At 30.5% G+C, this 72,089-nt stretch overlaps 2 protein-coding genes and 1 long non-coding RNA gene across 3 annotated transcripts; all 3 read left to right on the top strand.

Annotated features, from left to right (window-relative positions):
- The first annotated feature begins 33,371 nt into the window (after positions 1-33,371).
- Positions 33,372-38,497, top strand: LOC123761009 (uncharacterized). Its single transcript, XM_069316691.1, has 9 exons — positions 33,372-33,841; positions 34,629-34,749; positions 34,921-34,992; positions 35,260-35,475; positions 36,190-36,312; positions 36,861-37,058; positions 37,372-37,476; positions 37,756-37,985; positions 38,315-38,497. Exons 1-9 carry the CDS (start codon positions 33,791-33,793, stop codon positions 38,495-38,497), a joined length of 1,299 nt encoding a protein of 432 aa, XP_069172792.1. The 5' UTR covers positions 33,372-33,790.
- Positions 38,498-39,807: 1,310 nt separating this feature from the next.
- LOC138358656 (uncharacterized) lies at positions 39,808-53,445 on the top strand. The gene is made up of 3 exons (XR_011225503.1): positions 39,808-39,949; positions 50,862-50,942; positions 53,126-53,445. It is a non-coding gene; the product is annotated as an uncharacterized lncRNA (long non-coding RNA).
- LOC138358655 (uncharacterized) lies at positions 40,655-42,975 on the top strand. Its single transcript, XM_069316721.1, has 4 exons — positions 40,655-40,746; positions 41,449-41,616; positions 41,848-42,032; positions 42,310-42,975. The coding sequence occupies exons 2-4, from the start codon at positions 41,460-41,462 to the stop codon at positions 42,523-42,525; spliced, it is 558 nt and encodes a 185-aa protein (XP_069172822.1). The 5' UTR covers positions 40,655-40,746; positions 41,449-41,459; the 3' UTR covers positions 42,526-42,975.
- Positions 53,446-72,089: the final 18,644 nt, after the last annotated feature.

Below are 72,089 nucleotides of genomic sequence, written 5' to 3'. Positions count from 1 at the left end.
TTGGCCTTGAAATCTCAGAATTTCGCATAATATTGCATTTTAAGCAAGTTTTCTTGCATTTTGTTTCGTACGAAAAATCATCGAATTTAGCAATATTTTGACATTTATCATCCCCTTTTCCTTTATGTGATTTAAACAAAATATCATCGAATTAGGCAATATTTTGCCGTTTTCCACGTTTTTGAGAATTTTCAGTCTATGGGTATTAATTCATATATATGCGATAAAAATGATGCAAACACATAATTGATTAGATAATAACCTTAAATACTTCATTTTCAATCAACTATTTCTTTCTCGTTAAAATACTGAGTAAGATATTAAACGGGGGAGATGTTCTGATTTTATTGCATATATCGACGTTTCAGCCGGAATAGAGCGGTTTTCGTGTACATCTTCCATCGGTAATATAAACGGAAAATCAGGAACATTTTAGTTAATTCTAATGAAAACACATTGATTTTTATCATTTGTATTGGAAACAACATTGTCATATGTCTTTTCTTGGATCTAAATAATACGAAACCTCGCTCTATGATATGAAGGTAAAATCCTCAAATATGGTAAAATAGTGACTTTTTCACGTTAATCATGTAGTTTGATATTACGCAAATATATTCATTTTTACCAATATTCCGATACTATTTCATGTAGTATCACGATATGTGATTTGGCCTTCAAATCTCAGAATTTCGCATAATATTGCATTTAAGCAAGTTTTCTTGCATTTTGTTTCGTACGAAAAATCATCGAATATAGCAATATTTTGACGTTTATCATCCCATTTTACTTCATGTGATTTAAACAAAATATCATGGAATTAGGCAATATTTTGCCGTTTTCCACGTTTTTGTGAATTTTCAGTCCATGGGTATTAATTCATATATATACGATAAAAATGATGCAAACACATAATTGATTAGATAATAACCTTAAATACTTCATTTTCAATCAACTATTTGTTTCTCGTTAAAATACTGAGTAAGATATTGAAAAGGGGAGAAGTTCTGTTTTTATTGCATATATCGACGTTTCAGCCGGAATAGAGCGGTTTTACGTGTACATCTTCCATCGGAAATATAAACGGAAAATCAGGAACATTTTAGTTAATTCTAATGAAAACACATTGATTTTTATCATTTGTATTGGAAACAACATTGCCATATGTCTTTTCTTGGATCTAAATAATACGAAACCTCGCTCTATGATTTGAAGGTAAAATTCTCATATATGGTAAAATAGTGACTTTTTCACGTTAATCATGTAGTTTGATATTACGCAAATATATTCATTTTTACCAATATTTCGATACTATTTCATGTAGTATCACGATATGTGATTTGGCCTTCAAATCTCAGAATTTCGCATAATATTGCATTTTAAGCAAGTTTTCTTGCATTTTGTTTCGTACGAAAAATCTTCGAATTTACCAATATTTTGACGTTTATCATCCGCTTTTCCTTCATGTGATATAAATAAAATATCATCGAATTAGGCAATATTTTGCCGTTTTCCACGTTTTTGTGAATTTTCAGTCCATGGGTATTAATTCATATATATACGATAAAAATGATGCAAACACATAATTGATTAGATAATAACCTTAATACTTCATTGCAATCATCTATTTGTTTCTCGTTAAAATACTGAGTAAGATATTGAAAAGGGGAGAAGTTCGGTTTGTATTGCATATATCGACGTTTCAGCCGAATTAGAGCGGTTTTAAGTGTACATCTTCCATCGGTAATATAAACGGAAAATCAGGAACATTTTAGTTAATTCTAATGAAAACACATTGATTTTTATCATTTGTATTGGAAACAACATTGTCATATGTCTTTTCTTGGATCTAAATAATACGAAACCTCGCTCTATGATTTGTAGTTAAAATCCTTTAAATAGCGACTTTTTTCACGTTTTCATGTAGTTTGATATTACGTAAATATATTCATTTTTACCAATATTTCGATACTATTTCATGTAGTATCACGATATGTGATTTGACCTTGAAATCTCAGAATTTCGCATAATATTGCATTTTAAGCAAGTTTTCTTGCATTTTGTTTCGTACGAAAAATCATCGAATTTAGCGATATTTTGACGTTTATTATCCCCTTTTCCTTTATTTGATTTAAACAAAATATCATCGAATTAGGCAATATTTTGCCGTTTTTCCACGTTTTTGTGAATTTTCAGTCTATGGGTATTAATTCATTATATATACGATAAAAATGATGCAAACACATAATTAATTAGATAATAACCTTAAATACTTCATTGCAATCATCTATTTGTTTCTCGTTAAAATACTGAGTAAGATATTAAAAAGGGGAGAAGTTCGGTTTGTATTGCATATATCGACGTTTCAGCCGGATTAGAGCGGTTTTACGTGTACATCTTCCATCGGAAATATACACGGAAAATCAGGAACATTTTAGTAAGTTCTAATGAAAACACATTGATTTTTATCATTTGTATTGGAAACAACATTGTCATATGTCTTTTCTTGGATCTAAATAATACGAAACCTCGCTCTATGATTTGAAGTTAAAATCCTCATATATGGTTAAATAGTGACTTTTTTCGGTTTTTCATGTAGTTTGATATTACGTAAATATATTCATTTTTACCAATTTTTCGATACTTTTTCATGTAGTATCACGATATGTGATTTGGCCTTGAAATCTCAGAATTTCGCATAATATTGAATTTTAAGCAAGTTTTCTTGCATTTTGTTTCGTACGAAAAATCATCGAATTTAGCGAATATTATGACGTTTATCATCCCCTTTTCCTTTATTTGATTTAAACAAAATATCATCGAATTAGGCAATATTTTGCCGTTTTTCCACGTTTTTGTGAATTTTCAGTCCATAGGTATTAATTCATATATATACGATAAAAATGATGCAAACACATAATTGATTAGATAATAACCTTAAATGCTTCATTGCAATCATCTATTTGTTTCTCGTTAAAATACTGAGTAAGATATTGAAAAGGGGAGAAGTTGGGTTTGTATTGCATATATCGACGTTTCAGCCGGATTAGAGCGATTTTACATGTACATCTTCCATCGGTAATATAAACGGAAAATCAGGAACATTTAAGTTAATTCTAATGAAAACACATTGATTTTTATCATTTGTATTGGAAACAACATTGTCATATGTCTTTTCTTGGATCAAAATAATACGAAACCTCGCTCTATGATTTGAAGTTAAAATCCTCAAATATGGTTAAATAGTGACTTTTTTCACGTTTCTCATGTAGTTTGATATTACCTATTAATTTTTACCAATATTTCGATACTATTTCATGTTGTATCACGATATGTGATTTGGCCTTGAAATCTCAGAATTTCGCATAATATTGCATTTTAAGCAAGTTTTCTTGCATTTTGTTTCGTACGAAAAATCATCGAATTTAGCAATATTTTGACATTTATCATCCCCTTTTCCTTTATGTGATTTAAACAAAATATCATCGAATTAGGCAATATTTTGCCGTTTTCCACGTTTTTGTGAATTTTCAGTCTATGGGTATTAATTCATATATATGCGATAAAAATGATGCAAACACATAATTGATTAGATAATAACCTTAAATACTTCATTTTCAATCAACTATTTCTTTCTCGTTAAAATACTGAGTAAGATATTAAACGGGGGAGATGTTCTGATTTTATTGCATATATCGACGTTTCAGCCGGAATAGAGCGGTTTTCGTGTACATCTTCCATCGGTAATATAAACGGAAAATCAGGAACATTTTAGTTAATTCTAATGAAAACACATTGATTTTTATCATTTGTATTGGAAACAACATTGTCATATGTCTTTTCTTGGATCTAAATAATACGAAACCTCGCTCTATGATATGAAGGTAAAATCCTCAAATATGGTAAAATAGTGACTTTTTCACGTTAATCATGTAGTTTGATATTACGCAAATATATTCATTTTTACCAATATTCCGATACTATTTCATGTAGTATCACGATATGTGATTTGGCCTTCAAATCTCAGAATTTCGCATAATATTGCATTTAAGCAAGTTTTCTTGCATTTTGTTTCGTACGAAAAATCATCGAATATAGCAATATTTTGACGTTTATCATCCCATTTTCCTTCATGTGATTTAAACAAAATATCATGGAATTAGGCAATATTTTGCCGTTTTCCACGTTTTTGTGAATTTTCAGTCCATGGGTATTAATTCATATATATACGATAAAAATGATGCAAACACATAATTGATTAGATAATAACCTTAAATACTTCATTTTCAATCAACTATTTGTTTCTCGTTAAAATACTGAGTAAGATATTGAAAAGGGGAGAAGTTCTGTTTTTATTGCATATATCGACGTTTCAGCCGGAATAGAGCGGTTTTACGTGTACATCTTCCATCGGAAATCTAAACGGAAAATCAGGAACATTTTAGTTAATTCTAATGAAAACACATTGATTTTTATCATTTGTATTGGAAACAACATTGTCATATGTCTTTTCTTGGATCTAAATAATACGAAACCTCGCTCTATGATTTGAAGGTAAAATTCTCATATATGGTAAAATAGTGACTTTTTCACGTTAATCATGTAGTTTGATATTACGCAAATATATTCATTTTTACCAATATTTCGATACTATTTCATGTAGTATCACGATATGTGATTTGGCCTTGAAATCTCAGAATTTCGCATAATATTGCATTTTAAGCAAGTTTTCTTGCATTTTGTTTCTTACGAAAATTCATCGAATTTACCAATATTTTGACGTTTATCATCCCCTTTTCCTTCATGTGATTTAAATAAAATATCATCGAATTAGGCAATATTTGTCCGTTTTCCACGTTTTTGTGAATTTTCAGTCCATGGGTATTAATTCATATATATACGATAAAAATGATGCAAACACATAATTGATTAGATAATAACCTTAAATACTTCATTGCAATCATCTATTTGTTTCTCGTTAAAATACTGAGTAAGATATTGAAAAGGGGAGAATTTCGGTTTGTATTGCATATATCAACGTTTCAGCCGGATTAGAGCGGTTTTACGTGTACATCTTCCATCGGTAATATAAACGGAAAATCAGGAAAATTTTTTTTAATTCTAATGAAAACACATTGATTTTTATCATTTGTATTGGAAACAACATTGTCATATGTCTTTTCTTGGATCTAAATAAAACGAAACCTCACTCTATGATTTGAAGGTAAAGTCCTCAAATATGGTAAAATAGTGACTTTTTCACGTTAATCATGTAGTTTGATATTACGCAAATATATTAATTTTTACCTATATTCCGATACTATTTCATGTAGTATCACGATATGTGATTTGGCCTTCAAATCTCCGAATTTCGCATAATATTGCATTTAAGCAAGTTTTCTTGCATTTTGTTTCGGACGAAAAATCATCGAATATAGCAATATTTTGACGTTTATCATCCCATTTTCCTTCATGTTATTTAAACAAAATATCATCGAATTAGGCAATATTTTGCCGTTTTCCACGTTTTTGTGAATTTTCAGTCCATGAGTATTAATTCATATATATACGATAAAAATGATGCAAACACATAATTGATTAGATAATAACCTTAATACTTCATTTTCAATCAACTATTTGTTTCTCGTTAAAATACTGAGTAAGATGTTGAAAAGGGGAGAAGTTCTATTTTTATTGCATATATCGACGTTTCAGCCGGAAGAGAGCGGTTTTACGTGTACATCTTCCATCGGTAATATAAACGGAAAATCAGGAACATTTTAGTTAATTTTAATGAAAACACATTGATTTTTATCATTTGTATTGGAAACAACATTGTCATATGTCTTTTCTTGGAACTAAATAATACGAAACCTCGCTCTGTGATTTGAAGGTAAAATTCTCATATATGGTAAAATAGTGACTTTTTCACGTTAATCATGTAGTTTGATATTACGCAAATATATTCATTTTTACCAATATTTCGATACTATTTCATGTAGTATCACGATATGTGATTTGGCCTTGAAATCTCAGAATTTCGCATAATATTGCATTTTAAGCAAGTTTTTTTGCATTTTGTTTCTTACGAAAAATCATCGAATTTACCAATATTTTGACGTTTATCATCCCCTTTTCCTTCATGTGATTTAAATAAAATATCATCGAATTAGGCAATATTTGTCCGTTTTCCACGTTTTTGTGAATTTTCAGTCCATGGGTATTAATTCATATATATACGATAAAAATGATGCAAACACATAATTGATTAGATAATAACCTTAAATACTTCATTGCAATCATCTATTTGTTTCTCGTTAAAATACTGAGTAAGATATTGAAAAGGGGAGAATTTCGGTTTGTATTGCATATATCAACGTTTCAGCCTGAATAGAGCGGTTTTACGTGTACATCTTCCATCGGTAATATAAACGGAAAATCAGGAACATTTTAGTTAATTCTAATGAAAACACATTGATTTTTATCATTTGTATTGGAAACAACATTGTCATATGTCTTTTCTTGGATCAAAATAATACGAAACCTCGCTCTATGATTTGAAATTAAAATCCTCAAATATGGTTAAATAGTGACTTTTTTCAAGTTTTTCATGTAGTTTGATATTACATAAATATATTCATTTTTACCAATATTTCGATACTATTTCATGTAGTATCACGATATGTGATTTGGCCTTGAAATCTCAGAATTTCGCATAATATAGCATTTTAAGCAAGTTTTCTTGCATTTTGTTCCTTACGAAAAATCATCGAATTTAGCAATATTTTGACGTTTATCATCCCCTTTTCCTTTATGTGATTTAAACAAAAAATCATCGAATTAGGCAATATTTTGCCGTTTTCCACGTTTTTGTGAATTTTCAGTCCATGGGTATTAATTCATATATATGCGACAAAAATGATGCAAACACATAATTGATTAGATAATAACCTTAAATACTTCATTTTCAATCAACTATTTCTTTCTCGTTAAAATACTGAGTAAGATATTAAACGGGGGAGAAGTTCTGATTTTATTGCATATATCGACGTTTCAGCCGGAATAGAGCGGTTTTCGTGTACATCTTCCATCGGTAATATAAACGGAAAATCAGGAACATTTTTTTTAATTCTAATGAAAACACATTGATTTTTATCATTTGTATTGGAAACAACATTGTCATGTGTCTTTTCTTGGAACTAAATAATACGAAACCTCGCTCTATGATTTGAAGGTAAAATCCTCAAATATGGTAAAATAGTAACTTTTTCACGTTAATCATGTAGTTTGATATTACGCAAATATATTCATTTTTACCAATATTTCGATACTATTTCATGTATTATCACGATATGTGATTTGGCCTTCAAATCTCAGAATTTCACATAATATTGCATTTTAAGCAAGTTTTCTTGCATTTTGTTTCGTACGAAAAATCATAGAATTTAGCAATATTTTGACGTTTATCATCCCCTTTTCCTTTATTTGATTTAAACAAAATATCATCGAATTAGGTAATATTTTGCCGTTTTTCCACGTTTTTGTGAATTTTCAGTCTATGGGTATTAATTCATTATATATACGATAAAAATGACGCAAACACATAATTGATTAGATAATAACCTTAAATACTTCATTTTCAATCAACTATTTGTTTCTCATTAAAATACTGAGTAAGATATTGAAAAGGGGAGAAGTTCTGTTTTAATTGCATATATCGACGTTTCAGCCGGAATAGAGCGATTTTCGTGTACATCTTCCATCAGTAATATGTACGGAAAATCAGGAACATTTTAGTTAATTCTAATGAAAACACATTGATTTTTATCATTTGTATTGGAAACAACATTGTCATATGTCTTTTCTTGGATCAAAATAATACGAAACCTCGCTCTATGATTTGAAATTAAAATCCTCAAATATGGTTAAATAGTGACTTTTTTCACGTTTTTCATGTAGTTTGATATTACATAAATATATTCATTTTTACCAATATTTCGATACTATTTCATGTAGTATCACGATACGTGATTTGGCCTTGAAATCTCAGAATTTCGCATAATATAGCATTTTAAGCAAGTTTTCTTGCATTTTGTTCCGTACGAAAAATCATCGAATTTAGCAATATTTTGACGTTTATCATCCCCTTTTCCTTCATGTGATTTAAACAAAAAATCATCGAATTAGGCAATATTTTGCCGTTTTCCACGTTTTTGTGAATTTTCAGTCCATGGGTATTAATTCATATATATGCGACAAAAATGATGCAAACACATAATTGATTAGATAATAACCTTAAATACTTCATTTTCAATCAACTATTTCTTTCTCGTTAAAATACTGAGTAAGATATTAAACGGGGGAGAAGTTCTGATTTTATTGCATATATCGACGATTCAGCCGGAATAGAGCGGTTTTCGTGTACATCTTCCATCGGTAATATAAACGGAAAATCAGGAACATTTTTTTTAATTCTAATGAAAACACATTGATTTTTATCATTTGTATTGGAAACAACATTGTCGTATGTCTTTTCTTGGATCTAAATAAAACGAAACCTCACTCTATGATTTGAAGGTAAAATCCTCAAATATGGTAAAATAGTGACTTTTTCACGTTAATCATGTAGTTTGATATTACGCAAATATATTAATTTTTACCTATATTCCGATACTATTTCATGTAGTATCACGATATGTGATTTGGCCTTCAAATCTCCGAATTTCGCATAATATTGCATTTGAGCAAGTTTTCTTGCATTTTGTTTCGGACGAAAAATCATCGAATATAGCAATATTTTGACGTTTATCATCCCATTTTCCTTCATGTTATTTAAACAAAATATCATCGAATTAGGCAATATTTTGCCGTTTTCCACGTTTTTCTGAATTTTCAGTCCATGGGTATTAATTCATATATATACGATAAAAATGATGCAAACAAATAATTGATTAGATAATAACCTTAAATACTTCATTTTCAATCAACTATTTGTTTCTCGTTAAAATACTGAGTAAGATATTAAAAAGGGGAGAAGTTCTGTTTTTATTGCATATATCGACGTTTCAGCCGGAATAGAGCGGTTTTACGTGTACATCTTCCATCGGTAATATAAACGGAAAATCAGGAACATTTTAGTTAATTCTAATGAAAACACATTGATTTTTATCATTTGTATTGGAAACAACATTGTCATATGTCTTTTCTTGGAACTAAATAATACGAAACCTCGCTCTATGATTTGAAGGTAAAATTCTCATATATGGTAAAATAGTGACTTTTTCACGTTAATCATGTAGTTTGATATTACGCAAATATATTCATTTTTACCAATATTTCGATACTATTTCATGTAGTATCACGATATGTGATTTGGCCTTGAAATCTCAGAATTTCGCATAATATTGCATTTTAAGCAAGTTTTCTTGCATTTTGTTTCTTACGAAAATCATCGAATTTACCAATATTTTGACGTTTATCATCCCCTTTTCCTTCATGTGATTTAAATAAAATATCATCGAATTAGGCAATATTTGTCCGTTTTCCACGTTTTTGTGAATTTTCAGTCCATGGGTATTAATTCATATATATACGATAAAAATGATGCAAACACATAATTGATTAGATAATAACCTTAAATACTTCATTGCAATCATCTATTTGTTTCTCGTTAAAATACTGAGTAAGATATTGAAAAGGGGAGAATTTCGGTTTGTATTGCATATATCAACGTTTCAGCCGGATTAGAGCGGTTTTACGTGTACATCTTCCATCGGTAATATAAACGGAAAATCAAGAACATTTTAGTTAATTCTAATGAAAACACATTGATTTTTATCATTTGTATTGGAAACAACTTTGGCATATGTCTTTTCTTGGATCTAAATAATACGAAACCTCGCTCTATGATTTGTAGTTAAAATCCTCAAATATGGTTAAATAGTGACTTTTTTCACGTTTTCATGTAGTTTGATATTACGTAAATATATTCATTTTTACCAATATTTCGATACTATTTCATGTAGCATCACAATATGTGATTTGGCCTTGAAATCTCAGAATTTCGCATAATATTGCATTTTAAGCAAGTTTTCTTGCATTTTGTTCCTTACGAAAAATCATCGAATTTAGCAATATTTTGACGTTTATCATCCCCTTTTCCTTTATTTGATTTAAACAAAATATCATCGAATTAGGCAATATTTTGCCGTTTTTCCACGTTTTTGTGAATTTTCAGTCTATGGGTATTAATTCATTATATATACGATAAAAATGATGCAAACACATAATTGATTAGATAATAACCTTAAATACTTCTTTTTCAATCAACTATTTGTTTCTCGTTAAAATACTGAGTAAGATATTGAAACAGGGACAAGTTCTGTTTTTATTGCATATATCGACGTTTCAGCCGGAATAGAGCGGTTTTACGTGTACATCTTCCATCGGTAATATAAACGGAAAATCAGGAACATTTTAGTTAATTCTAATGAAAACACATTGATTTTTATCATTTGTATTGGAAACAACATTGTCATATGTCTTTTCTTGGATCAAAATAATACGAAACCTCGCTCTATGATTTGAAATTAAAATCCTCAAATATGGTTAAATAGTGACTTTTTTCACGTTTTTCATGTAGTTTGATATTACATAAATATATTCATTTTTACCAATATTTCGATACTATTTCATGTAGTATCACGATATGTGATTTGGCCTTGAAATCTCAGAATTTCGCATAATATAGCATTTTAAGCAAGTTTTCTTGCATTTTGTTCCTTACGAAAAATCATCGAATTTAGCAATATTTTGACGTTTATCATCCCCTTTTCCTTTATGTGATTTAAACAAAAAATCATCGAATTAGGCAATATTTTGCCGTTTTCCACGTTTTTGTGAATTTTCAGTCCATGGGTATTAATTCATATATATGCGACAAAAATGATGCAAACACATAATTGATTAGATAATAACCTTAAATACTTCATTTTCAATCAACTATTTCTTTCTCGTTAAAATACTGAGTAAGATATTAAACGGGGGAGAAGTTCTGATTTTATTGCATATATCGACGTTTCAGCCGGAATAGAGCGGTTTTCGTGTACATCTTCCATCGGTAATATAAACGGAAAATCAGGAACATTTTACTTAATTCTAATGAAAACACATTGATTTTTATCATTTGTATTGGAAACAACATTGTCATATGTCTTTTCTTGGAACTAAATAATACGAAACCTCGCTCTATGATTTGAAGGTAAAATTCTCATATATGGTAAAATAGTGACTTTTTCACGTTAATCATGTAGTTTGATATTACGCAAATATATTCATTTTTACCAATATTTCGATACTATTTCATGTAGTATCACGATATGTGATTTGGCCTTGAAATCTCAGAATTTCGCATAATATTGCATTTTAAGCAAGTTTTCTTGCATTTTGTTTCTTACGAAAAATCATCGAATTTACCAATATTTTGACGTTTATCATCCCCTTTTCCTTCATGTGATTTAAATAAAATATCATCGAATTAGGCAATATTTTGCCGTTTTCCACGTTTTTGTGAATTTTCAGTCCATGGGTATTAATTCATATATATACGATAAAAATGATGCAAACACATAATTGATTAGATAATAACCTTAAATACTTCATTGCAATCATCTATTTGTTTCTCGTTAAAATACTGAGTAAGATATTGAAAAGGGGAGAATTTCGGTTTGTATTGCATATATCGACGTTTCAGCCGGATTAGAGCGGTTTTACGTGTACATCTTCCATCGGTAATATAGACGGAAAATCAGGAACATTTTAGTTAATTCTAATGAAAACACATTGATTTTTATCATTTGTATTGGAAACAACTTTGTCATATGTCTTTTCTTGGATCTAAATAATACGAAACCTCGCTCTATGATTTGTAGTTAAAATCCTCAAATATGGTTAAATAGTGACTTTTTTCACGTTTTCATGTAGTTTGATATTACGTAAATATATTCATTTTTACCAATATTTCGATACTATTTCATGTAGTATCACAATATGTGATTTGGCCTTGAAATCTCAGAATTTCGTATAATATTGCATTTTAAGCAAGTTTTCTTGCATTTTGTTTCGTACGAAAAATCATTGAATTAAGCAATATTTTGACGTTTATCATCCCCTTTTCCTTTATTTGATTTAAACAAAATATCATCGAATTAGGCAATATTTTGCCGTTTTTCCACGTTTTTGTGAATTTTCAGTCTATGGGTATTAATTCATTATATATACGATAAAAATGATGCAAACACATAATTGATTAGATAATAACCTTAAATACTTCTTTTTCAATCAACTATTTGTTTCTCGTTAAAATACTGAGTAAGATATTGAAACAGGGACAAGTTCTGTTTTTATTGCATATATCGACGTTTCAGCCGGAATAGAGCGGTTTTACGTGTACATCTTCCATCGGTAATATAAACGGAAAATCAACAACATTTTAGTTAATTCTAATGAAAACACATTGATTTTTATCATTTGTATTGGAAACAACATTGTCATATGTCTTTTCTTGGAACTAAATAATACGAAACCTCGCTCTATGATTTGAAGGTAAAATCCTCAAATATGGTAAAATAGTAACTTTTTCACGTTAATCATGTAGTTTGATATTACGCAAATATATTCATTTTTACCAATATTTCGATACTATTTTATGTAGTATCACGATATGTGATTTGGCCTTCAAATCTCAGAATTTGACATAATATTGCATTTTAAGCAAGTTTTCTTGCATTTTGTTTCGTACGAAAAATCATAGAATTTAGCAATATTTTGACGTTTATCATACCCTTTTCCTTTATTTGATTTAAACAAAATATCATCGAATTAGGCAATATTTTGCCGTTTTTCCACGTTTTTGTGAATTTTCAGTCAATGGGTATTAATTCATTATATATACGATAAAAATGACGCAAACACATAATTGATTAGATAATAACCTTAAATACTTCATTTTCAATCAACTATTTGTTTCTCATTAAAATACTGAGTAAGATATTGAAAAGGGGAGAAGTTCTGTTTTTATTGCATATATCGACGTTTCAGCCGGAATAGAGAGATTTTCGTGTACATCTTCCATCAGTAATATGTACGGAAAATCAGGAACATTTTAGTTAATTGTAATGAAAACACATTGATTTTTATCATTTGTATTGGAAACAACATTGTCATATGTCTTTTCTTGGATCAAAATAATACGAAACCTCGCTCTATGATTTGAAATTAAAATCCTCAAATATGGTTAAATAGTGACTTTTTTCACGTTTTTCATGTAGTTTGATATTACATAAATATATTTATTTTTACCAATATTTCGATACTATTTCATGTAGTATCACGATATGTGATTTGGCCTTGAAATCTCAGAATTTCGCATAATATAGCATTTTAAGCAAGTTTTCTTGCATTTTGTTACTTACGAAAAATCATCGAATTTAGCAATATTTTGACGTTTATCATCCCCTTTTCCTTTATGTGATTTAAACAAAAAATCATCGAATTAGGCAATATTTTGCCGTTTTCCACGTTTTTGTGAATTTTCAGTCCATGGGTATTAATTCATATATATGCGACAAAAATGATGCAAACACATAATTGATTAAATAATAACCTTAAATACTTCATTTTCAATCAACTATTTCTTTCTCGTTAAAATACTGAGTAAGATATTAAACGGGGGAGAAGTTCTGATTTTATTGCATATATCGACGTTTCAGCCGGAATAGAGCGGTTTTCGTGTACATCTTCCATGGGTAATATAAACGGAAAATCAGGAACATTTTACTTAATTCTAATGAAAACACATTGATTTTTATCATTTGTATTGGAAACAACATTGTCATATGTCTTTTCTTGGAACTAAATAATACGAAACCTCGCTCTATGATTTGAAGGTAAAATTCTCATATATGGTAAAATAGTGACTTTTTCACGTTAATCATGTAGTTTGATATTACGCAAATATATTCATTTTTACCAATATTTCGATACTATTTCATGTAGTATCACGATATGTGATTTGGCCTTGAAATCTCAGAATTTCGAATAATATTGCATTTTAAGCAAGTTTTCTTGCATTTTGTTTCTTACGAAAAATCATCGAATTTACCAATATTTTGACGTTTATCATCCCCTTTTCCTTCATGTGATTTAAATAAAATATCATCGAATTAGGCAATATTTTGCCGTTTTCCACGTTTTTGTGAATTTTCAGTCCATGGGTATTAATTCATATATATACGATAAAAATGATGCAAACACATAATTGATTAGATAATAACCTTAAATACTTCATTGCAATCATCTATTTGTTTCTCGTTAAAATACTGAGTAAGATATTGAAAAGGGGAGAATTTCGGTTTGTATTGCATATATCGACGTTTCAGCCGGATTAGAGCGGTTTTACGTGTACATCTTCCATCGGTAATATAGACGGAAAATCAGGAACATTTTAGTTAATTCTAATGAAAACACATTGATTTTTATCATTTGTATTGGAAACAACTTTGTCATATGTCTTTTCTTGGATCTAAATAATACGAAACCTCGCTCTATGATTTGTAGTTAAAATCCTCAAATATGGTTAAATAGTGACTTTTTTCACGTTTTCATGTAGTTTGATATTACGTAAATATATTCATTTTTACCAATATTTCGATACTATTTCATGTAGTATCACAATATGTGATTTGGCCTTGAAATCTCAGAATTTCGTATAATATTGCATTTTAAGCAAGTTTTCTTGCATTTTGTTTCGTACGAAAAATCATAGAATTAAGCAATATTTTGACGTTTATCATCCCCTTTTCCTTTATTTGATTTAAACAAAATATCATCGAATTAGGCAATATTTTGCCGTTTTTCCACGTTTTTGTGAATTTTCAGTCTATGGGTATTAATTCATTATATATACGATAAAAATGATGCAAACACATAATTGATTAGATAATAACCTTAAATACTTCTTTTTCAATCAACTATTTGTTTCTCGTTAAAATACTGAGTAAGATATTGAAACAGGGACAAGTTCTGTTTTTATTGCATATATCGACGTTTCAGCCGGAATAGAGCGGTTTTACGTGTACATCTTCCATCGGTAATATAAACGGAAAATCAGGAACATTTTAGTTAATTCTAATGAAAACACATTGATTTTTATCATTTGTATTGGAAACAACATTGTCATATGTCTTTTCTTGGATCAAAATAATACGAAACCTCGCTCTATGATTTGAAATTAAAATCCTCAAATATGGTTAAATAGTGACTTTTTTCACGTTTTTCATGTAGTTTGATATTACATAAATATATTCATTTTTACCAATATTTCGATACTATTTCATGTAGTATCACGATATGTGATTTGGCCTTGAAATCTCAGAATTTCGCATAATATAGCATTTTAAGCAAGTTTTCTTGCATTTTGTTCCTTACGAAAAATCATCGAATTTAGCAATATTTTGACGTTTATCATCCCCTTTTCCTTTATGTGATTTAAACAAAAAATCATCGAATTAGGCAATATTTTGCCGTTTTCCACGTTTTTGTGAATTTTCAGTCCATGGGTATTAATTCATATATATGCGACAAAAATGATGCAAACACATAATTGATTAGATAATAACCTTAAATACTTCATTTTCAATCAACTATTTCTTTCTCGTTAAAATACTGAGTAAGATATTAAACGGGGGAGAAGTTCTGATTTTATTGCATATATCGACGTTTCAGCCGGAATAGAGCGGTTTTCGTGTACATCTTCCATCGGTAATATAAACGGAAAATCAGGAACATTTTACTTAATTCTAATGAAAACACATTGATTTTTATCATTTGTATTGGAAACAACATTGTCATATGTCTTTTCTTGGAACTAAATAATACGAAACCTCGCTCTATGATTTGAAGGTAAAATTCTCATATATGGTAAAATAGTGACTTTTTCACGTTAATCATGTAGTTTGATATTACGCAAATATATTCATTTTTACCAATATTTCGATACTATTTCATGTAGTATCACGATATGTGATTTGGCCTTGAAATCTCAGAATTTCGCATAATATTGCATTTTAAGCAAGTTTTCTTGCATTTTGTTTCTTACGAAAAATCATCGAATTTACCAATATTTTGACGTTTATCATCCCCTTTTCCTTCATGTGATTTAAATAAAATATCATCGAATTAGGCAATATTTTGCCGTTTTCCACGTTTTTGTGAATTTTCAGTCCATGGGTATTAATTCATATATATACGATAAAAATGATGCAAACACATAATTGATTAGATAATAACCTTAAATACTTCATTGCAATCATCTATTTGTTTCTCGTTAAAATACTGAGTAAGATATTGAAAAGGGGAGAATTTCGGTTTGTATTGCATATATCGACGTTTCAGCCGGATTAGAGCGGTTTTACGTGTACATCTTCCATCGGTAATATAGACGGAAAATCAGGAACATTTTAGTTAATTCTAATGAAAACACATTGATTTTTATCATTTGTATTGGAAACAACTTTGTCATATGTCTTTTCTTGGATCTAAATAATACGAAACCTCGCTCTATGATTTGTAGTTAAAATCCTCAAATATGGTTAAATAGTGACTTTTTTCACGTTTTCATGTAGTTTGATATTACGTAAATATATTCATTTTTACCAATATTTCGATACTATTTCATGTAGTATCACAATATGTGATTTGGCCTTGAAATCTCAGAATTTCGTATAATATTGCATTTTAAGCAAGTTTTCTTGCATTTTGTTTCGTACGAAAAATCATTGAATTAAGCAATATTTTGACGTTTATCATCCCCTTTTCCTTTATTTGATTTAAACAAAATATCATCGAATTAGGCAATATTTTGCCGTTTTTCCACGTTTTTGTGAATTTTCAGTCTATGGGTATTAATTCATTATATATACGATAAAAATGATGCAAACACATAATTGATTAGATAATAACCTTAAATACTTCTTTTTCAATCAACTATTTGTTTCTCGTTAAAATACTGAGTAAGATATTGAAACAGGGACAAGTTCTGTTTTTATTGCATATATCGACGTTTCAGCCGGAATAGAGCGGTTTTACGTGTACATCTTCCATCGGTAATATAAACGGAAAATCAGGAACATTTTAGTTAATTCTAATGAAAACACATTGATTTTTATCATTTGTATTGGAAACAACATTGTCATATGTCTTTTCTTGGAACTAAATAATACGAAACCTCGCTCTATGATTTGAAGGTAAAATCCTCAAATATGGTAAAATAGTAACTTTTTCACGTTAATCATGTAGTTTGATATTACGCAAATATATTCATTTTTACCAATATTTCGATACTATTTTATGTAGTATCACGATATGTGATTTGGCCTTCAAATCTCAGAATTTGACATAATATTGCATTTTAAGCAAGTTTTCTTGCATTTTGTTTCGTACGAAAAATCATAGAATTTAGCAATATTTTGACGTTTATCATACCCTTTTCCTTTATTTGATTTAAACAAAATATCATCGAATTAGGCAATATTTTGCCGTTTTTCCACGTTTTTGTGAATTTTCAGTCTATGGGTATTAATTCATTATATATACGATAAAAATGACGCAAACACATAATTGATTAGATAATAACCTTAAATACTTCATTTTCAATCAACTATTTGTTTCTCATTAAAATACTGAGTAAGATATTGAAAAGGGGAGAAGTTCTGTTTTTATTGCATATATCGACGTTTCAGCCGGAATAGAGAGATTTTCGTGTACATCTTCCATCAGTAATATGTACGGAAAATCAGGAACATTTTAGTTAATTGTAATGAAAACACATTGATTTTTATCATTTGTATTGGAAACAACATTGTCATATGTCTTTTCTTGGATCAAAATAATACGAAACCTCGCTCTATGATTTGAAATTAAAATCCTCAAATATGGTTAAATAGTGACTTTTTTCACGTTTTTCATGTAGTTTGATATTACATAAATATATTTATTTTTACCAATATTTCGATACTATTTCATGTAGTATCACGATATGTGATTTGGCCTTGAAATCTCAGAATTTCGCATAATATAGCATTTTAAGCAAGTTTTCTTGCATTTTGTTACTTACGAAAAATCATCGAATTTAGCAATATTTTGACGTTTATCATCCCCTTTTCCTTTATGTGATTTAAACAAAAAATCATCGAATTAGGCAATATTTTGCCGTTTTCCACGTTTTTGTGAATTTTCAGTCCATGGGTATTAATTCATATATATGCGACAAAAATGATGCAAACACATAATTGATTAAATAATAACCTTAAATACTTCATTTTCAATCAACTATTTCTTTCTCGTTAAAATACTGAGTAAGATATTAAACGGGGGAGAAGTTCTGATTTTATTGCATATATCGACGTTTCAGCCGGAATAGAGCGGTTTTCGTGTACATCTTCCATGGGTAATATAAACGGAAAATCAGGAACATTTTACTTAATTCTAATGAAAACACATTGATTTTTATCATTTGTATTGGAAACAACATTGTCATATGTCTTTTCTTGGAACTAAATAATACGAAACCTCGCTCTATGATTTGAAGGTAAAATTCTCATATATGGTAAAATAGTGACTTTTTCACGTTAATCATGTAGTTTGATATTACGCAAATATATTCATTTTTACCAATATTTCGATACTATTTCATGTAGTATCACGATATGTGATTTGGCCTTGAAATCTCAGAATTTCGAATAATATTGCATTTTAAGCAAGTTTTCTTGCATTTTGTTTCTTACGAAAAATCATCGAATTTACCAATATTTTGACGTTTATCATCCCCTTTTCCTTCATGTGATTTAAATAAAATATCATCGAATTAGGCAATATTTTGCCGTTTTCCACGTTTTTGTGAATTTTCAGTCCATGGGTATTAATTCATATATATACGATAAAAATGATGCAAACACATAATTGATTAGATAATAACCTTAAATACTTCATTGCAATCATCTATTTGTTTCTCGTTAAAATACTGAGTAAGATATTGAAAAGGGGAGAATTTCGGTTTGTATTGCATATATCGACGTTTCAGCCGGATTAGAGCGGTTTTACGTGTACATCTTCCATCGGTAATATAGACGGAAAATCAGGAACATTTTAGTTAATTCTAATGAAAACACATTGATTTTTAGCATTTGTATTGGAAACAACTTTGTCATATGTCTTTTCTTGGATCTAAATAATACGAAACCTCGCTCTATGATTTGTAGTTAAAATCCTCAAATATGGTTAAATAGTGACTTTTTTCACGTTTTCATGTAGTTTGATATTACGTAAATATATTCATTTTTACCAATATTTCGATACTATTTCATGTAGTATCACAATATGTGATTTGGCCTTGAAATCTCAGAATTTCGTATAATATTGCATTTTAAGCAAGTTTTCTTGCATTTTGTTTCGTACGAAAAATCATAGAATTAAGCAATATTTTGACGTTTATCATCCCCTTTTCCTTTATTTGATTTAAACAAAATATCATCGAATTAGGCAATATTTTGCCGTTTTTCCACGTTTTTGTGAATTTTCAGTCTATGGGTATTAATTCATTATATATACGATAAAAATGATGCAAACACATAATTGATTAGATAATAACCTTAAATACTTCTTTTTCAATCAACTATTTGTTTCTCGTTAAAATACTGAGTAAGATATTGAAACAGGGACAAGTTCTGTTTTTATTGCATATATCGACGTTTCAGCCGGAATAGAGCGGTTTTACGTGTACATCTTCCATCGGTAATATAAACGGAAAATCAGGAACATTTTAGTTAATTCTAATGAAAACACATTGATTTTTATCATTTGTATTGGAAACAACATTGTCATATGTCTTTTCTTGGAACTAAATAATACGAAACCTCGCTCTATGATTTGAAGGTAAAATCCTCAAATATGGTAAAATAGTAACTTTTTCACGTTAATCATGTAGTTTGATATTACGCAAATATATTCATTTTTACCAATATTTCGATACTATTTTATGTAGTATCACGATATGTGATTTGGCCTTCAAATCTCAGAATTTGACATAATATTGCATTTTAAGCAAGTTTTCTTGCATTTTGTTTCGTACGAAAAATCATAGAATTTAGCAATATTTTGACGTTTATCATACCCTTTTCCTTTATTTGATTTAAACAAAATATCATCGAATTAGGCAATATTTTGCCGTTTTTCCACGTTTTTGTGAATTTTCAGTCTATGGGTATTAATTCATTATATATACGATAAAAATGACGCAAACACATAATTGATTAGATAATAACCTTAAATACTTCATTTTCAATCAACTATTTGTTTCTCATTAAAATACTGAGTAAGATATTGAAAAGGGGAGAAGTTCTGCTTTTATTGCATATATCGACGTTTCAGCCGGAATAGAGCGATTTTCGTGTACATCTTCCATCAGTAATATGTACGGAAAATCAGGAACATTTTAGTTAATTCTAATGAAAACACATTGATTTTTATCATTTGTATTGGAAACAACATTGTCATATGTCTTTTCTTGGATCAAAATAATACGAAACCTCGCTCTATGATTTGAAATTAAAATCCTCAAATATGGTTAAATAGTGACTTTTTTCACGTTTTTCATGTAGTTTGATATTACATAAATATATTCATTTTTACCAATATTTCGATACTATTTCATGTAGTATCACGATATGTGATTTGGCCTTGAAATCTCAGAATTTCGCATAATATAGCATTTTAAGCAAGTTTTCTTGCATTTTGTTCCTTACGAAAAATCATCGAATTTAGCAATATTTTGACGTTTATCATCCCCTTTTCCTTTATGTGATTTAAACAAAAAATCATCGAATTAGGCAATATTTTGCCGTTTTCCACGTTTTTGTGAATTTTCAGTCCATGGGTATTAATTCATATATATGCGACAAAAATGATGCAAACACATAATTGATTAAATAATAACCTTAAATACTTCATTTTCAATCAACTATTTCTTTCTCGTTAAAATACTGAGTAAGATATTAAACGGGGGAGAAGTTCTGATTTTATTGCATATATCGACGTTTCAGCCGGAATAGAGCGGTTTTCGTGTACATCTTCCATCGGTAATATAAACGGAAAATCAGGAACATTTTTTTTAATTCTAATGAAAACACATTGATTTTTATCATTTGTATTGGAAACAACATTGTCATATGTCTTTTCTTGGATCTAAATAAAACGAAACCTCACTCTATGATTTGAAGGTAAAATCCTCAAATATGGTAAAATAGTGACTTTTTCACGTTAATCATGTAGTTTGATATTACGCAAATATATTCATTTTTACCTATATTCCGATAATATTTCATGTAGTATCACGATATGTGATTTGGCCTTCAAATCTCCGAATTTCGCATAATATTGCATTTAAGCAAGTTTTCTTGCATTTTGTTTCGGACGAAAAATCATCGAATATAGCAATATTTTGACGTTTATCATCCCATTTTCCTTCATGTTATTTAAACAAAATATCATCGAATTAGGCAATATTTTGCCGTTTTCCACGTTTTTGTGAATTTTCAGTCCATGGGTATTAATTCATATATATACGATAAAAATGATGCAAACACATAATTGATTAGATAATAACCTTAAATACTTCATTTTCAATCAACTATTTCTTTCTCGTTAAAATACTGAGTAAGATATTAAACGGGGGAGAAGTTCTGATTTTATTGCATATATCGACGTTTCAGCCGGAATAGAGCGGTTTTACGTGTACATCTTCCATCGGTAATATAAACGGAAAATCAGGAACATTTTAGTTAATTCTAATGAAAACACATTGATTTTTATCATTTGTATTGGAAACAACATTGTCATATGTCTTTTCTTGGAACTAAATAATACGAAACCTCGCTCTATGATTTGAAGGTAAAATCCTCAAATATTTTAAAATAGTACCTTTTTCACGTTAATCATGTAGTTTGATATTACGCAAATATATTCATTTTTACCAATATTTCGATACTATTTCATGTAGTATCACGATATGTGATTTGGCCTTCAAATCTCAGAATTTCAAATAATATTGCATTTTAAGCAAGTTTTCTTGCATTTTGTTTCGTACGAAAAATCATAGAATTTAGCAATATTTTGACGTTTATCATCCCCTTTTCCTTTATTTGATTTAAACAAAATATCATCGAATTAGGCAATATTTTGCCGTTTTTCCACGTTTTTGTGAATTTTCAGTCTATGAGTATTAATTCATTATATATACGATAAAAATGACGCAAATACATAATTGATTAGATAATAACCTTAAATACTTCATTTTCAATCAACTATTTGTTTTTCATTAAAATACTGAGTAAGATATTGAAAAGGGGAGAAGTTCTGTTTTTATTGCATATATCGACGTTTCAGCAGGAATAGAGCGATTTTCGTGTACATCTTCCATCAGTAATATGTACGGAAAATCAGGAACATTTTAGTTAATTCTAATGAAAACACATTGTTTTTATCATTTGTATTGGAAACAACATTGTCATATGTCTTTTCTTGGATCAAAATAATACGAAACCTCGCTCTATGATTTGAAATTAAAATCCTCAAATATGGTTAAATAGTGACTTTTTTCACGTTTTTCATGTAGTTTAATATTACATAAATATATTCCTTTTTACCAATATTTCGATACTATTTCATGTAGTATCACGATATGTGATTTAGCCTTGAAATCTCAGAATTTCGCATAATATAGCATTTTAAGCAAGTTTTCTTGCATTTTGTTCCGTACGAAAAATCATCGAATTTAGCAGTATTTTGACGTTTATCATCCCCTTTTCCTTTATGTGATTTAAACAAAATATCATCGAATTAGGCAATATTTTGCCGTTTTCCACGTTTTTGTTAATTTTCAGTCCATGGGTATTAATTCATATATATGCGATAAAAATGATGCAAACACATAATTGATTAGATAATAACCTTAAATACTTCATTTTCAATCAACTATTTCTTTCTCGTTAAAATACTGAGTAAGATATTAAACGGGGGAGAAGTTCTGATTTTATTGCATATATCGACGTTTCAGCCGGAATAGAGCGGTTTTCGTGTACATCTTCCATCGGTAATATAAACGGAAAATCAGGAACATTTTTTTTAATTCTAATGAAAACACATTGATTTTTATCATTTGTATTGGAAACAACATTGTCATATGTCTTTTCTTGGATCTAAATAAAACGAAAGCTCACTCTATGATTTGAAGGTAAAATCCTCAAATATGGTAAAATAGTGACTTTTTCACGTTAATCATGTAGTTTGATATTACGCAAATATATTCATTTTTACCTATATTCCGATACCATTTCATGTAGTATCACGATATGTGATTTGGCCTTCAAATCTCCGAATTTCGCATAATATTGCATTTAAGCAAGTTTTCTTGCATTTTGTTTCGGACGAAAAATCATCGAATATAGCAATATTTTGACGTTTATCATCCCATTTTCCTTCATGTTATTTAAACAAAATATCATCGAATTAGGCAATATTTTGCCGTTTTCCACGTTTTTGTGAATTTTCAGTCCATGGGTATTAATTCATATATATACGATAAAAATGATGCAAACACATAATTGATTAGATAATAACCTTAAATACTTCATTTTCAATCAACTATTTGTTTCTCGTTAAAATACTGAGTAAGATATTGAAAAGGGGAGAAGTTCTGTTTTTATTGCATATATCGACGTTTCAGCCGGAATAGAGCGGTTTTACGTGTACATCTTCCATCGGTAATATAAACGGAAAATCAGGAACATTTTAGTTAATTCTAATGAAAACACATTGATTTTTATCATTTGTATTGGAAACAACATTGTCATATGTCTTTTCTTGGAACTAAATAATACGAAACCTCGCTCTATGATTTGAAGGTAAAATTCTCATATATGGTAAAATAGTGACTTTTTCACGTTAATCATGTAGTTTGATATTACGCAAATATATTCATTTTTACCAATATTTCGATACTATTTCATGTAGTATCACGATATGTGATTTGGCCTTGAAATCTCAGAATTTCGCATAATATTGCATTTTAAGCAAGTTTTCTTGCATTTTGTTTCTTACGAAAAATCATCGAATTTACCAATATTTTGACGTTTATCATCCCCTTTTCCTTCATGTGATTTAAATAAAATATCATCGAATTAGGCAATATTTTGCCGTTTTCCACGTTTTTGTGAATTTTCAGTCCATGGGTATTAATTCATATATATACGATAAAAATGATGCAAACACATAATTGATTAGATAATAACCTTAAATACTTCATTGCAATCATCTATTTGTTTCTCGTTTAAATACTGAGTAAGATATTGAAAAGGGGAGAATTTCGGTTTGTATTGCATATATCGACGTTTCAGCCGGATTAGAGCGGTTTTACGTGTACATCTTCCATCGGTAATATAAACGGAAAATCAGGAACATTTTAGTTAATTCTAATGAAAACACATTGATTTTTATCATTTGTATTGGAAACAACTTTGTCATATGTCTTTTCTTGGATCTAAATAATACGAAACCTCGCTCTATGATTTGTAGTTAAAATCCTCAAATATGGTTAAATAGTGACTTTTTTCACGTTTTCATGTAGTTTGATATTACGTAAATATATTCATTTTTACCAATATTTCGATACTATTTCATGTAGTATCACGATATGTGATTTGGCCTTCAAATCCCAGAATTTCACATAATATTGCATTTTAAGCAAGTTTTCTTGCATTTTGTTTCGTACGAAAAATCATAGAATTTAGCAATATTTTGACGTTTATCATCCCCTTTTCCTTTATTTGATTTAAACAAAATATCATCGAATTAGGCAATATTTTGCCGTTTTTCCACGTTTTTGTGAATTTTCAGTCTATGAGTATTAATTCATTATATATACGATAAAAATGACGCAAACACATAATTGATTAGATAATAACCTTAAATACTTCATTTTCAATCAACTATTTGTTTTTCATTAAAATACTGAGTAAGATATTGAAAAGGGGAGAAGTTCTGTTTTTATTGCATATATCGACGTTTCAGCAGGAATAGAGCGATTTTCGTGTACATCTTCCATCAGTAATATGTACGGAAAATCAGGAACATTTTAGTTAATTCTAATGAAAACACATTGTTTTTATCATTTGTATTGGAAACAACATTGTCATTTGTCTTTTCTTGGATCAAAATAATACGAAACCTCGCTCTATGATTTGAAATTAAAATCCTCAAATATGGTTAAATAGTGACTTTTTTCACGTTTTTCATGTAGTTTAATATTACATAAATATATTCCTTTTTACCAATATTTCGATACTATTTCATGTAGTATCACGATATGTGATTTGGCCTTGAAATCTCAGAATTTCGCATAATATAGCATTTTAAGCAAGTTTTCTTGCATTTTGTTCCGTACGAAAAATCATCGAATTTAGCAATATTTTGACGTTTATCATCCCCTTTTCCTTTATGTGATTTAAATAAAATATCATCGAATTAGGCAATATTTTGTCGTTTTCCACGTTTTTGTGAATTTTCAGTCCATGGGTATTAATTCATATATATACGATAAAAATGATGCAAACACATAATTGATTAGATAATAACCTTAAATACTTCATTGCAATCATCTATTTGTTTCTCGTTTAAATACTGAGTAAGATATTGAAAAGGGGAGAATTTCGGTTTGTATTGCATATATCGACGTTTCAGCCGGATTAGAGCGGTTTTACGTGTACATCTTCCATCGGTAATATAAACGGAAAATCAGGAACATTTTAGTTAATTCTAATGAAAACACATTGATTTTTATCATTTGTATTGGAAACAACATTGTCATATGTCTTTTCTTGGATCAAAATAATACGAAACCTCGCTCTATGATTTGAAATTAAAATCCTCAAATATGGTTAAATAGTGACTTTTTTCACGTTTTTCATGTAGTTTGATATTACATAAATATATTCATTTTTACCAATATTTCGATACTATTTCATGTAGTATCACGATATGTGATTTGGCCTTGAAATCTCAGAATTTCGCATAATATAGCATTTTAAGCAAGTTTTCTTGCATTTTGTTCCTTACGAAAAATCATCGAATTTAGCAATATTTTGACGTTTATCATCCCCTTTTCCTTTATGTGATTTAAACAAAAAATCATCGAATTAGGCAATATTTTGCCGTTTTCCACGTTTTTGTGAATTTTCAGTCCATGCGTATTAATTCATATATATGCGACAAAAATGATGCAAACACATAATTGATTAAATAATAACCTTAAATACTTCATTTTCAATCAACTATTTCTTTCTCGTTAAAATACTGAGTAAGATATTAAACGGGGGAGAAGTTCTGATTTTATTGCATATATCGACGTTTCAGCCGGAATAGAGCGGTTTTCGTGTACATCTTCCATCGGTAATATAAACGGAAAATCAGGAACATTTTTTTTAATTCTAATGAAAACACATTGATTTTTATCATTTGTATTGGAAACAACATTGTCATATGTCTTTTCTTGGATCTAAATAAAACGAAACCTCACTCTATGATTTGAAGGTAAAATCCTCAAATATGGTAAAATAGTGACTTTTTCACGTTAATCATGTAGTTTGATATTACGCAAATATATTCATTTTTACCTATATTCCGATAATATTTCATGTAGTATCACGATATGTGATTTGGCCTTCAAATCTCCGAATTTCGCATAATATTGCATTTAAGCAAGTTTTCTTGCATTTTGTTTCGGACGAAAAATCATCGAATATAGCAATATTTTGACGTTTATCATCCCATTTTCCTTCATGTTATTTAAACAAAATATCATCGAATTAGGCAATATTTTGCCGTTTTCCACGTTTTTGTGAATTTTCAGTCCATGGGTATTAATTCATATATATACGATAAAAATGATGCAAACACATAATTGATTAGATAATAACCTTAAATACTTCATTTTCAATCAACTATTTCTTTCTCGTTAAAATACTGAGTAAGATATTAAACGGGGGAGAAGTTCTGATTTTATTGCATATATCGACGTTTCAGCCGGAATAGAGCGGTTTTACGTGTACATCTTCCATCGGTAATATAAACGGAAAATCAGGAACATTTTAGTTAATTCTAATGAAAACACATTGATTTTTATCATTTGTATTGGAAACAACATTGTCATATGTCTTTTCTTGGAACTAAATAATACGAAACCTCGCTCTATGATTTGAAGGTAAAATCCTCAAATATTTTAAAATAGTACCTTTTTCACGTTAATCATGTAGTTTGATATTACGCAAATATATTCATTTTTACCAATATTTCGATACTATTTCATGTAGTATCACGATATGTGATTTGGCCTTCAAATCTCAGAATTTCAAATAATATTGCATTTTAAGCAAGTTTTCTTGCATTTTGTTTCGTACGAAAAATCATAGAATTTAGCAATATTTTGACGTTTATCATCCCCTTTTCCTTTATTTGATTTAAACAAAATATCATCGAATTAGGCAATATTTTGCCGTTTTTCCACGTTTTTGTGAATTTTCAGTCTATGAGTATTAATTCATTATATATACGATAAAAATGACGCAAATACATAATTGATTAGATAATAACCTTAAATACTTCATTTTCAATCAACTATTTGTTTTTCATTAAAATACTGAGTAAGATATTGAAAAGGGGAGAAGTTCTGTTTTTATTGCATATATCGACGTTTCAGCAGGAATAGAGCGATTTTCGTGAACATCTTCCATCAGTAATATGTACGGAAAATCAGGAACATTTTAGTTAATTCTAATGAAAACACATTGTTTTTATCATTTGTATTGGAAACAACATTGTCATATGTCTTTTCTTGGATCAAAATAATACGAAACCTCGCTCTATGATTTGAAATTAAAATCCTCAAATATGGTTAAATAGTGACTTTTTTCACGTTTTTCATGTAGTTTAATATTACATAAATATATTCCTTTTTACCAATATTTCGATACTATTTCATGTAGTATCACGATATGTGATTTAGCCTTGAAATCTCAGAATTTCGCATAATATAGCATTTTAAGCAAGTTTTCTTGCATTTTGTTCCGTACGAAAAATCATCGAATTTAGCAGTATTTTGACGTTTATCATCCCCTTTTCCTTTATGTGATTTAAACAAAATATCATCGAATTAGGCAATATTTTGCCGTTTTCCACGTTTTTGTTAATTTTCAGTCCATGGGTATTAATTCATATGTATGCGATAAAAATGATGCAAACACATAATTGATTAGATAATAACCTTAAATACTTCATTTTCAATCAACTATTTCTTTCTCGTTAAAATACTGAGTAAGATATTAAACGGGGGAGAAGTTCTGATTTTATTGCATATATCGACGTTTCAGCCGGAATAGAGCGGTTTTCGTGTACATCTTCCATCGGTAATATAAACGGAAAATCAGGAAAATTTTTTTTAATTCTAATGAAAACACATTGATTTTTATCATTTGTATTGGAAACAACATTGTCATATGTCTTTTCTTGGATCTAAATAAAACGAAAGCTCACTCTATGATTTGAAGGTAAAATCCTCAAATATGGTAAAATAGTGACTTTTTCACGTTAATCATGTAGTTTGATATTACGCAAATATATTCATTTTTACCTATATTCCGATACTATTTCATGTAGTATCACGATATGTGATTTGGCCTTCAAATCTCCGAATTTCGCATAATATTGCATTTAAGCAAGTTTTCTTGCATTTTGTTTCGGACGAAAAATCATCGAATATAGCAATATTTTGACGTTTATCATCCCATTTTCCTTCATGTTATTTAAACAAAATATCATCGAATTAGGCAATATTTTGCCGTTTTCCACGTTTTTGTGAATTTTCAGTCCATGGGTATTAATTCATATATATACGATAAAAATGATGCAAACACATAATTGATTAGATAATAACCTTAAATACTTCATTTTCAATCAACTATTTGTTTCTCGTTAAAATACTGAGTAAGATATTGAAAAGGGGAGAAGTTCTGTTTTTATTGCATATATCGACGTTTCAGCCGGAATAGAGCGGTTTTACGTGTACATCTTCCATCGGTAATATAAACGGAAAATCAGGAACATTTTAGTTAATTCTAATGAAAACACATTGATTTTTATCATTTGTATTGGAAACAACATTGTCATATGTCTTTTCTTGGAACTAAATAATACGAAACCTCGCTCTATGATTTGAAGGTAAAATTCTCATATATGGTAAAATAGTGACTTTTTCACGTTAATCATGTAGTTTGATATTACGCAAATATATTCATTTTTACCAATATTTCGATACTATTTCATGTAGTATCACGATATGTGATTTGGCCTTGAAATCTCAGAATTTCGCATAATATTGCATTTTAAGCAAGTTTTCTTGCATTTTGTTTCTTACGAAAAATCATCGAATTTACCAATATTTTGACGTTTATCATCCCCTTTTCCTTCATGTGATTTAAATAAAATATCATCGAATTAGGCAATATTTTGCCGTTTTCCACGTTTTTGTGAATTTTCAGTCCATGGGTATTAATTCATATATATACGATAAAAATGATGCAAACACATAATTGATTAGATAATAACCTTAAATACTTCATTACAATCATCTATTTGTTTCTCGTTTAAATACTGAGTAAGATATTGAAAAGGGGAGAATTTCGGTTTGTATTGCATATATCGACGTTTCAGCCGGATTAGAGCGGTTTTACGTGTACATCTTCCATCGGTAATATAAACGGAAAATCAGGAACATTTTAGTTAATTCTAATGAAAACACATTGATTTTTATCATTTGTATTGGAAACAACATTGTCATATGTCTTTTCTTGGATCTAAATAATACGAAACCTCGCTCTATGATTTGTAGTTAAAATCCTCAAATATGGTTAAATAGTGACTTTTTTCACGTTTTCATGTAGTTTGATATTACGTAAATATATTCATTTTTACCAATATTTCGATACTATTTCATGTAGTATCACGATATGTGATTTGGCCTTCAAATCCCAGAATTTCACATAATATTGCATTTTAAGCAAGTTTTCTTGCATTTTGTTTCGTACGAAAAATCATAGAATTTAGCAATATTTTGACGTTTATCATCCCCTTTTCCTTTATTTGATTTAAACAAAATATCATCGAATTAGGCAATATTTTGCCGTTTTTCCACGTTTTTGTGAATTTTCAGTCTATGAGTATTAATTCATTATATATACGATAAAAATGACGCAAACACATAATTGATTAGATAATAACCTTAAATACTTCATTTTCAATCAACTATTTGTTTTTCATTAAAATACTGAGTAAGATATTGAAAAGGGGAGAAGTTCTGTTTTTATTGCATATATCGACGTTTCAGCAGGAATAGAGCGATTTTCGTGTACATCTTCCATCAGTAATATGTACGGAAAATCAGGAACATTTTAGTTAATTCTAATGAAAACACATTGTTTTTATCATTTGTATTGGAAACAACATTGTCATTTGTCTTTTCTTGGATCAAAATAATACGAAACCTCGCTCTATGATTTGAAATTAAAATCCTCAAATATGGTTAAATAGTGACTTTTTTCACGTTTTTCATGTAGTTTAATATTACATAAATATATTCCTTTTTACCAATATTTCGATACTATTTCATGTAGTATCACGATATGTGATTTGGCCTTGAAATCTCAGAATTTCGCATAATATAGCATTTTAAGCAAGTTTTCTTGCATTTTGTTCCGTACGAAAAATCATCGAATTTAGCAATATTTTGACGTTTATCATCCCCTTTTCCTTTATGTGATTTAAATAAAATATCATCGAATTAGGCAATATTTTGTCGTTTTCCACGTTTTTGTGAATTTTCAGTCCATGGGTATTAATTCATATATATACGATAAAAATGATGCAAACACATAATTGATTAGATAATAACCTTAAATACTTCATTGCAATCATCTATTTGTTTCTCGTTTAAATACTGAGTAAGATATTGAAAAGGGGAGAATTTCGGTTTGTATTGCATATATCGACGTTTCAGCCGGATTAGAGCAGTTTTACGTGTACATCTTCCATCGGTAATATAAACGGAAAATCAGGAACATTTTAGTTAATTCTAATGAAAACACATTGATTTTTATCATTTGTATTGGAAACAACTTTGTCATATGTCTTTTCTTGGATCTAAATAATACGAAACCTCGCTCTATGATTTGTAGTTAAAATCCTCAAATATGGTTAAATAGTGACTTTTTTCACGTTTTCATGTAGTTTGATATTACGTAAATATATTCATTTTTACCAATATTTCGATCCTATTTCATGTAGTATCACGATATGTGATTTGGCCTTCAAATCCCAGAATTTCACATAATATTGCATTTTAAGCAAGTTTTCTTGCATTTTGTTTCGTACGAAAAATCATAGAATTTAGCAATATTTTGACGTTTATCATCCCCTTTTCCTTTATTTGATTTAAACAAAATATCATCGAATTAGGCAATATTTTGCCGTTTTTCCACGTTTTTGTGAATTTTCAGTCTATGAGTATTAATTCATTATATATACGATAAAAATGACGCAAACACATAATTGATTAGATAATAACCTTAAATACTTCATTTTCAATCAACTATTTGTTTTTCATTAAAATACTGAGTTAGATATTGAAAAGGGGAGAAGTTCTGTTTTTATTGCATATATCGACGTTTCAGCAGGAATAGAGCGATTTTCGTGTACATCTTCCATCAGTAATATGTACGGAAAATCAGGAACATTTTAGTTAATTCTAATGAAAACACATTGTTTTTATCATTTGTATTGGAAACAACATTGTCATTTGTCTTTTCTTGGATCAAAATAATACGAAACCTCGCTCTATGATTTGAAATTAAAATCCTCAAATATGGTTAAATAGTGACTTTTTTCACGTTTTTCATGTAGTTTAATATTACATAAATATATTCCTTTTTACCAATATTTCGATACTATTTCATGTAGTATCACGATATGTGATTTGGCCTTGAAATCTCAGAATTTTGCATAATATAGCATTTTAAGCAAGTTTTCTTGCATTTTGTTCCGTACGAAAAATCATCGAATTTAGCAATATTTTGACGTTTATCATCCCCTTTTCCTTTATGTGATTTAAACAAAATATCATCGAATTAGGCAATATTTTGCCGTTTTCCACGTTTTTGTGAATTTTCAGTCCATGGGTATTAATTCATATATATGCGCAACCCATCCTCCGAATAGACAGTACGTTTTAATACTAAGTGTAATAAGTACATTTTCATACTTACGTATTTAGTACATAAATGCACTTACCGGGCTGTTCCAGTTACCGGCTGGCCTCCCTAGAATATTCTCCCCGAAACGAGGAATACGTTTTCTTTAATGTAACGGGTGTGCTGTTTTCTTTTCTTAATTTTTGCGCATACTCAGTCAATTTTGCTTATACTTTTATACTCGGCCCAAATTTTGCCTTTATAATTTAAGGTATCATGAAAATTGGCCGCTTTTGAGGCAATTAAGCATAGCAGAAGCACAGTCACTGACATTCAAAGGAAAGAAGGAATGAGATAACTATTTATATTACGATTTAAATCCTTCTAATTTTTGCTCGTTCGTCAATGAGAACTGATGCCAACGCACTGGCCAATAAACTGAATAATACTGGCCACTAAACAATAGATTGATTGATTGGTGATTGATGAAGATTAAGCCACCCAAAAGGTGGCACAGCCATGAATTGCCCGTAAGTGGATGCCCTCTCTGAGCCATTACCAGTGACAGTAGATGATACTGGAGATCTGTGGAGGTGCGATCGCACCCTGCCTGACGGGAGATGTCTCCCGTGACTAAACAATAAACTGAACCTATCATAAAGAAGAACGACGACCATTGACCGTCTAGTGCTCCAACAGAGTGTAACTGTAATTAACAATGCTCAAGTCCTGACTAGCAGTCAAATATTAATCCATCAGCCACGAAGCAGAGCGTCTCCCAATATCAACTCTAGTGCAGGGTCCTGTTGAAAAAAAAGATCCGATTTTACATAGGTTTACCGTGACAGACACTAACAATAGTAGCCTTGAAGAGGAAAGGAAATCGGCAGATTGTCGAAGGTTTGCCTAATATTTTCCAGCTATACAGTACTTTAAAAGAAAAGTTAACAGATGTTTGACTTTTATCCTTCTGTTTCACCAATATTTACCAACCATCGGGATGAATACTTATATGACACAAACTAGACATATTAGTATGAAAAAGAACTAACAATTCTCCAAATAGTAGGACGTGATTCAGTTTTCATGGATATATTCATTTTCGGGTGTTCGACTTCAGTTTGGAAATATGAAAAGGCACAGTTTGGTGCATTCAGATGATAAAGCTTTATGACATTAATTACAAATGGCATAAGAAAGAAGCAAATATTAGTTATATTTAGAACCTATAACAGAAAATAATTTAAGTAAAACAGTTGATATAAAAAGCTGTATTTAATTAAAAGTTGTTAGTTTCATCGCAATGAATGTAAACATGTGATCATTCGTTCAAAAACAATAACACACGTGATCCTACATTTTGCAGTCATCGGGAGAACAAATCCTTCATGCAAACTGCACCTACTATCAAGAAGAAGAAGATCCTAGATTTGGGCATGGTATGTAAAGTTTTCCCGGCATTTATGTAAATAATTCCTTCATATGTAATATTTTACTAATTGAAAAGAATGCAAATGTTTCATTGCTGTTTAGTTAAATAATTTTCAAAAACTTGTTGCAGTATTAAAGTTTTGCTTGTTATGTGTAGGAAGAATATATTTTACTGCATATTGGTATACACATTCTAATACGTTTTTAGTATGCAGCATGTTGTTTTTATCAATTATGTTTTTTATAATAAGCTTCCTAGAAGGTTGTAACAGATCCCATGAGCACCACACCAGAAACAAATACCTATTTGATATTCCAAGAGTACGACTTAGTTAAACTAGAAATGCTTTACAAATCAAGGGACCTCGAATGTGGCCTTCCCAATTATGTTAAAGACTGTACCTCTCCCAACCAGTTTAAGTTAAAAACTAAGTACTAGCTAATTAACTCAATGTAACCTACCTCACCCCCAAAATGTCAACCCATCTCTTCTATTTAAAACAATGCTGTTTGTTGACCAAATTGTATTTTACTTTTTTTCTGCCATGTTTCACCCCCCCATTCCCCTCCCTTTTTTTCCATTTTTGTTTTATTTTTTCTCAACACAATTTATACTTTAATCTCTTTTAGTATTAAGTTTTAGTCTTAGTGTTTTTCCTGCCCGAAACACTTTGCGTAATAGTGGCTTTAGGCATTGTATGTACTAGCTCTATCTATAAATCCATCTACTTTTGTATCTTACCTTGTATGTATGTACTTTACCTCAATAAATAATTGTATTTGTATTTGTAATAGGTAGATGATACAGAAAGCAGTACAATGTCTGTCACAAATCCTTTTACTGCGGCAGCATTAAGACCACAAGTCAGTAGAATAAATATGCCTGGAAGATCGACCCCAGCCAGCATACTAGCAGGTAAAAAAACATTTAATCAGCTTTTGACAAAATTACAAATAAAGATGTGTTATGTCATTGTGTTAGGTTAGCCTAGCTATTATTTCCAATTTGTTTTTAATTTGTATTAGTATGCAGTACTAGGCTATTGTAACAAATTGGAATGTACAACGTCCAATATTTTTTTGGCAGATTCGTTCTTGGCTCCTGAAAACTATCTTTACTTACCAGATGTACCAAGAATAACTCCAGACAATAATGATGGTATTGTTTATAAAATCATTTGATTATGGCCTTTATAATACATTAATATCAAAGTTTACAACCTTGTGTAATACAGTAAGTCTTTGTTTTAACAATAACAACAGAATTTTTTTTCTTTGCTCAGCATAATTGGCTTGAAATCCATCATCCCATTATAATTTCTATCACTTTGATTATTGGTTTAGACAATTACATCAAAACATTTAATGTAGCTTCTCTTGCTACAGTTATAATGTATCCTATTGAGAATGTATATTTTTTTAACAGAAGGTCTCCAGACACTAGCAATTTTAGCTAAAGAGAACCTTCATCGTGAATATTTTAAAATAAAATCGGCTCTCCAGAAAAAATGTGAATATATGAAGCGAAGTTTAAATATTGAGGACCTAAATTATCTGAAGCCTTCAAACAAGAAAGGAAAAGGAGAAAATTACTGCAGGATTATTGAAATCAATCAAACACAACGTTCAAACTTATCAGAAGGTAATTTTTTATTTAGTTATTTATTCCATGACCCATGTTTGTGTGTTCCTATATCATAGTATAATGATAGGTTTAATTGCTAGTGTAGATTTCATTTTGCCTCAGACTTAAAATTATTGAGGTTTTTGGTGTTTTATTATTCAAAATTTGTTTATAGATAATCCAAGGTTATAGTCAACTTCTCCTTTGAAAACAGATATTTACCTGAATGCCACAAACTCTAGTAGCCTAGAAGAGTACAGGAAGCCCGCGGCTTGTCGAAATTCCCCCCATTTGCCTTTATGATCTTTTTTTGGGTATATTTAGAAATTCAGCACAGTTTTGGCAGTTACAGCTCTGGTGGGTAGGCAGTTCCATGTGTTAATAACCCTCTGGGGCAAAAATAATTTCCTGTTGTCAGCCCTACATTTTGGTTTGTTGAACTTGAAACCGTTGCTCTTTGTTTGTATTACTTCTGAACCAAACTAGCCAAACTTTTTTTGATAATGTCATTGACTGCTTCATATCTGGCAATCTTTCCCTGTGTCTTATGACAGATTAGGCCATGGCTGCCATATTGGTCTGCCCTTGCATAGCCGCAAATACACCGGTGTTCGGTGGAGATAGGGGCAGCGATGGTCATAGACAGCAAAAAAATGTAGATAGTTTACAAATTAAAAGTAGATAAAGTGTTGTGGAATTACCATACTTAAAGGTTGATTTTCTGCCAAACAGCCCTTCTGCCTGCTTCTCTTTCACCTCCACACATTCAAAGTTCTGACTTCTCAACTAGTGTACCAACATATACTCAAACATATTTACCAGCTGCAGAACAAACACCAAAATCATTGAATTCTGGTACGTCCCTATTTGAACTATGTAATGTTATATAATCTTAGTACCTAGTATCTACTATATATATATATATATATATATATCATAGTCTAACTAACACATTACTGAAAGCTGTCAGTTGTTCTAGATGCTTATATAATATGTATAAAATACACTTTTATTTATTACATCTATTTGCTCTTGAAGATTTTCCCGACTAATTTAGAATCCCATATTTCAAAGTACTTGCTGCAGAACTGGAGGAAATTTATGAATCTCAAGCAAGCATTTCTGATTGGCAAAAAAGAAGAAAAAATAGTGAGGTTAAATGGGGAGAACGTAGGTCAATGCTGTTTAGCTGGACATTGTCAAAGTTGGGTGTTCCAGATAAAGGTAAATAACATCTTTAGTGTGTAATTATGGATAAATTTCAATGTAATTATGAAATGCATGATTAATGTCAATCTCTGAATACACTTAGATGTTTCTCATTTTTAAACTTGGTATACAATATTTCTAAATCCAATATTACCATTCAAAGTACATAATTACATTATTTTTTGGAAAACCAGGCAAATGTTGTGTACAATGTAGAAGTTGTGAGGCAAGCATAAAATGTGAAGACTGCTTTCATTTTTTGTGTCATAAATGTGATCAGCAGCAGCATTTTGTAATGCCTTTCCACCAGCGATTCTGCTGGAAAAATGGGTTCTTCGAGGATTTAGACCCAACACAAACTGTGTGTTCAGATGGGAATGTCATTCACTGGAGTAAGTAATGTACCTGTAGTCTGTTTCTTATACTCTCATTTCTATCCTGAACCAAGCAGTGTTTTAAAATTTTATTTAGTTCATGTAATTTTTTTAGTAGTTTTTGTATTGGTCATTTTCCTCATTAATTATTGATTACCTCATTAATTACAGATTTTTAGTTAAATAAATGAATTTTTATTTGTTATTAAATATAAATCTTTCATGTAACTCCAGTTAATGCTAAAAAAATTATTAGTAATTTAAAATGAAATGATTGAAACATGTATTTATTTTGCTGCATAGCTGATCTTGTAAATTTAATTGTTACCAGAGCCTGTTGTACCAGCACATCCACCTAATTCCTGCCCAAACTGCAGTGAGAGCAAGTTCACAACTTTAAGCTCCAATAATTTGTGCATCTTTGTAACTTTAAGTGGTAGGTTACTTTAAGAAACATTTATTTGATACTAGTATTGGTAGCTGGCATTGCTCAGGTGACCGAGGCTACAGTCTTCATCAATATAACCATTTATACTTCACTCTCTTTACCACTGTATCTTCACTTATGAAGACGTATTTATATCACATACGTATTTATAACCATACAGAGACTTGTTTATGGGTTGGTTTACACATATATTGATAGCCACACTTGAATCCCTTGCCAAATAAAATTGTTTTACTTCAATTTTTTTTATTTTTTTGTGGGGGGCAGGAAGGTATGATCTGTATACCCCAATATTTAGGTGCAAGTGCGGATATGTAGATCAAGAACTTGGGAAAGCCATGCACCAGTCTGGTTTTTATTCAACTGGAAGAAATAGTAGCACTTTCTACAGCATAAATCTATTGGATTCCTGGCATTTTCTCAAGAGAAGCAGCCCTGGAACTTCTCTTCAGGCATTAGTTAGTGCACTGGAATTATTTGGTGCTTCTCGAGGGCGTGTAAGTTTTCATACCATTACTGTTTTAATAGTGCAAGTATTAAATTGGTGTATAAACTTAAAAACTAAGTTTGTTATTAAGCAAATGCAGTGTCATTATTTAAGAAATAGGGTTAAATATTATTAAATTAATAAATAGCATGAATATTCTAAATATATATTTTATATATGTCTAATATCATAAGAAATGGAAATGGATTACCAATCTTTAACAATTTCTCTTTTTATGTAATGCTCATGTAAGTATATTTTCATTTCCTGCAGGTATTTATAGTCTGTTGTTTAACATGGCACTTTTTGATAATTACTTACACACATTTTACATCTTAGCATGGTCCCATCAATTTTGAAACAACAAAAAGAGTCTTCTTTGAATGGCGTTTCCATCAGTATGAACTTGGGAGAATAAAAGGAGAATTTGACAAGGGGTGCCCTGCATGTGATACAACACCTGTGGCTGTACATATTGATGGCAACAAGAAACTGTATTGTTACAACAAAGTTGGGAGGTAAATATTCAAGTTAAAATATTTAATGCTGCTCATTATTGTTAAGGTATAATGTAAGGTGTAGTAATATGTTTGTAGTACTATAAACACAGCACTGTATAATATTTATATAGTGTCATGCAACTTTTAATCAGAATTTTTTTAATTGTTAACTGATTACACCTTTATTACTTGCCTTTCAACTTCAGTTGAATTTTTTTATTTGGACCTAGGCTTTACTAATTAAAAAATATTTATTTCACTATATACATTCATTTAGAATAGGAGGGATTATGATGTGAATGCCAGCTTGGGTAGTTGAATTAGTTTTAAGTGAAATGATGTTTAACTGTCATCAAAATGTCTCACACTATGAACATTCATTAATTTAATATCATTCCAGAGGGACCAGAAACTCATATTATTCTGGTGGTATCTTCGCTTGTGGCAAAGAAGTTCAAGATCACGTTTCCACTATTCAGAACCTTAAAACTCAAGTAAGAATATTTTTACATCTGTTCGAAAGCCTAAAAATAGATTTTTAAATAGAAACCTAAGACCTAATACCAGGTTTTTACCCATACAATATTTGAAGAGTACCTTTATATATTAGCTTGAGACATTATCAATAATGTATATTAATTGGACGGTTCCTAACTATATCATGTTAAAAAAAATCTATAAAATATATGGAATGCATATTGAATGATGAAAAATATTACATAAAAAAAAATTACATTTATATATGACTAATATATATATATGTATATATATGTGTATATATATATATATATATATATATATATATATATATATATATATATATATATATATATATATATATATATATGTATATATATATGAGTTTTCAGTTGCATATTGTCCTGGGGACCATTCAGGCTTGTTCGCATATATATATATATATATATATATATATATATATATATATATATATATATATATATATATATATATATATATATATATATATATATATATATATATATATATGTATATATATATATATATATATATATATATATGTATATATATATATATATATATATATATATATATATATATATATATATATATATATATATATATATATATATATATATATAATTTTACTTTTGTCCAACAGAGTAGCCATATGTGTGGAGTGTCGACATTGAAAGCTGACAAAAATAAAGCTGTTTCATTTAGAAGTTTGGATGAAACTGGCATGAGCATGGCTTCCTGTCGACATGGAATTATTCTTGCTGCATTAAATATGTATCAGGGAGAGCTCTACAGTTATGCCCACTATTTGCAAATGAACCGTTTACAAAATGTGTCCTTCATATGCCAGGATATCATCTGTAAATACTGGCCATGGGCCTTAAAGATTTCATCAAGAGAACAGAAGTTCTCACTTAGGCAAGGAAAGCCTTTTTTAGGAGTCCTACATGCCAAAGGACATTCTTGGTATTGTCAGGTAAATAATCAAATACTGTAATAATATTTTGACTTCGTTTTACTGTAAGTTGGAAAATATAATTTCTTTTAAACACTTATATGTAAGGATTTATCTATGTTAAATGCAAATTGTTAATACAGTAGGTAGTTTTTAACAAACGTTATGCTATTATGTCAAAGGTTTTGTATGGAGGGCGGTGGCAACAAGGAAGTGGCCTGACATCTGGGGAGGAGGCAGAGCAAGTATTTTCCTACCTTTCAAGATATAACAACAATACTAAGAACATGCTTAAAGCTGGTATGTGTTAATTTTTGTTTAATCTAGCTCTAAATTTTGTACCTTTCAATCAAATCAGTACAATGGTAATATTTGATGGTTATATATATCCAGATAATGTTATAAGATAATATAAGAATATAGGAAATTGCAGAAAGGCATTTTGGCTCATATAAAGTAGCATTATACTCATATGCAACCAACATATACATGCATAATCCTTGTTTGAAAAATCAAGTTGTCCCTGTTTTTATGCTTTCTTTCACATCCTGATATTTTTAATCTTATTACTCTACCACTATTTTTGAGTTCTTTGTTTCCTCTGAAATAACAATTAATTCATTCCACTTAAGACAGCATCAATATCATCATCCTTTTACTTTCCAATCAGTATTTTGAGACACACAGTATTAAAATGTCAATGAATAACTAAATTTATTTCCACAGAGAGTACAGAAGAACTGACAGAGGGGGCACTCTTTTGGAATCACAGAAAAATTAATGGAATGCCTCGGGCATTAGTTGCCAGATTCAGAAAGGTATTAACATATGAATTGTTCTATACAATGAAAATATAGAATTATATATAAATATACAATTGTTCTATACAATGAATCAAGTGTATATACATGTTTTTATTTATCTTTAATCTTATTATAAGATACTAATGGTATTTTCTTCTCATAGACAAAGTAAAATTGGATAAAAACCCACTTGTGTATTTGGGAAATTTATGTAAAGAATTACACCAAGTCTTTCACACACTCCTTGGTGCTTTGTCAAGGTCTGAATCTGAAAAACACATACTCAGACCTTGACAAAGCACTAAGGATAGTTCAAAAGACTTCGTTTAACTCTGAACATAAATTTTACAATAAATATGATGGCATTTATTTTTAAATAGGCCACAGAGACAGCTGCAGCAGTTTCAAATGAGATTCACAGGCTTAATGTCCCAGAATCTGTTATTGAGAAATGGAGATCAGAATTACTGATCATTGCAAGATCCTTAAATAACAGATCCTCTGCCAATAACATTGAGCATACGATCGAGGCATATGGAGAGAATATAAGGCATCGCAAAAATCAGATTACCACTTATGCAGGTAGACATTAATTGCTTTTTTGTTTGTTCACTGAAACCTAAACATTAATACAGTACACAGTTGTTAAATTAGTTTTTCTATGTAAAATACTATTGGTGCAAATCAAATATTTGATAACAACCTGAAACTTTACAGTTTCATCTAAAATGAGAGCTGTATTGAGAAACAAAAATGAAGTTGAGAAAAAAAAACTACGAGATCTCATAAAAATCTACAATCAGAACCATCCGGATTTGTCTGAAGCAGATGTTTTAACAGGCATCCTTCCATGGCACAATTTATTGCTTCATCAAAACACAAGTGGTATTTACACAAGATCTAATGATTCATTAGTTTTCTCAGCATTTTCAAATATTTATATATTATTTGTATTAATATTACTTTTATATATGGAAAGACTGCAATACCATTAAATTGAGTTTGTTTTCTAAAGGTAAATTTTATAGATACAATTTTTAATGATGTTTAATTCACAAATGATTCCCATTATTATAATTTGTCAATCACATACTGTATTTTCATTTTGCATTATAGTGTCCCTGACTGAAAAAAGAAGTGCAATGGAAAAGTTTGAGCTCCAGAAGAGATGTAGAGAGGAGGAATCACTCACCATTCAAGAAATGATAACATGGTTACAGTACTACAAAAAGAAAAGGGACAAACTATCCGAGTATATTCAAGAATTACAATGTGATTCTTTCCCTTCATGTCTCTGCAAGGTAAGAAATTCAAAATACTTTTTGCAATTTAGATCTTCAAAACACTCAACTCACTTAAATGTGTTCAATTAGTCAGAGTAATATTGCCATCACCTTTCACATTTAAACTATGAAACATTTAAATTTTCAAGAGTGGTACTGTGGAGAATATGGCTTTTATTATTATTTGTATCCTTTTGTTTTACTTAATCTATACTTTTATATATTTGCATTATGTACAACTAAATAGGTACAGTATATATTTGACTCTTAAGATGTTTTAAATATTATATTCCAGGATTCTAACACGTACACCATTGAAAACCCAATTCTGTCAGAAGAAGAGAAACGTGGATTATTGGCTCTTCTCAAGCAGGGTCAAAAGCAATGTGCTGACAAGCTTACTGAAGCCAAACATTTATTTAGTTCCTACCAGCCAAATGAGGTCTATGAGCCTTTCTTGGAGCTCTTAGAAAGTGATGAAGATGAAGACATGTATTTACAAAATGAATAGATACAAATGAACAAATCCACAAGGGCCATGATGAGGGTTCGAACCTATGTCCGAGAGGATCCCACACGAGCCTTAATGGACTTTGTTACGACATGGCAAAAGAATTCCAACCGGGAGTTCAACTGACCTCAATCGTAGATTTAAGGCATCACGCTATTGTGATTTCTGTGTTTAACAAATAGATACAAGATAGGCTTTTAAATTTTTAAATTTCTACTTACTTACTTTTGTCCTGTTGCTTGGTTACATGAATTGACCACACAAATTATGTTGCTTAGTTACAGAGATTCTTATAACTACATGAATTTTGTTGTTCATTTATAAGCCCATTATGTGCCTCTAAAAATTTCCACTACCACTCACAGGATAGGTATGTTGTGCATAATAAATAAACTAAAGTAATATTTTATATGCATATACTTTTGTCTTTTAATACAATAAAACTGGATTATATTAAAATATTTTCCTCATGCTGTGTTTTTCTCAACCCTCTGAAACTATCACTGGAAAAAAAAAAGTGGTAGCCAAGAGGAGGATTCGAACCCCTCACTTGGTACTCTCAAGCTAGCACTGTAGACCACCATGCAACTACTTTGTGAAAATTAATGCCACCTGGGATACCACTGAATCCTCTGATTAAATCCAATTCTCAATGATACATCACATCAATATGATTTCATAATACAAAGGCATGCATACTCTCAATATAAAATACCTTAAACACTCGAGTGTTGTGTATTGATGTGTGATTTAAAAGTTGAGTTGGTATGGAGGACAAGTACTGGGCTTTATTGTTTGGGATGGTAAAAAATCAAGTCAAAATGTTTATTCAGGTAAATGTACATACATAGATGAGTTACAAACATAATGTTGGATTTATAGATAGAGCTAGTGCATACAATACCTAAACCCATTAATGTGCACAGCGTTTCGGGCAAGGTTTGGGTGTCACATTTCATGATTGCTTGAGAGGGGAAGGAAAGAGAGAGAAATGGGGAGATGGAGGCAACGGGTATTTGAGGCTGAAATACGCAGAATAGAAAGCTTTCAATAGAAATAGCAGCAGTAAAAATTCGTCCTGAAGTGTCATAAAGGACAGGGGTCGTAAGAAGACTTTGAAAAGACTGCCTACATATATCATCAGGACTTCCAACCATTCGCCGTGCTGGAGGACGAATGAACGTCGTCATTCCTTCATTTTCTAGTGTGTGGATTGGTCAACATAAGGGAGGAATCCTGATTATATGTGGCATATTTAGTCGAGCATACAGACGTATGTAGGTGAAACCTTGCTGAACAATGGTGTGAGTTGAGCGCACTGAGAGTCGGTACAGTATCTCGCAAGTGTGTTCTAGACCACACTTGAAAGTAGATTAGTTAATATTTGCTATTCTGCTGCTTATATGCTCTTGGCAACAAAGTAAGGTGTAGTAGAGGGGATAGTAGTAATAATAAGAACTGCAGAGGGCCTATTGGCCCATACGAAGCAGCTCCTATTATAACCACCGAATGAGAAGGAGATAGTAATAAGAATAAGAAGAGGATAGCAAGGGAGCGTAGGAGCAGACAATGAACAGAAAAAGGGAGAAGAGAGAAAGTTATGTTCTGGTCTTGTGCTTACACTCATGGTGGGTAGAGTAAATAGTTTCGTGATTTGGGTGTTCATGGCAGGTTGTTCTATTCTTATGTGAATTGCTTCAAGAATTCTGGGGATACTGTTTCACAGTCTTTATGAGGGGTGTCCAGCTGCTGGACACCTTTGTTGACCAGGAGAGTGGCTGTGTTGATGGCTTCAGGGTGGCCACTGCATGATTCAGGAACTCTTAAAGCTCTTCTAAGGTCATTGCTTGCTTCACATTCCAGAAGATAGTGAAGTAATGGCTTTTCTGTGACAGTTTGACAGAAGATGCACTCTCTCTGTCGGGGTTCACCAATCTCCCAGTTGCATCTGTAACCTAGACGTAGTCTATATAGCCTAACTGCTATTTCCCTGTGGATTCCTTTTGGGATATTTAACCTTTCTAATTTGGTTGCCTGAAGATACCATGTTGCAGATGGCGAACCTTCAGCTATTCTCTGGTGCAGGTAGGCTTTGTTGAGATGTGAGAGTTTTTTGGTGATGATGTTTTTTATGTTCTCTAGGCTGGGTTGAATTGTTTTATGTATCACTGGATGATGAGTTGCCAATTTAGCAATTTCATCAGCTTTTTCATTTAATGGGATTCCAATATGGGATGGGATCCAGTTTAAAGTTATGTTGAGTCCTTTGCCTTTAGCGACTGCTCCAAGATACAAAATGGTGGTAATTATTTCCACATTATCTTTCCACTGTTTTTGTCCTAGTATTTGAAGTGCAGCTTTTGAGTCTGTGTGTATGATTGCATTTTGAGTGTTTTGTGCAATCACATATGCAAATGCCTGTTGTATGGCAAACAGCTCAGTTTGGGTTGATGATACTAGTGATATAAATGATATAAATTCATTAGCTAACCTCTTCCTCTCCAAAACTCTAAGCCTCTACAACCTTCATTGTCCCCTTCTTACCAAGCAAGTAACTGACAAAAGATTAAACAATCCATGGCTCACAAGTGGCATTCTCAACTCAATCAACAAGAAACATGAATATGAAAAGAAAGTTAGGATTGGCCTAGTTTCAAAGGAAGTAGCTAAAAGGTACTCATCAATGCTTACCAGTATCATAAGAAAGGCAAAACTTGCATATTATGTGAATAAATTCAATGAAGCAAAAGGCAACATGAAAAGTGTGATAGATTTGTGAGTGCAGGTGCGGTATAATCGATCACTGATCTGACTGCCTGTACATAGTATGTGCGAAGGACTTGCAGATTGGCTCTTCCAGAAAGGGAGGTTAGCGACCTGAGGATTGCCGTCCAGGCCGCAGTTCGCTCTCTCAAGTAAGTGACCTCAGCATTAAAATTCATGTGTGTGTCCAGGATGATTCCTAGATACTGATAGGTGTCGACCCATTCTATATATTGGTTGACCCTGTACTGTGAGTTGGATGTTGGGCTTCGCTATTTTTATGGGCATGGCCTTTGACTTTGAGGGGTTGAGTTTGATCCCAATGTAAGCGTTGCATACATGTACACTTGCCCCCACGAAGGATGTAACCTTCAATGTAAGTACATAGGTATGCCGTCGACCAAGCTGACGAGGCGTTTGACGTACCATCTTCAATCCGGTGCCCCTAGGAATCACATGAGACAAGCCCATGACATTACTCTAACAAGAGGAATGTTGAACAAGAATACCTGCATAATAGACAAAACCCAAGATGCAAGAAGATTACAAATTCTTGAGGCAATTCACATAAGAATAGAGCGACCTACCATGAACACCTAAATCACGGAACTATTTACTCTACCCACCAAGAGAGTAAGGACAAGACAAGAACATATCGATGCCAACACAGAAGACAATGTCCAACATAATAGACCAATTACACTGGATTAATCTTTGTGTTTAGATAGGAGCTGCCTCGTATGGGCCAATAAGCCTTCTGCAGTTACCTCTATGTTTCACCTCACATTTATCCCTTAGGTATCCCCCCATGTTTTCACCTTTATTGTATTATCACCTGACCCAGTGCAGGTATAAAATCAACTAGTATTGTAAGATCTGTTCACTTGAGAATGAACCATGGAGGTTCGAAACGTTGTGCAAATTATATAAATAAGTGTAATACACTCTATAGTAAATCACTTCTTTTCTTCACCTTAAAAGTACGAAAATGAGTTTTGGAGAACTCCTATTTCAATTACCCCTGATGCTAAGAAAATAGTTAGAGGGATAGAGCTAAGAAAATAGTTAGAGGGATAGAAGCCCTAAACCAGAAAATAATAAATACAGAATATGCGGTCATATTCAATGAAACACACACACACACACACACACACACACACACACACACACATATATATATATATATATATATATATATATATATATATATATATATATATATATATATATATATATATATATATATATATATATATATAATTAGTATTAAGCTTGTCATTTATTAAGTTTATCATGCCCGAAACGCTTTGCGTAATAGTGGCTTTAGGCATTGTATGTACTAGCTCTACCTATAAGTCAACCAATCCTTGTAAAAATTTATTGTATGTATGTACCTTACCTAAATAAAATTGTATTGTATTGTATTGTATATATATATATATATATATATATATATATATATATATATATATATATATATATATATATATATATATATATATATATATAAATAAATAAATATATATATATATATATATATAAATATAAATATATATATATATATATATATATATATATATATATATATATATATATATATATATATAAACTTGTTATATGGCAAATAAATAATTATTATTTCATTCTTGGGGTCATGAATGCTGGTGTGTGTTTACAGCACATGGTAGCGGTGTGCGTCTATGGGTGCCAATAAGTCTGAGAGCAGTGGCCCTCTTCCATTGTTATTCAACAATTTTGAGATCCATTGGCACTATTGGTCATGGCCCAGCCAACAACTTCAAAAGGTAACAATTATAACATCAAACTTTATTTAGAAGGTTTTAATTTAGTATGAATTTGCAGTGTTCCACATACAAACAGTTTAGTTTAGTTCATTTATTATGCACCCCATACCAATCTTGTGGGCGGTAGTGGAAAGGGTTACAGAGTCACATATAATGGGCTCAGGGTCTGAACCCCACAATTCATTTAGCTAAGCAAGTTACAATCTTGATGAGCTAGTTACAAAACATCATTAGATATACCGATAAATTAGTCCTCAGGCAGACTCAGGGACTAAAACCCATAATTCATTTATCTCTGCAAGTTAGTATTAATGAGGTAGGTTCAAAATTAAATGCACATTGTCACGTCAACAATAGGCTAGAGACTGATCGCAAGTACAGTTTCTCAATTAAGCAACATATATATGGAGAGTTAAGGCTACTTCTAGGAAACAAAATATTTTAATATGAAGTATTTCATTGTAGGTTTGAAAGGAAAATTCCTAATGAGATGCACAGAATGCCAGGAATGTGTTCATGTGCGGTCTACAAAATGCCAGAGATGTGGGTACAACTTTAAAGCTCGTCGGATGGAAAGCAAAAAAAAAATGGAAGAATCTCTCCTCCTTATTGGAAAGAAGGTAGCAGAACGAAACAACATCTCCCGGGCTTACAGAGCCATTGAGAAGCAGGTAAAACTGTTGTTTCCTGAATATATTATATTGAATTCACTTATATTAAATAATATATATGTATATATATAAATGGAATGCACTAGGAAGTGATGTGGTGGAGGCTGACTCCATACACAGTTTCAAATGTAGATATGATAGAGCCCAGTAGGCTCAGGAATCTGTACACCAGTTGATTGACAGTTGAGAGGCGGGACCAAAGAGCCAAAGCTCAACCCCCGCAAGCACAATTAGGTGAGTACACACACACACACACATACATGCAGTGGGAGTTTGAAGCACTAGGTAGGTAGGTAAATGAGGATGAAATTAGGTATTTTTGGGTTTTACTTTTGAATAAGGCAGAAAACTGAACATGATTAAGATAGCTGCAAAAGGCTTATTATATATATATATATAGATATATATATATATATATATATATATATATATATATATATATATATATATATAGATATATATATATATATATATATATATATATATATATATATATATATATATATATATATATATATATATATATATATATATACATACATACATACATACATACATACATACATATATACATACATACATACATACATACATACATACATACATACATACATACATACATACACACACACACACACACACACACACACACACATATACAATCCTGCTGTCTGGGTAACAGCTTCTCCCCCGAATCAACTTACCCTGGCTTTGCGCCCTGGTGAGGCCACTCCTGACCAGGCTGACACCAGAGCACAACTCCATAGTCTCCCGAGACCGATGGATGCCTACTATATATAAAACACCTGTTTCCTATCCTACATTGTGGCTTGGTGATCTTTAAATATTTGCTCCTGGTTTGTTACATCTGGCCCTCTTAAAGAAGTAATGTAGATATATATCCTCCAAAGTGTTAGGAAATTTGAGTATGAGAATCCCCCAGTGTTGATCTTTCTCAAAAGAGATATGTCTTTATGAAGACGAGATCGTCATGAGGCCTTTTGTTCATTAGGATTTTACCCTTTCTTTTCAGATGGCAAAAATGCGTGGTGCTGGGTATGAAACCGTGTTCATCTATTACAAAAAAGGACTCCATAAAGCTACTCAAGGCATTTTGCCAGCAGATTGCCTAACAGCAGCAGACTGTAAATCAATAAGCAATATCTTCCATTTGTGTAAGTACTGTATTGAATATACTAATGCAATATTATATAATATAATTTAATATAATATAATTGCATATACTAATGTAATATATTTTAATATAATGTAATAAAAATAATGCATAGACCTTAATGCAATAAATAAAATAACCCTCTAGGATTTGTCTTTGCTCTTCTTATTTTTGAAATATTTATTTATTTATTTATTTATTTATTTATTTATTTATTTATTTATGCATATACAAGAATGTACATAAGGAATGTGAGGATACAAATATGGTAATTACAGTCTTGTAAAGCCACTAGCACGCGCAGCGTTTCGGGCAGGTCCTTAATCTAAGAAAATTTTAAGGAGGTAAATACTTGAAAAATTTATAGACAAAAAAATGATAACAGATTACATGGAATGAAAAAAAAAGATGAGAGAAAATTATAGGTACAGTATATTAAAGCACATAGGTAGCTATGATTGATTGCAATGACAGCTTAAAATGGTAGTTGACAACAAATTGGTAGGCACAATACAGCAGAAACAATATAAGATTGATTGCAATGACAGCTTGAATGGTAGTTGACAAAAATTGGTAGTCACAATACAGCATATGGCTAGCACATAAAAGAAGACAGCAATGAACACAATGATAAGGTTGTTTGATATTACATAAAAATTAGGAGATTGGGTAACACTAGGTACAGAGCAAATTTAAAGCTTAGTGTAGGAAACTAAATAGATGAAGTTAGGTACTTTTTGGTTTTGCTTTTAAATAAGGCAAAAGTTTTACAGTTTTTCAATTCACTAGGGAGTGAGTTCCATAGACTAGGTCCTTTAATTTGCATAGAGTGTTTACACAGATTAAGTTTGACCCTGGGGATATCAAAGAGATATTTATTTCTGGTGTGGTGATAATGGGTCCTATTACATCTGTCCAGGGAGAGTTTCAGAGCATGGTTTGCATTTAAGAACAGGGTTTTGTAAATGTAGTTGACACAAGAGAATGTGTGGAGGGAGTTAATATTTAGCAAGTTTAGGGATTTAAACAAGGGAGCTGAGTGTTGTCTGAAAGCAGAGTTAGATATTATTCTGATAGCAGATTTTTGCTGTGTGATGATGGGCTTAAGGTGGTTTGCAGTGGTAGACCCCCATGCACAGATACCATAATTAAGATAGGGGTAGATTAGTGCATAATATAGTGAGAGGAGAGCAGAGTTAGGAACATAATATCTGATTTTGGAGAGTATACCAACTGTCTTAGAGACTTTCTTAGTTATGTGTTGAATGTGGGTGCTGAAGTTGAGTCTCTTGTCTAGGAATAGGCCAAGAAACTTGCCATCATTTTTATTACTGATGTTAATGTTGTCTATCTGTAGCTGAATTGCACTTGATGATTTGCTTCCAAATAAGATGTAGTAAGTCTTTTCGATGTTTAATGTTAGTTGGTTCGTTGACATCCATAAGTGGACTTTTTTTAATTCATTATTCACAACATTATTTAGTGTAATATGAAGTATATATTATATGGATATATGGATATATATGGATCATATATATCATATATATATCATATATATATGGATCATATATATGGATATGAAGTTCATAGTTTTGCTTTCCTTTCCTTTCACATTTCATGTTTAACTTTTCTGACTAGTTGGACAAAATATTATGCATACAAGGTTCTTAACCACATTGTTATACATTTGGGGTCACTATTATCTGAACTGATAAACTTATATTATATACTATATTACTGTTCTATGCTAAAAATAAGTTTAAATGTTAAATATTGAATATAAAAGCAATTCCTTTTTACCTTGCCTGTTGCCAGATTCACATCCCAATACATGATAAGCACACCTCCCATGAAAGGTATATTGCCAACATATTTTTGCTGATAATTTAATAATTAAATTATAATAGAAATTTTTATTTTCAGATCGCAAGAGGAAGTTGGAGGCTGCAGAATTAAACCAACTCACAGTTGAACATAATGATTCTGTGACACCATTGACTAGAGGTCAGTAAAATAAATAAATAAATAAATAAATAAATATATATATATATATATATATATATATATATATATATATATATATATATATATATATATATATATATATATATACATATACATATACATATACATATACACACACACACACACACACACACACACAAAGACAAAGTTGAACTTCATATTTCAAAAATAAGAAAAGACAAAGACAAAGTTAGAGAAGATTCAGGGGTATACCACCAGGCTCGTCCCGGAACTGAGAGGATTGAGCTACGAGGAAAGGCTAAAGGAGCTGAACCTCATATCCCTGGAAAACAGAAGAGTAAGGGGAGACATGATAACCACCTACAAAATTCTCAGGGGAATTGACAGGGTGGACAAAGACAAACTCTTCAGCACAGGTGGGACACGAACAAGGGGACACAGGTGGAAACTTAGTACCCAGATGAGTCGCAGAGACGTTAGAAAGAATTTTTTCAGTGTCAGAGTAGTTAATAAATGGAATGCACTAGGAAGTGATGTGGTGGAGGCTGACTCCATACACAGTTTCAAATGTAGATATGATAGAGCTCAGTAGGCTCAGGAATCTGTACACCAGTTGATTGACAGTTGAGAGGCGGGACCAAAGAGCCAAAGCTCAACCCCCGCAAGCACAATTAGGTGAGTACACACACACACACACATACAGTGGGAGTTTGAAGCACTAGGTAGGTAGGTAAATGAGGATGAAATTAGTTTTTTTGGGGTTTTACTTTTGAATAAGGCAGAAAACTGAACATGATTAAGATAGCTGCAGAAGGCTTATTAACCAATATGAGGCAGCTCCTATTTATATCCACCCAATCTCATTCATATATATGTCTAACCAACTCTTTAAATACTCAAGGGGTCCTACTTTTGTTACGTGGTAATTCTTTCAAGTTCAAGTAAGTTTATTGAGACAAGAAAAAAAATACATCTCAATGTGATAGAGTAGCTTAGGCTATTTCTACACCCCTCCACTTCAAGTCCCTCAAGGGGCGCACAAATTCATTGAGTACAAATACACAAATCACAATACAGTACATGTATCCCATTTAAAATTGCAGGTTAATATAGTAAGCAAAGCATATTTGCATTTGCATATATAGCATATCAATTTGAAGAATTTCTGTTAGTAATTTGTAAGTGGTGATCATATTACCTCTATTTCTTCTATCTTCTACTGATGGCATGTTAAACGACTCTAGTGTCGCCTCGTAACTCTTTGTTTTTCAGTTCCAGGAGCCATGTTTTTCTGCATACCGTTGCACCTTTTCAAGTTTATTTATGTGCTTCTTGAGATTTGGGTACCATTCAACTGCTGCATGTTCCAGTTTTGGTCTCACAAAAGTCATGAACATTTTCTTTAGTCTTTCACCATCCTTATAATTAAAAGCAAGTCTGAAGTTGTAAAGTAATGCACAAGCTCCTCTTACTATGTGAGAGGAGCTTTTTGTTCCTCTGGCAGTAGCTTACTATCTAAAACCACCCTTACCTTTATAAGTGTTTCCGGGGCTTAGCCTTCCCATGGTCGTCGACCAGGCCTTCTTGTTGCTGGACTGGTCAACAAGGCTGTTTGACGCGGCTGCTCGTAGCCTGACGAATGAATCACAGCCTGGTTGATCAGGTATTCTTTGGAGGGTCAGCTAGTTATGCCCCTTGTGTGTAGTGTACAGCATGTTGTGTGGGACTGTCAAAAGCTTTTTTAGGTTTAGATAGACAGTAAATCCAACAACCTTTTCTTGTAATATATCTGTGACTCTATCATGAAAACTAAGTATATTTGTTTCACTTCATCTTCCTGTTAGAAAACAATACTGTGTCCAATATTATGTTATGACTCCAGGTGTTCTAGGTACTGCATATCAAACATTTAATACCTTCCTCCCTTGGGAAAGTGTGTGTTTGCCATACTAGATACTTTGTATAGCAGAAAACACTGACCTTATTATTGGCCAGTGTTTATAGAGCAAAAAGTAATGGTTCATAGTTGATCAGCCGGCTTCAACATTGGAGCCCTTCTTCCTGATGCTTGCAGTTAAATTTTTAGTTATAGATGTGAGCGAATTATAACATGGAATTTTCTCATTTTTAATTATAAGTTTATTATATATTTTTTCCATTATTATTATTATTATTATTAATATATATTCTATCTTTTCTAGATTCTAATGGCATTGGATCTGCTAATGACAAGACAACAGACATGGAAGAATCTGGAATACAGCAGCTAGATGATGATTCATCAACCCCAGATATGGGGGAGGAGGAGAAACCCCCAAAATTCAGGAAAATTTGTGATTTTCCAGGATTTAAAAAAAAAAAACATTGCCAGCCAGGCTTAAATAATTATAAATGTCAGTCAGGGTAAAGTAATTAATGAAGTCAGGATATCCTTTTATTAAGTTTCTATAAAAACCTCTCTTAGCAAGTGTTTGCCTGTACCATGAAAAAGTAATAAAGTAAAACCACTAATTAATGCTAATGCTCTGTGTTTTGATTAATATTCCTTTTACTTAAAGAATTAGGCAAAATGTAGGCAAGTAGGGGTTGTAAAAGATCCAGTGTGAGTTTGAAGCACCATGTTGGAAACTATGAGGATGAAATAAGGTTCTTTTTTTTTATTTTACTTTTGAACTAGGCATGGTTTGGAAACTTTTTTAATTTATCAGTGAGAAAATTCCAAAGACTGGGCCCTTTTATTTGCGTGGAGTGTTTGCACAGATTTAGTCTTACTCTGAGGATATATAAGCGATATTTATTTCCGGTATGGTGCTCATTAGTTCTATTAAATAAATAGTGAAAAAGTTTCAGATCAACACTAGCATTTAGGAGCAAGGTTTTGTACATGTAGATTGCACAGGAGAATGTGTGGAGTGAGTGTATGTTTAGCATGTCAAGGGACTTAAATAGCGAAGAAGATCTTAAAGGATCAGGTCTTTCTATGGGCTACAGAAAATAATATAGTGTTTAACGAAGATAAGTTCCAGCTCATGTGCTATGGAAAAAATGAAAATATATAGTACCAAGTACAAGTACACCGTACTTGTACACCGTACTTGGGCCAAGTACACACTGACATGTGGAACACAAATGTTAATGGGTAGGGTGGGAGAATTCAATTCGTTAACAAAAACATACAAGATACTTACCTTAGTGATTGTAGCCTGTCACTAAGGTAAGATTGAAGGTATTGCAGGAAGTGATATCTGACTCTATAATATTGTAGTTTAAGAACGAGGTTATTGTGGTTAACAGTGTCAAAACATTACATAGGTCAGGAAATAACCCAACAAGGTACTCATTGTTATCAAGAGCAGCATGTATCAAGTTCATACTAATCCGTGCATCATTGATGCGTTTTTTTGATCTAAAGCCATATTGGCAAGAGCATATTGTGTTTAGATACATATGAGTAAAGTTGCTTGTATATTAACTTTTAAGATAATTTAGACAAGTTTGGCTAGATTGATATTGGTCTGTAATTGTTGACATAAGTGAGATCACAACTTTTAGGGACTGGGCTAACTTTTTTTTGTTAATATCAGGAAAGGTGTGGAGTTCAAGTGATTTGTTGTAGAGCAATGCAATGGCTGTAGCATGAAATCAGGAGTTTTTTTTTGTAAGTTACAGTTTGTATCTCAGCCAGGGCACCTGACTTTGGTTTAAGAGAAAGAATAATGTCATTAACATCAGAGGTATTAGTAGGAGTTATATAATATTGATATAATAGACTATAAACAATATATTTACCAGGTAAACTCAGGTAAATATATTGTTGAAGTTTAATGTCATGTTTTAAGTTCTAAATTAGCTGAGTGAGGTAGCACCAGGTCGTAACTAAATAATAAACAGATATACAGTAATTCATATCCAGAGTCTGACTAATATATTTGCCAGTGTTGATTCAGGGTAATATCAATGCCAGAGTCAGATTAATATAACTGCCAGAGTCAGGTTAATAAATGCCAGAGTCATGCTAATATATGTACAAAAAATGTACTCACTTAGTTGTAATGTAGTCACCTAGTTATATTTAAGGAGGTTGAAATTTAAAATTCAAAATATATAATTTGAGAAAGACTTCTAAAAAACATATATACACCATTTTAATATTTAAACTGTTTAATATGATAAAACAGTTTGAAGCATTAAAAGCCACAACATAGGAGAAATCTGAGAACAAGAGATGTTTTTTTACCCACATGATTATTAACATATGGAACTACCTACCCGCCGAATACGTAAATGGCAAAACTCTACTAACTTTTAAAGTATAGATCATCAAGGCAAATGAGGGGACCTTCTACAAGCAGCTGGCTTTCAGTCTTTTTCAAGACCACTAGTATTTCTGGATCTCAGGTAAACTCAGGTACAGTAATATAATTCTGTACAATATCACAGGTATGAATTCCTGCTAGGCTAAATTGCTAACTCTCTCTGCACACTCTTGTATCAACTCCTAGCATCTTCAACTGGTAAGCACCACACTAAATACACAGTAGGTAATTACAGTTCAGTAATTCTTAACTAAATAATAAGAGTATCTCCAGCAAAATAAGAACTTTATTTACGAGACTAATGACACTTATATATCATGTAAGATGAAACAGTATATTGTAACAAGGTGTTTATATCATTATATTATCATTTTTACTTTCTCAACCCAATGTACCTTCTAATATATAAATAAATAAAAAAAATATATAAATATATACACGAGAATATTCACACACATTATATATATATATATATATATATATATATATATATATATATATATATATATATATATATATATATATATATATGTCGTACCTAGTAGCCAGAACGCACTTCTCGGCCTACTATGCAAGGCCCGATTTGCCTAATAAGCCAAGTTTTCATGAATTAATTGTTTTTCGACTACCTAACCTAAGTTTTTTGGCTACACACACACACATATATATATATATATATATATATATATATATATATATATATATATATATATATATATATATATATATATATATATATATATATATTATATATATATATATATATATATATATATATATATATATATATATTTATTTATTTATTTATTTATGCATATACAAGAAGGTACATTGGGAATGTGAGGATACATAATATGGTAATTACAGTCTTGTAAAGCCACTAGTACGCGCAGCGTTTGGGGCAGGTCCTTAATCTAAGAAAATTTTAAGTAGGTAAATACTTGCAAAATTTATAGACAAAAAAAAATGATAACAGTTACATGGAATGAAAAAAAGAAGATGAGAGAAAATTGTAGGTACAGTATATTAAAGCACATAGGTAGCTAAGATTGATTACAATGACAGCTTGAATGGTAGTTGACAAAAATTTTTAGGCACAATACAGCAGAAAACAATATAAGATTGATTGCAATGACAGCTTGAATGGTAGTTGACAAAAATTGGTAGTCACAATACAGCATATGGCTATTATATATATATACAAATTATATATAAAAGATGTCTACGTATAAAGATTCACACATTCAGAACTGACTACCTAAAACGGTAATTTTGCTTTATCATCTGAATGCACCAAACTGTGCCTTTTCATATTTCCAAACTGAAGTCGAACACCCGAAAATGAATATATCCATGAAAACTGAATCACGTCCTACTATTTGTAGAATTGTTAGTTCTTTTTCATACTAATATGTCTAGTTTGTGTCATATAAGTATTCATCCCGATGGTTGGTAAATATTGGTGAAACAGAAGGATAAAAGTCAAACATCTGTTAACTTTTCTTTTAAAGTACTGTATAGCTGGAAAATATCAGGCAAACCTTCGACAATCTGCCGATTTCCTTTCCTCTTCAAGGCTACTATTGTTAGTGTCTCTCACAGTAAACCTATGTAAAATCGGAAATTTTTTTTCAACAGGACCCTGCACTAGAGTTGATGTTGGGAGACGCTCTGCTTCGTGGCTGATGGATTAATATTTGACTGCTAGTCAGGACTTGAGCATTGTAAATTACAGTTACACTCTGTTGGAGCACTAGACGGTCAATGGTCGTCGTTCTTCTTTATGATAGGTTCAGTTTATTGTTTAGTCACGGGAGACATCTCCCGTCAGGCAAGGTGCGATCGCACCTCCACAGATCTCCAGTATCATCTACTGATACTGGTAATGGCTCAGAGAAGGCATCCACTTACGGGCTATTCATGGCTGTGCCACCTTTTGGGTGGCTTAATCTTCATCAATCACCAATCAATCAATCTATTGTTTAGTGGCCAGTATTATTCAGTTTATTGGCCAGTGCGTTGGCATCAGTTCTCATTGACGAACGAGCAAAAATTAGAAGGATTTAAATCGTAATATATATAGTTATCTCATTCCTTCTTTCCTTTGAATGTCAGTGACTGTACTTCTGCTATGCTTAATTGCCTGAAAAGCGGCCAATTTTCATGATACCTTAAATTATAAAGGCAAAATATGGGCCGAGAATAAGAGTATAAGCAAAATTGACTGAGTATGCGCAAAAATTAAGAAAAGAAAACAGCACACCCGTTACATTAAAGAAAACGTATTCCTCGTTTCGGGGAGAATATTCTAGGGAGGCCAGCCGGTAACTGGAACAGCCCGGTAAGTGCATTTATGTACTAAATACGTAAGTATGAAAATGTACTTATTACACTTAGTATTAAAACGTACTGTCTATTCGGAGGAAGGGTTGATATGCGATAAAAATGATGCAAACACATAATTGATTAGATAATAACCTTAAATACTTCATTTTCAATCAACTATTTCTTTCTTGTTAAAATACTGAGTAAGATATTAAACGGGGGAGAAGTTCTGATTTTATTGCATATATCGACGTTTCAGCCGGAATAGAGCGGTTTTCGTGTACATCTTCCATCGGTAATATAAACGGAAAATCAGGAACATTTTTTTTAATTCTAATGAAAACACATTGATTTTTATCATTTGTATTGGAAACAACATTGTCATATATCTTTTCTTGGATCTAAATAAAACGAAAGCTCACTCTATGATTTGAAGGTAAAATCCTCAAATATGGTAAAATAGTGACTTTTTCACGTTAATCATGTAGTTTGATATTACGCAAATATATTCATTTTTACCTATATTCCGATACTATTTCATGTAGTATCACGATATGTGATTTGGCCTTCAAATCTCCGAATTTCGCATAATATTGCATTTAAGCAAGTTTTCTTGCATTTTGTTTCGGACGAAAAATCATCGAATATAGCAATATTTTGACGTTTATCATCCCATTTTCCTTCATGTTATTTAAACAAAATATCATCGAATTAGGCAATATTTTGCCGTTTTCCACGTTTTTGTGAATTTTCAGTCCATGGGTATTAATTCATATATATACGATAAAAATGATGCAAACACATAATTGATTAGATAATAACCTTAAATACTTCATTGCAATCATCTATTTATTTCTCGTTAAAATACTGAGTAAGATATTGAAAAGGGGAGAATTTCGGTTTGTATTGCATATATCGACGTTTCAGCCGGATTAGAGCGGTTTTACGTGTACATCTTCCATCGATAATATAAACGGAAAATCAGGAACATTTTAGTTAATTCTAATGAAAACACATTGATTTTTATCATTTGTATTGGAAACAACTTTGTCATATGTCTTTTCTTGGATCTAAATAATACGAAACCTCGCTCTATGATTTGAAGTTAAAATCCTCAAATATGGTTAAATAGTGACTTTTTTCACGTTTTCATGTAGTTTGATATTACGTAAATATATTCATTTTTACCAATATTTCGATACTATTTCATGAAGTATCACAATATGTGATTTGGCCTTGAAATCTCAGAATTTCGCATAATATTGCATTTTAAGCAAGTTTTCTTGCATTTTGTTTCGTACGAAAAATCATAGAATTTAGCAATATTTTGACGTTTATCATCCCCTTTTCCTTTATTTGATTTAAACAAAATATCATCGAATTAGGCAATATTTTGCCGTTTTTCCACGTTTTTGTGAATTTTCAGTCTATGGGTATTAATTCATTATATATACGATAAAAATGATGCAAACACATAATTGATTAGATAATAACCTTAAATACTTCTTTTTCAATCAACTATTTGTTTCTCGTTAAAATACTGAGTAAGATATTGAAACAGGGACAAGTTCTGTTTTTATTGCATATATCGACGTTTCAGCCGGAATAGAGCGGTTTTACGTGTACATCTTCCATCGGTAATATAAACGGAAAATCAGGAACATTTTAGTTAATTCTAATGAAAACACATTGATTTTTATCATTTGTATTGGAAACAACATTGTCATATGTCTTTTCTTGGAACTAAATAATACGAAACCTCGCTCTATGATTTGAAGGTAAAATCCACAAATATGGTAAAATTGTAACTTTTTCACGTTAATCATGTAGTTTGATATTACGCAAATATATTCATTTTTATCAATATTTCGATACTATTTCATGTAGTATCACGATATGTGATTTGGCCTTCAAATCTCAGAATTTCACATAATATTGCATTTTAAGCAAGTTTTCTTGCATTTTGTTTCGTACGAAAAATCATAGAATTTAGCAATATTTTGACGTTTATCATCCCCTTTTCCTTTATTTGATTTAAACAAAATATCATCGAATTAGGCAATATTTTGCCGTTTTTCCACGTTTTTGTGAATTTTCAGTCTATGAGTATTAATTCATTATATATACGATAAAAATGACGCAAACACATAATTGATTAGATAATAACCTTAAATACTTCATTTTCAATCAACTATTTGTTTTTCATTAAAATACTGAGTAAGATATTGAAAAGGGGAGAAGTTCTGTTTTTATTGCATATATCGACGTTTCAGCAGGAATAGAGCGATTTTCGTGTACATCTTCCATCAGTAATATGTACGGAAAATCAGGAACATTTTAGTTAATTCTAATGAAAACACATTGTTTTTATCATTTGTATTGGAAACAACATTGTCATATGTCTTTTCTTGGATCAAAATAATACGAAACCTCGCTCTATGATTTGAAATTAAAATCCTCAAATATGGTTAAATAGTGACTTTTTTCACGTTTTTCATGTAGTTTGATATTACATAAATATATTCATTTTTACCAATATTTCGATACTATTTCATGTAGTATCACGACATGTGATTTGGCCTTGAAATCTCAGAATTTCGCATAATATAGCATTTTAAGCAAGTTTTCGTGCATTTTGTTCCGTACGAAAAATCATCGAATTTAGCAATATTTTGACGTTTATCATCCCCTTTTCCTTTATGTGATTTAAACAAAATATCATCGAATTAGGCAATATTTTGCCGTTTTCCACGTTTTGGTGAATTTTCAGTCCATGGGTATTAATTCATATATATGCGATAAAAATGATGCAAACACATAATTGATTAGATAATAACCTTAAATACTTCATTTTCAATCAACTATTTCTTTCTCGTTAAAATATTGAGTAAGATATTAAACTGGGGAGAAGTTCTGATTTTATTGCATATATCGACGTTTCAGCCGGAATAGAGCGGTTTTCGTGTACATCTTCCATCGGTAATATAAACGGAAAATCAGGAACATTTTTTTTAATTCTAATGAAAACACATTGATTTTTATCATTTGTATTGGAAACAACATTGTCATATGTCTTTTCTTGGATCTAAATAAAACGAAAGCTCACTCTATGATTTGAAGGTAAAATCCTCAAATATGGTAAAATAGTGACTTTTTCACGTTAATCATGTAGTTTAATATTACGCAAATATATTCATTTTTACCTATATTCCGATACTATTTCATGTAGTATCACGATATGTGATTTGGCCTTCAAATCTCCGAATTTCGCATAATATTGCATTTAAGCAAGTTTTCTTGCATTTTGTTTCGGACGAAAAATCATCGAATATAGCAATATTTTGACGTTTATCATCCCATTTTCCTTCATGTTATTTAAACAAAATATCATCGAATTAGGCAATATTTTGCCGTTTTCCACGTTTTTGTGAATTTTCAGTCCATGGGTATTAATTCATATATATACGATAAAAATGATGCAAACACATAATTGATTAGATAATAACCTTATATACTTTATTTTCAATCAACTATTTGTTTCTCGTTAAAATACTGAGTAAGATATTGAAAAGGGGAGAAGTTCTGTTTTTATTGCATATATCGACGTTTCAGCCGGAATAGAGCAGTTTTACGTGTACATCTTCCATCGGTAATATAAACGGAAAATCAGGAACATTTTAGTTAATTGTAATGAAAACACATTGATTTTTATCATTTGTATTGGAAACAACATTGTCATATGTCTTTTCTTGGAACTAAATAATACGAAACCTCGCTCTATGATTTGAAGGTAAAATCCTCAAATATGGTAAAATAGTGACTTTTTCACGTTAATCATGTAGTTTGATATTACGCAAATATATTCATTTTTACCAATATTTCGATACTATTTCATGTAGTATCACGATATGTGATTTGGCCTTCAAATCTCAGAATTTCGCATAATATTGCATTTTAAGCAAGTTTTCTTGCATTTTGTTTCTTACGAAAAATCATCGAATTTATCAATATTTTGACGTTTATCATCCCCTTTTCCTTCATGTGATTTAAATAAAATATCATCGAATTAGGCAATATTTTGCCGTTTTCCTCGTTTTTGTGAATTTTCAGTCCATGGGTATTAATTCATATATATACGATAAAAATGATGCATATACATAATTGATTAGATAATAACCTTAAATACTTCATTGCAATCATCTATTTGTTTCTCGTTAAAATACTGAGTAAGATATTGAAAAGGGGAGAATTTCGGTTTGTATTGCATATATCTACGTTTCAGCCGGATTAGAGCGGTTTTACGTGTACATCTTCCATCCGTAATATAAACGGAAAATCAGGAACATTTTAGTTAATTCTAATGAAAACACATTGATTTTTATCATTTGTATTGGAAACAACTTTGTCATATGTCTTTTCTTGGAACTAAATAATACGAAACCTCGCTCTATGATTTGAAGGTAAAATCCTCAAATATGGTAAAATAGTAACTTTTTCACGTTAATCATGTAGTTTGATATTACGCAAATATATTCATTTTTAAAAGTATTTCGATACTATTTCATGTAGTATCACGATATGTGATTTGGCCTTCAAATCTCAGAATTTCGCATAATATTGCATCTTAAGCAAGTTTTCTTGCATTTTGTTTCGTACGAAAAATCATCGAATTTACCAATATTTTGACGTTTATCATCCCCTTTTCCTTTATTTGATTTAAACAAAATATCATCGAATTAGGCAATATTTTGCCGTTTTTCCACGTTTTTGCGAATTTTCAGTCTATGGGTATTAATTCATTATATATAGGATAAAAATGATGCAAACACATAATTGATTAGATAATAACCTTAAATACTTCATTTTCAATCAACTATTTGTTTCTCGCTAAAATACTGCGTAAGATATTGAAAAGGGGAGAAGTTCTGTTTTTATTGCATATATCGACGTTTCAGCCGGAATAGAGCGATTTTCGTGTACATCTTCCATCAGTAATATGTACGGAAAATCAGGAACATTTTAGTTAATTCTAATGAAGACACATTGATTTTTATCATTTGTATTGGAAACAACATTGTCATATGTCTTTTCTTGGATCAAAATAATACGAAACCTCGCTCTATGATTTGAAGTTAAAATCCTCAAATATGGTTAAATAGTGACTTTTTTCACGTTTTTCATGTAGTTTGATATTACATAAATATATTCATTTTTACCAATATTTCGATACTATTTCATGTAGTATCACGATATGTGATTTGGCCTTGAAATCTCAGAATTTCGCATAATATTGCATTTAAGGCAAGTTTTCTTGCATTTTGTTCCGTACGAAAAATCATCGAATTTAGCAATATTTTGACGTTTATCATCCCCTTTTCCTTTATGTGATTTAAACAAAATATCATCGAATTAGGCAATATTTTGCCGTTTTCCACGTTTTTGTGAATTTTCAGTCCATGGGTATTAATTCATATATATGCGATAAAAATGATGCAAACACATAATTGATTAGATAATAACCTTAAATACTTCATTTTCAATCAACTATTTCTTTCTCGTTAAAATACTGAGTAAGATATTAAACGGGGGAGAAGTTCTGATTTTATTGCATATATCGACGTTTCAGCCGGAATAGAGCGGTTTTCGTGTACATCTTCTATCGTTAATATAAACGGAAAATCAGGAACATTTTAGTTAATTCTAATGAAAACACATTGTTTTTATCATTTGTATTGGAAACAACATTGTTATATGTCTTTTCTTGGAACTAAATAATACGAAACCTCGCTCTATGATTTGAAGGTAAAATCCTCAAATATGGTAAAATAGTGATTTTTTCACGTTAATCATGTAGTTTGATATTACGCAAATATATTCATTTTTACCAATATTTCGATACTATTTCATGTAGTATCACGATATGTGATTTGGCCTTCAAATCTCAGAATTTCACATAATATTGCATTTTAAGCAAGTTTTCTTGCATTTTGTTTCGTACGAAAAATCATCGAATTTACCAATATTTTGACGTTTATCATCCCCTTTTCTTTATTTGATTTAAACAAAATATCATCGAATTAGGCAATATTTTGCCGTTTTTCTACGTTTTTGTGAATTTTCAGTCTATGGGTATTAATTCATTATATATACGATAAAAATGATGCAAACACATAATTGATTAGATAATAACCTTAAATACTTCATTTTCAATCAACTATTTGTTTCTCGTTAAAATACTGAGTAAGATATTGAAAAGGGGAGAAGTTCTGTTTTTATTGCATATATCGACGTTTCAGCCGGAATAGCGCGAATTTCGTGTACATCTTCCATCAGTAATATGTACGGAAAATCAGGAACTTTTTAGTTAATTCTAATGAAAACACATTGATTTTTATCATTTGTATTGGAAACAACATTGTCATATGTCTTTTCTTGGATCAAAATAATACGAAACCTCGCTCTATGATTTGAAGTTAAAATCCTCAAATATGGTTAAATAGTGACTTTTTTCACGTTTTTCATGTAGTTTGATATTACATAAATATATTAATTTTTACCAATATTTCGATACTATTTCATGTAGTATCACGATATGTGATTTGGCCTTGAAATCTCAGAATTTCGCATAATATTGCATTTTAAGCAAGTTTTCTTGCATTTTGTTTCGTACGAAAAATCATCGAATTTAGCAATATTTTGACGTTTATCATCCCCTTTTCCTTTATGTGATTTAAACAAAATATCATCGAATTAGGCAAAATTTTTTTGCCGTTTTCCACGTTTTTGTGAATTTTCAGTCCATGGGTATTAATTCATATATATGCGATAAAAATGATGCAAACACATAATTGATTAGATAATAACCTTAAATACTTCATTTTCAATCAACTATTTCTTTCTCGTTAAAATACTGAGTAAGATATTAAACGGGGGAGAAGTTCTGATTTTATTGCATATATCGACGTTTCAGCCGGAATAGAGCGGTTTTCGTGTACATCTTCTATCGTTAATATAAACGGAAAATCAGGAACATTTTAGTTAATTCTAATGAAAACACATTGTTTTTATCATTTGTATTGGAAACAACATTGTTATATGTCTTTTCTTGGAACTAAATAATACGAAACCTCGCTCTATGATTTGAAGGTAAAATCCTCAAATATGGTAAAATAGTGATTTTTTCACGTTAATCATGTAGTTTGATATTACGCAAATATATTCATTTTTACCAATATTTCGATACTATTTCATGTAGTATCACGATATGTGATTTGGCCTTCAAATCTCAGAATTTCGCATAATATTGCATTTTAAGCAAGTTTTCTTGCATTTTGTTTCGTACGAAAAATCATCGAATTTACCAATATTTTGACGTTTATCATCCCCTTTTCTTTATTTGATTTAAACAAAATATCATCGAATTAGGCAATATTTTGCCGTTTTTCTACGTTTTTGTGAATTTTCAGTCTATGGGTATTAATTCATTATATATACGATAAAAATGATGCAAACACATAATTGATTAGATAATAACCTTAAATACTTCATTTTCAATCAACTATTTGTTTCTCGTTAAAATACTGAGTAAGATATTGAAAAGGGGAGAAGTTCTGTTTTTATTGCATATATCGACGTTTCAGCCGGAATAGCGCGAATTTCGTGTACATCTTCCATCAGTAATATGTACGGAAAATCAGGAACTTTTTAGTTAATTCTAATGAAAACACATTGATTTTTATCATTTGTATTGGAAACAACATTGTCATATGTCTTTTCTTGGATCAAAATAATACGAAACCTCGCTCTATGATTTGAAGTTAAAATCCTCAAATATGGTTAAATAGTGACTTTTTTCACGTTTTTCATGTAGTTTGATATTACATAAATATATTCATTTTTACCAATATTTCGATACTATTTCATGTAGTATCACGATATGTGATTTGGCCTTGAAATCTCAGAATTTCGCATAATATTGCATTTTAAGCAAGTTTTCTTGAATTTTGTTTCGTACGAAAAATCATCGAATTTAGCAATATTTTGACGTTTATCATCCCCTTTTCCTTTATGTGATATAAACAAAATATCATCGAATTAGGCAAAAAATTTTTGCCGTTTTCCACGTTTTTGTGAATTTTCAGTCCATGGGTATTAATTCATATATATGCGATAAAAATGATGCAAACACATAATTGATTCGATAATAACCTTAAATACTTCATTCTCAATCAATTATTTCTTTCTCGTTAAAATACTGAGTAAGATATTAAACGGGGGAGAAGTTCTGATTTTATTGCATATATCGAAGTTTCAGCCGGATAGAGCGGTTTTCGTGTACATCTTCCATCGGTAATATAAACGGAAAATCAGGAACATTTTAGTTAATTCTAATGAAAACACATTGATTTTTATCATTTGTATTGGAAACAACATTGTCATATGTCTTTTCTTGGATCTAAATAATACGAAACCTCGCTCTATGATTTGAAGGTAAAATCCTCAAATATGGTAAAATAGTGACTTTTTCACTTTAATCATGTAGTTTGATATTACGCAAATATATTCATTTTTACCAATATTCCGATACTATTTCATGTAGTATCACGATATGTGATTTGGCCTTCAAATCTCAGAATTTCGCATAATATTGCATTTAAGCAAGTTTTCTTGCATTTTGTTTCGTACGAAAATTCATCGAATATAGCAATATTTTGACGTTTATCATCCCATTTTCCTTCATGTGATTTAAACAAAATATCATCGAATTAGGCAATATTTTGCCGTTATCCAGGTTTTTGTGAATTTTCAGTCCATGGGTATTAATTCATATATGTACGATAAAAATGATGCAAACACATAATTGATTAGGTAATAACCTTAAATACTTCATTTTGAACCAACTATTTGTTTCTCGTTAAAATACTGAGTAAGATATTGAAAAGGGGAGAAGTTCTGTTTTTATTGCATATATCGACGTTTCAGCCGGAATAGAGCGGTTTTACGTGTACATCTTCCATCGGTAATATAAACGGAAAATCAGGAACATTTTAGTTAATTCTAATGAAAACACATTGATTTTTATCATTTGTATTGGAAACAACATTGTCATATGTCTTTTCTTGGATCAAAATAATACGAAACCTTGCTCTATGATTTGAAGTTAAAATCCTCAAATATGGTTAAATAGTGACTTTTTTCACGTTTTTCATGTAGTTTAATATTACATAAATATATTCATTTTTACCAATATTTCGATACTATTTCATATAGTATCACGATATGTGATTTGGCCTTGAAATCACAGAATTTCGCATAATATTGCATTTTAAGCAAGTTTTCTTGCATTTTGTTCCGTACGAAAAATCATCGAATTTAGCAATATTTTGACGTTTATCATCCCCTTTTCCTTTATGTGATTTAAACAAAATATCATCGAATTAGGCAATATTTTGCCGTTTTTCAGCGTTTTTGTGAATTTTCAGTCTATGGGTATTAATTCATTATATATACGATAAAAATGATGCAAACATATAATTGATTAGATAATAACCTTAAATACTTCATTTTCAATCAACTATTTGTTTCTCGTTAAAATACTGAGTAAGATATTGAAACGGGGACAAGTTCTGTTTTTATTGCATATATCGACGTTTCAGCCGGAATAGAGCGGTTTTACGTGTACATCTTCCATCGGTAATATAAACGGAAAATCAGGAACATTTTAGTTAATTCTAATGAAAACACATTGATTTTTATCATTTGTATTGGAAACAACATTGTCATATGTCTTTTCTTGGAACTAAATAATACAAAACCTCGCTCTATGATTAGAAGGTAAAATCCTCAAATATGGTAAAATAGTAACTTTTTCACGTTAATCATGTAGTTTGATATTACGCAAATATATTCATTTTTACCAATATTTCGATTCTATTTCATGTAGTATCACGATATGTGATTTGGCCTTGAAATCTCAGAATTTCGCATAATATTGCATTTTAAGCAAGTTAATTCCATGAAATTTAATTTAATTCCATGAAAAAAATTACGAGCATTTTGTTTCGTACGAAAAATCATCGAATTTACCAATATTTTGACGTTTATCATCCCCTTTTCCTTTATTTGATTTAAACAAAATATCATCGAATTAGGCAATATTTTGCCGTTTTTCACGTTTTTGTGAATTTTCAGTCCATGGGTATTAATTCATATATATACGATAAAAATGATGCAAACACATAATTGATTAGATAATAACTTCAAATACTTCATTGCAATCATCTATTTGTTTCTCGTTAAAATACTGAGTAAGATATTGAAAAGGGGAGAAGTTCGGTTTGTATTGCATATATCGACGTTTCAGCCGGAATAGAGCGGTTTTACGTGTACATCTTCCATCGGTAATATAAACGGAAAATCAGGAACATTTTAGTTAATTCTAATGAAAACACATTGATTTTTATCATTAGTAATGGAAACAACATTGTCATATGTTTTTTCTTGGAACTAAATATTACGAAACCTCGCTCTATGATTTGAAGGTAAAATCCTCAAATATGGTAAAATAGTGACTTTTTCACGTTAATCATGTAGTTTGATATTACGCAAATATATTCATTTTTACCAATATTTCGATACTATTTCATGTAGTATCACGATAAGTGATTTGGCCTTCAAATCTCAGAATTTCGCATAATATTGCATTTTAAGCAAGTTTTCTTGCATTTTGTTTCGTACGAAAAATCATCGAATTTACCAATATTTTGACGTTTATCATCCCCTTTTCCTTTATGTGATTTAAACAAAATATCATCGAATTAGGCAATATTTTGCCGTTTTCCACGTTTTTGTGAATTTTCATTCCATGGGTATTAATTCATATATATGCGATAAAAATGATGCAAACACATAATTAATTAGATAATAACCTTAAATACTTCATTTTCAATCAACTATTTCTTTCTCGTTAAAATACTGAGTAAGATATTAAACGGGGGAGACGTTCTGATTTTATTGCATATATCGACGTTTCAGCCGGAATAGAGCGGTTTTCGTGTACATCTTCCATCGGTAATATAAACGGAAAATTAGGAACATTTTAGTTAATTCTAATGAAAACACATTGATTTTTATCATTTGTATTGGAAACAACATTGTCATATGTCTTTTCTTGGATCTAAATAATACGAAACCTCGCTCTATGATATGAAGGTAAAATCCTCAAATATGGTAAAATAGTGACTTTTTCACGTTAATCATGTAGTTTGATATTACGCAAATATATTCATTTTTACCAATATTTCGATACTATTTCATGTAGTATCACGATATGTGATTTGGCCTTCAAATCTCAGAATTTCGCATAATAATGCATTTAAACAAGTTTTCTTGCATTTTGTTTCGTACGAAAAATCATCGAATGTAGCAATATTTTGACGTTTATCATCCCATTTTCCTTCATGTGATTTAAACAAAATATCATCGAATTAGGCAATATTTTGCCGTTTTCCACGTTTTTGTGAATTTTCAGTCCATGAGTATTAATTCATATATATACGATAAAAATGATGCAAACACATAATTGATTAGATAATAACCTTAAATACTTCATTTTCAATCAACTATTTGTTTCTCGTTAAAATACTGAGTAAGATATTGAAAAGGGGAGAAGTTCTGTTTTTATTGCATATATCGACGTTTCAGCCGGAATAGAGCGGTTTTACGTGTACATCTTCCATCGGTAATATAAACGGAAAATCAGGAACATTTTAGTTAATTCTAATGAAAACACATTGATTTTTATCATTTGTATTGGAAACAACATTGTCATATGTCTTTTCTTGGAAATAAATAATACGAAACCTTGCTCTATGATTTGAAGGTAAATTCCTCAAATATGGTAAAATAGTGACTTTTTCACGTTAATCATGTAGTTTGATATTACGCAAATATATTCATTTTTACCAATATATCGATACTATTTCATGTAGTATCACGATAAGTGATTTGGCCTTCAAATCTCAGAATTTCGCATAATATTGCATTTTAAGCAAGTTTTCTTGCATTTTGTTTCGTACGAAAAATCATCGAATTTACCAATATTTTGACGTTTATCATCCCCTTTTCCTTCATGTGATTAAAATAAAATATCATCGAATTAGGCAATATTTTGCCGTTTTCCACGTTTTTGTGAATTTTCAGTCCATGGGTATTAATTCATATATATACGATAAAAATGATGCAAACACATAATTGATTAGATAATAACCTTAAATACTTCATTGCAATCATCTATTTGTTTCTCGTTAAAATACTGAGTAAGATATTGAAAAGGGGAGAAGTTCGGTTTGTATTGCATATATCGACGTTTCAGCCGGATTAGAGCTGTTTTACGTGTACATCTTCCATCGGAAATATAAACGGAAAACCAGGAACATTTTAGTTAGTTCTAATGAAAACACATTGATTTTTATGATTTGTATTGGAAACAACATTGTCATATGTCTTTTCTTGGATCTAAATAATACGAAACCTCGCTCTATGATTTGAAGTTAAAATCCTCAAATATGGTTAAATAGTGACTTTTTTCGGTTTTTCATGTAGTTTGATATTACGTAAATATATTCATTTTTACCAATATTTCGATACTATTTCATGTAGTATCACGATATGTGATTTGGCCTTCAAATCTCAGAATTTCGCATAATATTGCATTTTAAGCAAGTTTTCTTGCATTTTGTTTCGTACGAAAAATCATCGAATTTACCAATATTTTGACGTTTATCATCCCCTTTTCCTTCATGTGATATAAATAAAATATCATCGAATTAGGCAATATTTTGCCGTTTTCCACGTATTTGTGAATTTTCAGTCCATGGGTATTAATTCATATATATACGATAAAAATGATGCAAACACATAATTGATTAGATAATAACCTTAAATACTTCATTGCAATCATCTATTTGTTTCTCATTAAAATACTGAGTAAGATATTGAAAAGGGGAGAAGTTCGGTTTGTATTGCATATATCGACGTTTCAGCCGGATTAGAGCGGTTTTACGTGTACATCTTCCATCGGTAATATAAACGGAAAATCAGGAACATTTTAGTTAATTCTAATGAAAACACATTGATTTTTATCATTTGTATTGGAAACAACATTGTCATATGTCTTTTCTTGGATCTAAATAATACGAAACCTCGCTCTATGATTTCTAGTTAAAATCCTCAAATATGGTTAAATAGTGACTTTTTTCACGTTTTCATGTAGTTTGATATTACGTAAATATATTCATTTTTACCAATATTTCGATACTATTTCATGTAGTATCACGATATGTGATTTGGCCTTGAAATCTCAGAATTTCTCATAATATTGCATTTTAAGCAAGTTTTCTTGCATCTTGTTTCGTACGAAAAATCATCGAATTTAGCAATATTTTGACGTTTATCATCCCCTTTTCCTTTATTTGATGTAAACAAAATATCATCGAATTAGGCAATATTTTGCCGTTTTTTCAGCGTTTTTGTGAATTTTCAGTCTATGGGTATTAATTCATTATATATACGATAAAAATGATGCAAACATATAATTGATTAGATAATAACCTTAAATACTTCATTGCAATCATCTATTTGTTTCTCATTAAAATACTGAGTAAGATATTGAAAAGGGGAGAAGTTCGGTTTGTATTGCATATATCGACGTTTCAGCCGGATTAGAGCGGTTTTACGTGTACATCTTCCATCGGTAATATAAACGGAAAATCAGGAACATTTTAGTTAATTCTAATGAAAACACATTGATTTTTATCATTTGTATTGGAAACAACATTGTCATATGTCTTTTCTTGGATCTAAATAATACGAAACCTCGCTCTATGATTTCTAGTTAAAATCCTCAAATATGGTTAAATAGTGACTTTTTTCACGTTTTCATGTAGTTTGATATTACGTAAATATATTCATTTTTACCAATATTTCGATACTATTTCATGTAGTATCACGATATGTGATTTGGCCTTGAAATCTCAGAATTTCTCATAATATTGCATTTTAAGCAAGTTTTCTTGCATTTTGTTTCGTACGAAAAATCATCGAATTTAGCAATATTTTGACGTTTATCATCCCCTTTTCCTTTATTTGATGTAAACAAAATATCATCGAATTAGGCAATATTTTGCCGTTTTTCAGCGTTTTTGTGAATTTTCAGTCTATGGGTATTAATTCATTATATATACGATAAAAATGATGCAAACATATAATTGATTAGATAATAACCTTAAATACTTCATTTTCAATCAACTATTTGTTTCTCGTTAAAATACTGAGTAAGATATTTAAACGGGGACAAGTTCTGTTTTTATTGCATATATCGACGTTTCAGCCGGAATAGAGCGGTTTTACGTGTACATCTTCCATCGGTAATATAAACGGAAAATCAGGAACATATTAGTTAATTCTAATGAAAACACATTGCTTTTTATCATTTGTATTGGAAACAACATTGTCATATGTCTTT

This window comes from Procambarus clarkii, chromosome 85, assembly GCF_040958095.1.
Source record: "Procambarus clarkii isolate CNS0578487 chromosome 85, FALCON_Pclarkii_2.0, whole genome shotgun sequence".
NCBI lineage: Eukaryota > Metazoa > Arthropoda > Malacostraca > Decapoda > Cambaridae > Procambarus > Procambarus clarkii.
This window is presented reverse-complemented; position numbering and strand designations above follow the sequence as displayed.

Excerpts from the sequence above, each read along its gene's own strand:
- LOC123761009 (XM_069316691.1), top strand. The coding sequence starts at position 33,791 with ATGCAAACTGCACCTACTATCAAGAAGAAGAAGATCCTAGATTTGGGC. Across the intron at positions 35,476-36,189 it reads ACGTTCAAACTTATCAGAAG|CCCTTCTGCCTGCTTCTCTT; the intron begins GTAATTTTTTAT and ends TCTGCCAAACAG. Across the intron at positions 37,986-38,314 it reads TTGGTGCTTCTCGAGGGCGT|CATGGTCCCATCAATTTTGA; the intron begins GTAAGTTTTCAT and ends TTTACATCTTAG.
- LOC138358655 (XM_069316721.1), top strand. The coding sequence starts at position 41,460 with ATGAGAGCTGTATTGAGAAACAAAAATGAAGTTGAGAAAAAAAAACTA. Across the intron at positions 41,617-41,847 it reads GCTTCATCAAAACACAAGTG|TGTCCCTGACTGAAAAAAGA; the intron begins GTATTTACACAA and ends TTTGCATTATAG. Across the intron at positions 42,033-42,309 it reads TCCCTTCATGTCTCTGCAAG|GATTCTAACACGTACACCAT; the intron begins GTAAGAAATTCA and ends ATTATATTCCAG.